At 44.1% G+C, this 72,089-nt stretch overlaps 2 protein-coding genes across 6 annotated transcripts in view; one reads left to right on the top strand and one right to left on the bottom strand.

Moving 5' to 3' along the window:
* Positions 1–14,029, top strand: part of KCNH2 (potassium voltage-gated channel subfamily H member 2) — a 380,786-nt gene extending 366,757 nt beyond the window's left edge. For all 4 annotated transcript variants that reach the window (XM_068235401.1, XM_068235399.1, XM_068235398.1 and 1 more), the window contains 5 exons: positions 1,704–1,803; positions 6,969–7,232; positions 8,399–8,585; positions 10,420–10,576; positions 11,511–14,029. In XM_068235401.1, the coding sequence (XP_068091502.1) occupies positions 1,704–1,803; positions 6,969–7,232; positions 8,399–8,585; positions 10,420–10,576; positions 11,511–11,690 (888 nt within the window). In that variant the 3' untranslated portion in view covers positions 11,691–14,029. The remainder of the gene's footprint in view (positions 1–1,703; positions 1,804–6,968; positions 7,233–8,398; positions 8,586–10,419; positions 10,577–11,510) is intronic.
* Positions 14,030–34,138: 20,109 nt separating this feature from the next.
* LOC137518085 (diamine oxidase [copper-containing]-like) lies at positions 34,139–64,846 on the bottom strand. 2 transcript variants are annotated; one of them, XM_068235382.1, is made up of 5 exons: positions 64,738–64,846; positions 50,913–52,475; positions 48,974–49,262; positions 42,399–42,531; positions 34,139–35,549 (listed from the first exon to the last, which is right to left on the bottom strand). In XM_068235382.1, the coding sequence occupies exons 1-5, from the start codon at positions 64,769–64,771 to the stop codon at positions 35,280–35,282; spliced, it is 2,289 nt and encodes a 762-aa protein (XP_068091483.1). In that variant the 5' UTR covers positions 64,772–64,846; the 3' UTR covers positions 34,139–35,279. The 2 variants fall into 2 exon arrangements, with proteins under 2 accessions (XP_068091483.1, XP_068091484.1); XM_068235383.1 differs by having other exon boundaries at positions 64,725–64,827.
* Positions 64,847–72,089: the final 7,243 nt, after the last annotated feature.

Raw genomic sequence — 72,089 nt, 5'->3', positions numbered from 1 at the left:
TGACTTCCATGGGAAGGACAGAAAGTGAGTGACATTCCCCAGCAGAGACACAGAAAGCAATGTCAACCTGAAAGAGGTTCTAAACTTAGCTCACTCTAGAAAAAAACTACTTTTTTTATTGCTGTCTTTGTCTCTGTTGATGAGGTTTTCTGTCACATCTTTTGTTTTGTAACATCCCTTTAGAGGAACAGGAAATAAGTGAAATTGTAACCAAGAGACACCAATGAATGTGATGTTTGCCTTGAAAGTTTAGGATTTTACTTTTATATTGTTGGTATCATTAGTAAGGGGTTTATGAATGACTTTCTTGCTGTGAGTTAAGTTCAGGGGATTGGTGAACATTGGAAGGGAAGCTTAATTTGGGGTCGCATTAAGGTTTAGTGAGTTAAAGAGGAACTCAAGTGAAAAATAATGTAAAAAAAAAGTGCTTAATTTTTACAATAATTATGTACAAATGATTTAGTCAGTGTTTGCCCATTGTAAAACCTTTCCTCTCCCAGATTTACATTCTGACATTTATCACATGGTGACATTTTTACTGCTGGCAGGTGATGTCAGTGGAAGGAGATGCAGCTTGCTTTTTTTGGCAAAACAGCTGTTATTTCCCATAATGCAACAAGGCTCCCACAGTGTGATGTTGAAACCATGGTCCTGACATCACACTGTGGGAGGGATTTTACCACAATATCAGCCATACAGAGCCCCCTGTTGATCCGTCTGTGAGAAGGAAAAGATTTCTCATGGGAAAGTAGGTATCAGCTACTGATTAGGATAAAGTTCAATTCAAGTGGGGGCAATGGGTTGGGTTCAGGTGTGGAGTTAGTGGGTTAGGCTGAAGTGTTTAATGTGTGGGGTTAATGGGTAAGACTTAGTGTGGGGCTCGTGGGTTAGGCTGAGGTGTGGTGAGTGGATTAAAGCGGAATATAACCCTGCATTTCAACTTTGCTCTAAAACATTATTTACAGTATATTATATGCAACCAGCATTTTTTTTTTTTTTTACTAGACCAGCATTGGAAGGGTTACGCAGGGCTTTAAAGTTCCTGGAGATAGATACTGAAATAGTTCCTGAAATAGATACATTTTGTTTACATAAATGTATCTAAGAGTTGAATGTGACTCACTCTCTCTGACTGAGAAGGAGCTTGGAGGACAGCCAAAGAGTGTGTAACTGTTTATCAATAGATACATATAACTAAATAGAATGTAACAATCTGAACTTCTGCATATCTCTCCACGGAACTTTAAACCTCTGTGTTTAACCCTTCCAATGCTGGTCTAGTAAAAAAAAAATGCTTTTTGCATATAATATGCTGTAAATAATATTTTAGAGCAAAGTTGAAATGCAGGGTTATATTCCGCTTTAAGCAAAATGCAAATTAGTAGGGTAGGTTTAGATGAGAGATAAATTGGTTAGGCTGAGGTGTGACGTGAGGGTAAGTTTGGGGATCATTGGGCTAGGCTAAGGTGTGGGGCTAGGGTTTTATGCTTAGATGCAGAGTTAGTGGTTTAGGCTTAGATGTGGGATTGGTTTGTTAAACTGACGTGTGGGGTTATTGGGTTAGATGGGTTGTGAAGCTTATATTTAAGGGACTAAAAAAGGCAGCCACGTGGGAGTGACGTGAAAACACGGATGTAGATGTCTGTCAGCTGTTCTGGTTGATGAGAAAACCCCAAATCCTAACCATATGTTCTCCTCTCCAGACAAACATGATTCCAGGATCACCAGGCAGTTGTGATTCCGACCGGGGATTCAACAAGCTGAGGCGGCGCAAACTGTCCTTCCGCAGGCGGACAGAGAAAGGTGAGGAGGGGGACTCGGCAAGGGGTAAATACTGATAAGATTGACATACACACATACTGTACATGCTATTGTTATACACAGATGGTTCTGTCCAATTCTAACCAATACGGCTAAACACTATTTCTGCCAGTAGGACCAGGTGGATATCTGTCAGCTTCAAATGTCAGAGTCGTGCAACACAGTGGCCCATGTGCAATTTACTTTTTCTCCTGAGTTTTCTCCTGGGTGATATTTTCAAACTTATCAATAAAATGCCCTTTAAACCACCAACAAGCAAGAAAACACTTTGATAATACTTTTTGGTACTTTTTCAGTTGTAAAATGCTGAAAGGTTGTTTTAAATAGGGGATGAAAAGGTATCTCCTGAGAGAAAACACAGGAGAAGAAGTGAATTGCATATGGGCCAGGGAGTGATTTTCTAAGAGGAAAGAGAAACTCTGTTCACTGCAAGGCATCGAGTTGGTGTTTCTTTTGAAATGCTCTGCATGATTGGATATGTGAAGTGAACACGCAGCTTCATTGCTAATCCCAGGGCTGGGCCTTCTTCCATTACCAAGAAGTATGAGATTATGGAGACAGCTGGGACTCCAGGCGATGGTGTGAGTGTGGGTGTTCCTTCCCTCCATTACCAGGAAGTATGAGATTATGGAAATAGCTGGAGCACCAGGCGATGGTGTGAGTGTGGGTGTTCCTTCCCTCCATTACCAGGAAGTATGAGATTATGGAAACCGCTGGAGCACCAGGGGATGGTGTGAGTGTGGGTGTTCCTTACCTCTATTACCAGGAAGTATGAGATTACGGAGACAGCTGGGACTCCAGGCGATGGTGTGAGTGTGGGTGTTCCTTCCCTCTATTACCAGGAAGTATGAGATTATGGAAACAGCTGGGGCACCAGGGGATGGTGTGGGTGTGGGTGTTCCTTACCTCTATTACCAGGAAGTATGAGATTATGGAAACAGCTGGAGCACCAGGGGATGGTGTGAGTGTGGGTGTTCCTTCCCTCCATTACCAGGAAGTATGAGATTACGGAGACAGCTGGAGCACCAGGGGATGGCGTGAGTGTGGGTGTTCCTTACCTCTATTACCAGGAAGTATGAGTTTATGGAAACAGCTGCGGCACCAGGGGATGGTGTGAGTGTGGGTGTTCCTTACCTCTATTACCAGGAAGTATGAGATTATGGAAACAGCTGGGGCACCAGGGGATGGTGTGATGTGGGTGTTCCTTACCTCTATTACCAGGAAGTATGAGATTATGGAAACCGCTGGAGCACCAGGGGATGGTGTAAGTGTGGGTGTTCCTTACCTCTATTACCAGGAAGTATGAGATTATGGAAACAGCTGGAGCACCAGGGGATGGTGTGAGTGTGGGTGTTCCTTACCTCTATTACCAGGAAGTATGAGATTATGGAAACAGCTGGAGCACCAGGGGATGGTGTGAGTGTGGGTGTTCCTTACCTCTATTACAAGGAAGTATGAGATTACGGAGACAGCTGGAGCCCCAGGGGATGATGTGAGTGTGGGTGTTCCTTACCTCTATTACCAGGAAGTATGAGATTATGGAAACAGCTGGGGCACCAGGGGATGGTGTGAGTGTGGGTGTTCCTTACCTCTATTACAAGGAAGTATGAGATTATGAAGACAGCTGGGACACCAGGGGATGGTGTGAGTGTGGGTGTTCCTTACCTCTATTACAAGGAAGTATGAGATTATGGAGACAGCTGGGACTCCAGGCGATGGAGTGAGTGTGGGTGTTCCTTCCCTCTATTACCAGGAAGTATGAGATTATGGAAACAGCTGGGGCACCAGGGAATGGTGTGAGTGTGGGTGTTCCTTCCCTCTATTACCAGGAAGTATGAGATTATGGAAACAGCTGGAGCACCAGGGGATGGCGTGAGTGTGGGTGTTCCTTACCTCTATTACCAGGAAGTATGAGATTATGGAAACAGCTGGAGCACCAGGGGATGGTGTGAGTGTGGGTGTTCCTTACCTCTATTACAAGGAAGTATGAGATTACGGAGACAGCTGGAGCCCCAGGGGATGATGTGAGTGTGGGTGTTCCTTACCTCTATTACCAGGAAGTATGAGATTATGGAAACAGCTGGGGCACCAGGGGATGGTGTGAGTGTGGGTGTTCCTTACCTCTATTACAAGGAAGTATGAGATTATGAAGACAGCTGGGACACCAGGGGATGGTGTGAGTGTGGGTGTTCCTTACCTCTATTACCAGGAAGTATGAGATTATGGAAACAGCTCGGGCACCAGGGGATGGTGTGAATGTGGGTGTTCCTTACCTCTATTACCAGGAAGTATGAGATTATGGAAACAGCTGGGGCACCAGGAGATGGTGTGAGTGTGGGTGTTCCTTACCTCTATTACAAGGAAGTATGAGATTATGGAGACAGCTGGGACTCCAGGCGATGGAGTGAGTGTGGGTGTTCCTTCCCTCTATTACCAGGAAGTATGAGATTATGGAAACAGCTGGGGCACCAGGGAATGGTGTGAGTGTGGGTGTTCCTTACCTGTATTACAAGGAAGTATGAGATTATGGAAACAGCTGGGACTCCAGGCGATGGTGTGAGTGTGGGTGTTCCTTCCCTCTATTACCAGGAAGTATGAGATTATGGAAACAGCTGGAGCACCAGGCGATGGTGTGAGCGTGGGTGTTCCTTACCTCTATTACCAGGAAGTATGAGATTACGGAGACAGCTGGGACTCCAGGCGATGGTGTGAGTGGGGGTGTTTATTCCCTCTATTACCAGGAAGTATGAGATTATGGAGACAGCTGGAGCACCAGGAGATTGTGTGGGTGTTCCTTCCCTCTATTACAAGGAAGTATGAGATTATGGAGACAGCTGGAGCACCAGGGGATTGTGTGAGTGGGGGTGTTCCTTACCTCTACTACCAGGAAGTATGGGATTATGGAGACAGCTGGAGCACCAGGCGATGGTGTGAGTGGGAGTGTCTATACCCTCTACTACCAGGAAGTATTAGATTATGGAAACATTGGGACTCCGGGCGATGGAGTGAGTGTGGGTGTTCCTTCCCTCTATTACCAGGAAGTATGAGATTATGGAAACAGCTGGGGCACCAGGGAATGGTGTGAGTGTGGGTGTTCCTTCCCTCTATTACCAGGAAGTATGAGATTATGGAAACAGCTGGAGCACCAGGGGATGGCGTGAGTGTGGGTGTTCCTTACCTCTATTACCAGGAAGTATGAGATTATGGAAACAGCTGGAGCACCAGGGGATGGTGTGAGTGTGGGTGTTCCTTACCTCTATTACAAGGAAGTATGAGATTACGGAGACAGCTGGAGCCCCAGGGGATGATGTGAGTGTGGGTGTTCCTTACCTCTATTACCAGGAAGTATGAGATTATGGAAACAGCTGGGGCACCAGGGGATGGTGTGAGTGTGGGTGTTCCTTACCTCTATTACAAGGAAGTATGAGATTATGAAGACAGCTGGGACACCAGGGGATGGTGTGAGTGTGGGTGTTCCTTACCTCTATTACCAGGAAGTATGAGATTATGGAAACAGCTCGGGCACCAGGGGATGGTGTGAATGTGGGTGTTCCTTACCTCTATTACCAGGAAGTATGAGATTATGGAAACAGCTGGGGCACCAGGAGATGGTGTGAGTGTGGGTGTTCCTTACCTCTATTACAAGGAAGTATGAGATTATGGAGACAGCTGGGACTCCAGGCGATGGAGTGAGTGTGGGTGTTCCTTCCCTCTATTACCAGGAAGTATGAGATTATGGAAACAGCTGGGGCACCAGGGAATGGTGTGAGTGTGGGTGTTCCTTACCTGTATTACAAGGAAGTATGAGATTATGGAAACAGCTGGGACTCCAGGCGATGGTGTGAGTGTGGGTGTTCCTTCCCTCTATTACCAGGAAGTATGAGATTATGGAAACAGCTGGAGCACCAGGCGATGGTGTGAGCGTGGGTGTTCCTTACCTCTATTACCAGGAAGTATGAGATTACGGAGACAGCTGGGACTCCAGGCGATGGTGTGAGTGGGGGTGTTTATTCCCTCTATTACCAGGAAGTATGAGATTATGGAGACAGCTGGAGCACCAGGAGATTGTGTGGGTGTTCCTTCCCTCTATTACAAGGAAGTATGAGATTATGGAGACAGCTGGAGCACCAGGGGATTGTGTGAGTGGGGGTGTTCCTTACCTCTACTACCAGGAAGTATGGGATTATGGAGACAGCTGGAGCACCAGGCGATGGTGTGAGTGGGAGTGTCTATACCCTCTACTACCAGGAAGTATTAGATTATGGAAACATTGGGACTCCGGGCGATGGTGTGAGTGGGGGTGATTATTCCCTCTATTACCAGGAAGTATGAGATTACGGAGACAGCTGGGACTCCAGGCGATGGTGTGGGTGTTCCTTCCCTCTATTACAAGGAAGTATGAGATTATGGAGACAGCTGGAGCACCAGGGGATTGTGTGAGTGTGGGTGTTCCCTCTATTACCACGAAGTATCAGATTGATGAAGACAGCTGGGACACCAGGGGATGGTGTGAGTGTGGGTGTTGCTTCCCTCTATTACCAGGAAGCATGAGATTATGGAATCAACTGGGACACTGGGGATGATGTGAGAGTGGCTGTGCCTTCCCTCTGTTACCAGGAAGTATCAGATTTATGGGGACAGCAGGGGGATCTGAGGATAATTTAAGTGGAGGTGTGCCCACCCTCCAGTACCAGGAAGTATCACATTTATGGAGACAACTGGGGATGATATGAGCAGGGGTGTTCCTGTCCTCCAGCACCAGGAAGTATGAGATAGATGGTGATGACTGCAGCCCAGATATAATGGAGGGATGAGGGAAGAGTTTCCTTTCTTCTATTACCAGGAAGTATGAAACTGATGGAGAGATGACTGGAGCTCTAGGGGATGATGTGATTGGGAAAATGGGAGTACTGCCTTTTATTATACGGGTGTATAAAACAGATGGAGAAGGCATTAGCTGTGGGGTATGATGGAAGGGGGACTATTTTCCATCACCCAGAAGTGTAAGAAGGGTGGGGTTGGCTGCAGCTCAGACAATAATGTATTTTCTATGGCGGCTAATACAGGAAGTATGAGAATATCCATCCAATACCCTTCACTATATAAAACAATACAAAGTAGAATAATTCAGTTATGTTCTCTCCTAGATGCAGACAATGCCGGGGAAGTTAAGAAAGGTCAAAGAGCAAGCCGTCTGGCTCGAAATAACTTGGCAGCGGAGGAGAGAAGTTGGACTGAACAGCACAGCAGCGCCCCCTCCAGTTCATCGTCCAGTGATGATGATGAGCAGCCGGCCCCCGTGTCCAGCACAGTGGAACTATCCCCAACACGGGCGACCTGCAGCAACTTCACAAACGTGGGAGAGGGGGATGCAGAACCAAGCACAGGGGACATGTGCAACCATCTGTCAGGTAAAGAGGCATGTCTTGTTTCAAAGGAATATATTTCCAACTGCATCCGTGTCTGTAATCAGGATCCCAGCTGCCCAGTTTTTTTTTCTTACAGTATATCCACTATAAATATCTGCTGTGCCAATCACAGTGACAAAGGTCAGTAATTGCTCATACCGTATATACTCAAATATAAGCCGACCCACCAACTTTTACCTTTAAAAAACTCACAGCCTTTATAACTCTTCTTATTAACCTCTTGAGGACCGTGGTGTCCCCCCTAGTGACCAGGCCATTTTTTCTAAATGGGCCACTGCAGCTTTAAGGCCTCGCAGGGCCGTCCAACTCCACACACAAGTGATCCCCCCCCCCCCCTTTTCTCCCCACCAACAGAGCCCCCAGGATTGTTTGTTTATTTTTAATAAAAGACTATTTATTTTTTTTATTAAATTTCCCTGGTTTTTTTTTTTTTTTCCCTAACCCTCCCTCCCTCCCCCCGTCAGCCTATCACAGTGGATCGCGCTTGAGTCAACCAGGGGGACAGCCATGTCACACAGCTGCCCCCAGTACAGCGCTGCCTTAGATTGCAGTGCTGTACTAAGTGAAGAGATGGCAGTTTTGCCGTCTAACAGTCTCCTAGTGGCGATCACCATTGGGAGACTGATGGCGGAGCGGAGCTCCGTCAACCATACGGAGATTTGCGCGCATCGGCAGGCACAATCTCATGCAACTCCCCACCCCAAATTGGCGTTAGGCGGTCCTGGGGCTGCCGGCTTGATCACGCCCATTGGCGTTAGGCGTTCCTTAATGTAGTTAATGGGGACTCCCAGTTGCAGCGGCAGAAGATGGCGGTGGATGTTTGGCGGGTGTGGAAGTTGTGCGCAAGTTCATTTAAAAGAAGGTTAAAACTGTAAAAAAAAAAAAAAAACCACTACATGCAATATACTATTGTCGTAGCATCAGCCATAGTGGTTCCTGTACTGACATGTCAGCCAAAACATAATTCTATAGGTTAGAGTGGTGCTTTAACTGACTATTGTCTTCACTGTACATGTCTACCTATAGTGCATCAGACAATACTGGGTTCCTCATGGTGATTGGCTCTGTGTTTTTGCCGGCAGCAGAGCGGACAGCTTCGGTTGGAGGAGATGGAAATAATAATATTGTTCTCTATTCTGTCCATGCAGGAGCATTTTCCGGGGTGTCGAACATCTTCAGCTTTTGGGGTGACCGAAATGGGCGTCAGTACCAGGAGCTGCCGCGATGTACCATCCCCGCCCACTCCACCCTCAGTGCTCCGATGCCTTCTATGAGCCGGCGGCAAAAATGTGAACTGGGAAACCGGCTGGACCAACTGCAGAAACAGCTCAACAGGTCCTGGAGGGCTTTTGCTAAATCTTTTGCCTGTCTAGTGGCATCAGATTCCTTCATCCCGTTTTACATAGAAAGTCTATTCTCCGCCCACATTCCTGACTCTTCCCCTTACACTGCTTGAGTTGTTCTCCCTCTCCAGATCTGCAGCTCTGGCCACATAACTTTTCCCATAGTTATAACTCCTCCTTCCATGCTGCATGTATCACCCCTGTTGTGGATTTATATTTGTGTCCAGTTAACCCCTCTCACTGCTCTAAGATCTCTCCTCATTTCTGCTCCAGTCAAAAAACTCCTCCCCTTGGGTCTGGCTTCTCCCTCACACTTCATGTACCCTCCTCTGGATTTACTGCTTTACTTAGATCAGGGGTGTCCAACTCAAATGCAAAGTGGGCCAAAATTGAATACTGCAACAAGGTTGCAGACCTACCTCTATGTCTAATGGCCACATCCCTCCCTTATGATGTTTCCTGATGTCTAATGCCTCCTCCCTCCCTGGTATATAATGCCTCCTCCCTCTTCTATATACTTGCCTGTTGTCTAGTGGGCCCCTCCCTCCCCTATGTAGTTTCCTGTTGTCTAGGGGCCCCTCCCTCCCCTATACAGTTCCTTGGTGTCTAGTGGCTCCCTCCCCTATACAGTTCCCTGGTGTCTAGTGGCCCCCTCCTCCCTCCCCTATACAGTTCCCTGGGGCTTAGTAGTTCTCCCTCCCCTATATTTTTCCCTGTTGTCTAGGGGCCCCTCTCTCCCCTTTAAAGTGCCTGGTGTCTAGTGGCCCCTTCCTTCCGCCTCTATACATTTCCCCAGTGTTTAGTGGTCCTCTTTCCCCTATATAGTTCCCTGTTGTCTAGTGGCCCCTTCCTCCCTCCTGTATATAGTCCCCCAGTGTTTAGTGGTCCTCCTTCCCCTATATAGTTCCCTGTTGTCTAGTGGCCCCTATCTCCTTCACCTATAATGTTCCGTGATGTTTAGTAGTCCTCCCTCCCCTATATAGTTCCCTATTGTCTAGCGACACCCTCTTCCCTCCCCTATACAGTTCCCTGATGTTTAGTGGTCCTCCCTCCCGTATACTGTTCCCTGGTGTTTAGTGGTCCTCCCTCCCTTACTTTGTTCCCAGGTATCTATTGCCTTCCCCTCCCCACCTCATATAGCTTCCCTGGTGGTCTGGAGTGGGCAAAATATAATGCAAAGTTGGGAAACCACCTTATGGGCCAAATTTGATGGCTCAATGGGCCACAGTTTCACATGTATGACCAAATAATCCATCCCCAGAGTTTTATGTCCGTTATCACCATGTTCCTTCCTGTACCCCCTCTCTCTTTGGGTTTTTGATGACTTCACCCTTATGATAACTCCTCTAATTATCCTTTATGCCCCTCCTCTTGAGTTCTGCTTACATGTGCCCTCAATCATCAGCTTCTAACTCCTCCTTTTATTTTTTGTGCCCCTCCTCTTCAGTTATGCACACATTTGCCTTCATGCATCAACCTCTAATTACTTCCCTTATCCTGTGTGCCCCTCCTCTTCAGTTCTGCACACATTTGCCTTCATGCATCAACCTCTAACTACTCCACTTATCCAGTGTACACCTCCTCTTCAGTTCTGTATCAATTTGCCTTCATGCATCAACCTCTAACTCCCCCCTTAGCCTGTGTGCCCCTCCTCTTCAGCTCTGTTCACTCTTTGCCATCATTCAGCAGCCTCAAACTACTCCCCTTTTTCTGTGTGCCCCTCCTCTTCGGCACTGCTCACCCTTTGCCTTCAATCATCAGCCTCTAACTCCACCCCTTATTCTGCATGCTCAGCCTCCTCTTGCTCATAGTTTGTCTCTTTCCAGGCTAGAGAGTCGGATGGTGAATGATATAAACACCATCATGCAGCTGTTACAGAAGCAGATGGTCCTGGTGCCCCCTGCATACAGCACAGTCTCCTCTCCCCCACAGATGTCCAGCTGCCCCCCAGGTGTGGATCCAGTGCTGGCATCATCTTCTCAGGTAAAGTGTGCTAGACTCGCGCCCCCCCCCCCCCCCCCCCCCAACACACACACCACCACCACACAGTGACCCTGACACAGGGCTTGCACCATCACTATATTCAGACGCTCCTCAGGTTTAACTTGATACATACCAGAACTCCACTGGATGACCTATTATGTGTGATAATCGTAATCGGCTAATTAAGATTACCCGAAATTTCACATAAATTTTTGCAATTATGGCCATACGTAATTACAATTTGGACAGTCAATTGATTTTGTATAGTCCATTCGTAATTTTACATAATTTTTGTGTAATTTCTTGCTGAGTTTAGTGGTCAATAGCAAAGCCCCCGTACATTCTATCGTCACCACAATCGCTACAAAATACATTTTTCAAAAACACCTTGGTTTTTAAACTGTTGTTTTTAAAATCCATTTTCTCAAAAACTACAAGGTCTAATGGAACAAACAAAAATTCCTTAACATACATAGCAATTTCATTGACAATAACATGTATGAAAGCTTTGCAATTAACCGCTAAAGTCTGCACAAAATTACGCGAAATTGCAAAATGATGGTTCCTGATTACATTTACAAACTACATTAATTACGATTTTACCAAAATTTTGCTCAAGGTATGAAAGGAAAGGAATCGAAAACTTAGGTTTATAAGTACAGTTATGCTCTACACTTTGTAATAAGTAAATGCACAAACACATAGAGTATGAGGAGTTTCCATGTTTAAAGTGGTAGCTGGCATCATTTGTTGATGTGATGAGGAGAAGCGAAAAGGTATTATACAACATTAACTGGCACACATAAAATATTTATCTAAAGTGGGTGGTACAGGCCAGAAAACACCTATAAGTGACCAACATCATATTCTACTGATTATTCCCTCTTGGTGGGAGGCTATATAGAACAGATTCCTAGATTTCCTTTTCTTGCAGGTTTATGAATTCCAGGACATGGAAGGGGTGAAGTACAAGCTGTGTGAAATGCCCCTGGCACCCCAGACATTGGACGCTGAGAGCACATGCACGGCCCGCCGCCTCTCCCTTCCTGGGAACCTGGAGGACCCACTGGACTTGAGGACCCCACAGAGACACTCATCTGACCCAGGCAGTTAGGGGCGGGAGTGTGGGAGTAGTTGTCTTGACTCTTGGCACAAGCCACATCCTGGCACTGTAATGGGCACGTGACATCGTGCCAGGAATCTTCGGTAGCTCAGACCCCCGGCATGAAGTGGGCAGAAGCAGCAGGCAATGATCAATACAGAGCGGAATGCTTCTGTATAGAGATCGAGAGAAGGAAATGGGTAGATAAAGAACATTTCTGTTATATCAGAACCTGAAATACAGTCCCGGGAAGACGGTACATGGCATGCATGACCTGGGCTGTCTCATGAACCTTAACTTCTCTCTCCATCACTTTCTGACTACCGTCCTGAAATAACGCCGCCGTGACGATGTGTCATCAGGTAGAGTTTCTGATATATCATCCAGCCAACATGGCGTCACCGTTCCTGCAGTGTCCACTACAGGAGAAGTTCTCGTCTGGAGAGTGCGCACACTGTACTGCGGTACGGACCACTAGGCGTTCCTTGTGGAGAACTGAGGGGATGTGATGCCCCATTTTGGGAATGTCAGTAGGCATAACTACAGGCCTCGTGTATTGGGGTCTTGAGGGATGAAAATTGTCTTCCGATATACAAGTGTAATATCTCAAACACCAATGTAGTCGTGTCTCATCGAGTGCTGTCATTCTGCTTACCAATCGCCATTAGTTCCATCTCACCAATAATATTGTGCTTTCAGTTAACACTGTCCTGGGCTTAAATCACCACAAAAACTTTACATTGTGTGCCAGCTCTGCATCCCAGTCCTACAGCATTTCAATGTGTGTCACACAATGACAACCAAACCGCTAACTAAAGCATAGTTTCAATCTGATATAACTTAAAAACCTTTGTAACTTCTTAGAGCCCATAGATAGTTATCCTACCTGTCTCTGCCCGAAAGTATATCCATATAAATATCACAAATATTCCACCAGGATACAATACACCTAGTAGTAGAAGCAACCATATTGCATGATTATGTCATATCCAATCAACAATAATGTTAATCGAACAAGACGTTAGGTATACAAATATATATTGAGAAGTTAAAAAATTATTATAGGATTATGTCATATCCAGTTTGTTTAGAGAGCTGTACATGTGAGGGGGGAAAACAGAACATTCTCCTTTGTTTGCTTAGCAATCAGAGCTTTCTCTCCTGCACCAAAGGACAAATTCCTTATGGTGGGAAGAGGTGAGGGCAGCTTGGCTTCCTTTCAGTGTATTCACATGAGGTCTTGCTTTGTAAACATTCTTAGAGATTATCATGGTTTGACTAATCTATTCGTTTGACTAATCTATTGGATCTCAACGGAAATGTTCACCTTAATTGCACTTCCACATGAAAATAAGAGACCTGTCACTTCTTTTAGGTTCGGTCCACACTTTGCTGCATTAGCAATGTTATCGGTCACAGTAAATCTGATGTACAGTCCATTGTGTCTATCCACTTCCTTTCTGTTCTCCATTGGTGTCAGTCAGACAATAAAGGAGACAATAGTGGACCTTTCAGTTTTCCTTGATTTATCTGGAAAATAAATGCTCATTACATTCCATTACCACACTGGACACGTTTAAAATGGACATGTCTGAGTGGATAACATAGGATCTGTTGACAACTATGTTGGTCTCTGTTGCAAACAATGGACCAATTTGTAGTGTAGTGTAAGCTTAGCTTTACTTTATTCATGGAGCGCTAGGATCAGTCTGGTACATATACTGATTTACCAGATCTACAGGCCAACAGCTGTAGAACATGAGTGATCTTGCCCTGGACATCATAAAAAAGTTTTCACTCCAGGAGATTACTGTGGCATAGTTGCTAAGTTCAAGAACCCAGTGGTTTGAGATAAACCTGGTAATGGTAGTGGTCTGAGATGAACCTGGTAATGGTAGTGGTCTGAGATGAACCTGGTAATGGTAGTGGTCTGAGATGAACCTGGTGATGGTTCTAAACCATTAGTCACCTGATACAGACCTGTTGTGTAGGTCTGTATCAATTAGTAAAGGGCAGGAACCTGGAAGTAGCTTTCAGACTTGGCACCGAAATGGGAACCTGATACCATACCAGTAATCTATGGTAGCCCAGACACCACCTGGCACGAGATGAGAGGAAGCGGCTGAAGAACGGTCATCTCCTTATCATGTTTTTTTATGAAAAGTTATTTCCTTCCCTGTCATAATACCTTCATTCAAGCAGGTGGATTCCTCCACTGTTGGAAGGAATAAAGTCCCTGATCCAGATGTTGGAACAGATGTTTGATTCACAGCATAACAAATCCAATCCAGGCTCAACCCTTAATGCAGGGAAAATTCCCCACTCTTTCAATTTTTATTAATGTTGCAGTGATACAGAATGTTAGGCCAACACAATGTTTTGGGCCACACGGCCTTTGCCAAATGCTTGACCACCTGGTGAACAATATGTTCACTAGATGATCAACCACTTGACAAAGGGCGTGTGGCCCGAAACAGTGTGCTGGCCTACTATTCTGTATCACCACAACATCAATAAAAATGTAAAGATTGGACAATTTTTCCTGCATTAAGGGTTGAGGATTGGATTTGTTGCATTGTTCAACATTGACCTAGAGGCTTGATGGATCTCTAGCTATTGTCCTTGACTCCCGCTATGAACTGGTTGGCACCTTAGGCCCACAGGTTACCCACTTTGCTTGATAAGATGTTTGATCCACCATGTTGGACAAACCTCTTTTTATGGTTGGAGACAGCCTTGAGTTATTTACATAGACCAGGGTGATAAGCTGTAATCCAGAACTTAGGGACCAATTGCAGCGATCGGGTGCTGTACAGACATCCTTTTTAGCTGAAGTCAAGCAGCGTGTAGAGCTCATTGGAGCAGAGGGATGAATGGATGGCATATGAATGAGTGGTGATCACCGTTCAGGCAAGTTTGAGCATAGTGGGTTTACGGACCATTTAGCAATCCTCCTCGGCAGATTGTTAAACGATGACGTGGGGCCGCAGTTCACATGCTAGATTCTCGGTTTAGAGCGCACCGAACAATTGCCTAGGGTTATCTGGCATGTCTAGGAGGCTTTGCCTCTGTACACACATTTGCATGTCTACAGAACTGCAACGCTGAGCTGCAATCAGATGCCTGCTTGTTTCGTTGCAGTTTGTCGTTTGATTTGCTTTTTGCTGGTTTGCTTCAGGTGCTTCCAGGGTCAGCAGAATATTGTGGCTTTTTACCTTGTATTTTTCTTGCGTGTTATTTTAGTTGACTCTAAACAAAAATCACCGCTAATCAAGCAAGCTGTTCACAATTGTACAGTTCTCCTGACGATAGATTGCTAATGAAATGCAAATTTTTCTGGTTCGTATGGAAATTTAACTGAAAATGAATGCAGCTTGAAATTCGGCCAGCCAATTTTTTTTGATCCCCAAATTTCCTGGAAAGAATCTGAGTTGTTGTCAGAGCAAGATCATCCACCAGGCAACCTAGGCAGGTGCTTGGGGCCTAGTGGGTTTCCAGAGGCCCATCTGTCTGCTTCTTTGACCTCTCTTCTTCACTACTAACTTGCCTAAGGCCCCATTACATTGTTATTCATCTCTGGTTGTTGTTGTCTATAGTGAATGGTAGTTAATAGGACTCTTTATATAATTCCTTATATACTACTTATTATATACCATACATAGGATAATGCAAGAAAAATTACTGACTGTTGTTTGCACCCTTTGTGTGTTTGCGGAGCTTAGTATTTCTGCATGTGCAATCCACAGATCGTATAGTGTGGCTTATAGTTGTCCAGGTAGGGGTTTAACTTCAAGACTTATTACAAATGTCATTCACAGGTTTGTAAACACAGGCAGACAGTATGTAGCACATAAACTCGGTGATAGAGGCTTTCTTGTAGCAATTTTTTATGCTGACGTGTAAACCCAAGTTTTTACTCCAGATCAGTTCAGAATGTGCTAACTGTCAGGAATTAGTTCTAGTTCACTGGTACTTGTCTGTTCCCCAGAGGCTTTGGTGTTAGGAACAGAGCTGAGCCCTGGAACTGTAGCAGTTCCTCTAGTGAGCTTCGGATCATCCGCATGACGTTCCTAAATTGGTTCTGTCAACAAATTAAGGTTTTGTTTTTGTAGTTTTACATATTTTCCAAGATCAGTTCCTCTAGAAACTAGAAAGTGTTGTAAATACATATCACTGAGGAGAACAATAAGAACCCCAGAGGGGTGTAGGACCCTTCTGGTTATGTTCCTTTCTGGTGCTAACTGGCCACAACATAAAGTTTCGGGGTTGGCTGGTCCAAGTTAGACGCGTAATAAAGGACATTGGGGTGGGAGTTGCAAAAGTGGGGAAATTACAGAGCTACGACTTAGGATAATTCTATGGGTAGGTTCACACTGGACTCACTGCCAGATAGTTTACTGAAGCAAATGGTAGCAGATAACAGACATACAGAATGAATCCACGGTTTTCCGTGAGCCCATTCATAAAGTCGTTCTCACCAAATCCATGTTCGTCAGTGATGTTATGGCAACGGACACTCCTGACTTGCACGATTTTAAAGGCAGCGGATGCATTGTCATTCAATCCATGGAATGCAACCTATTCACACCGCCGCTGCAGCGGACACGGCAATGGACCTCTGGAACAGTGCGGCAGATCTCCATTCCTGCTGTGGCTGTGGCATGAACTCATCCCGACTCCATTAAATTATAGCAAGGCAGGATATTCTGTTGGTTTAGATCACTCAAGTCACTTATCTGACGTGAGTAGTAGAAACAGTAAAAATAAGAACATTGTGTTATCTGAACTCTGTATTACTTTCTCAAGTATGTCTACTGCATGGTCACTAAGACGGAAAGTTTGAAAACTTAAATCTTCAACACTGTCATCAAGACCACCTGATCTTCAGTATACCGTGTCCCGTTACACTGTGAGCAAGGTCCTCTGCCAAATCAGTAGAACATCTTCTATGCAAGGTCCTGGTATTTGTGGTGATTGAAGCCCAGTGGCAGCTGTCCACCATCCTGCACATGTAGCGGTCCCCACCATTACTTAATGCTGTCCCTTCACAATGCCTCCCATTTGTATTATACTGAGGAACGATCTGTTTGGAAAAACTTGAATGTGAGATTTAAATGTTTTATTGCCGAGTGTTGAAAATACTACTGACTTTATTTGCTACGCTTCCCCCCTTCCCCAACTTTTGTGGAGACCGCCAATAGCTGTATATGACCACTTGGCTCTAAAATTGTTAAATCTCTCTCTACGGTTGCCCATCTCTGTGCGTCCACTGCTGCTCACGGTGTCCTTGTGCCGGGTTGTTTCACTGTCTGCCGTGATATTATTTAAAAAAAAAAAAACGGTTAAAGCTCCACCATTCTTAATATTCAAAAAAAACTTTGAGAAGAAAAGTTGAAAACGGGGAGTTAATCTGATCTTTCTCTGGCTGTACCAATTCCAAGACTCCATTTGCATTCGATATCTGTGGAGTATGCTGCTAAAAAGCATCACTTTAACTCCTCTTTTCTTCTAATATGGTACAAAATGTAGCTGCTTGAAAAAAGAAAAAAGTTCTGATCTCGAATGTTCTCCTACTGACGACAGATCATTGGCTCGGAGCTGGTGGCATTTTCTACTGGTTTTAAGTGTGGAACTCACTTAGGAAAAAAAAAAACTATAATTATATTTATTTATTTGTTACTGTATATAAATGGAGGCTGCTGTTTTTGAACTGAGTTGTACCAAGACCATTTTGGGGGTAATTGTGCCTGAAACATGCTCTTGAATGTGCACCCTCTCAATGATTCCTCTGCCACGTACCTTTCCTTTTCCGTTTCTCATACTTCCTACGTGGAACCACCACAAAAAAATTGTGTCCTCACAACTTTCTATCTGTTTTTTGTAGACAAGATGTTCTTCTAGAGGTGATTGCACAACACTTTACTCTCGTGAGGCCTTCGCTAAAAGTCTGTATCGCAATGACTGATGATGGAATTTCAGACCAGTCCCCTGAAACCTTTTGCTTGTTCAAGTTTTTTTCTAATGTTTAGAAATAGTTTGTAGCATTTTAGACAGTTTCTACCCATTATTGCTAGTATCGATGCCTGCTGAACCCCATTTTTTATGGTTTGTCTACCCGGTTTTAGAGTTACCTAGCTTTCCGCCGCCCCCCCCCCCCCACCCCCTCCCAAAAAAAGGTGTGCTTTGTTGGCAGCCAGTTTAGAGGTGCACTTTTTTTGATTAATTGGTGACCATTGAGTACTAGAGACTAGAAGACAATGAGATGCTAATACTTTCGGCTTCTAATCAAATTTCTTTTACATTTTAGGCCAGTTGGAATGGGGCTGATCCTCATCATCAGAAAGAGCAGTGTGTACAGTTTGTATAAAATGTGCACGCAAGATGGAACTATTGGCATCTCACTGATTGTCTTTATTGTGGACAAAACTATGGTGGAAATAGCACATACATATCAATTTCCAACGAGGGGTGTATATGGAGCAAGCTTAAAGAGAATCTGTACTGTAAAATTCTTACAATAAAAAGCATACCATTCTATTCATTATGTTCTCCTGGGCCCCTCTGTGCTGTTTCTGCCACTCCCTGCTGCAATCCTGGCTTGTAATTGCCAGTTTTAGGCAGTGTTTACAAACAAAAGCAAGTGATACGCTGAGAGTAGCTCAGTTTTGGACTTTTCCCCCGACCCCCCTACAGTATTCCTTTAAGTTCTTCAGTAAACATGACTGCATTGGTCCCAAGTTTGGTAGAATAGTTCAGAGAAGCTCTTTTGCATAGATAACAATCTAAGTTGAGAGACATATCTGTGCTGCTAATGTTGTATTTCTTTGCTGTACTACACATACAATTCATTATATCATAGGTTTATTTTCGCTTCAGGTTTGCTTTAAGCTTGCACCATATAAACCCTTAGTTGGAAACTGTTATATATGTGCTATTTATATGAGGGGGAGGAGCTAACTATATTACTATCTGTGGTTTGAATAGGGTGGAAATATCTTTATGGATGAAATTAAAATTTCTATCAACCAAGTGCACCTTTTTTTAGAGTCACCTTGCTCATAAGTAAGAAGTATCTGCAGGTTAACTCAGAAATGGACCATATAAGCACATTTTGTTCGATGAAGTAACGTAATAGAGCAAAGCTGCCAGTACCCTCAGTACCGCCATCGGCTTTTGGAGAGTTGAGGGATCGCGTTCTCGTTGGACACTAGAATGACTCATGAACTGTGCCACCACAATCTGTTAGCACTGAAGACTTGCTGCTTAATGCAGAATGAGCCATAGATTGTAAATTGTCACATCGGAGTAACTCAACCCACAACAGATGCTCTGATGACCTCATTAAATGTAGGATCTCCAAGACTTAGTAACACTGTAAGATGCCTTCAATGATTAGTTCACTTTCCAAAGAAATGTCTTTCCTCTTACAAAAGCCTCTCCAAGGTCTGTTCTATTAAGCCATTGTTCTCCTTGGAGCTCCTCCTGTGTTACCCCTTCTTTCTGTCCCCCCGGGTCTAACTGAGAAGGTTGGACGTGTAAATATTGCTGTCCCCTTCCGCCTGACATTCGGTCAAGAACCGGATGGTCTTATATTTGGTGTTTGGGCGTACGACATTCAATACTATGCACAATTTTTCCTCAGCATGTGTCTGAATGCAGAATGTAGAGGTTTTCTAGGAACATTATGTAAAAAAAATATAAAATACCTTATTTAAATGAATGAAAATTATAATAAACCAAATATTAGGATATGAGGGTCTCATTCTGTCTCCTGTGTGTGTGCGTGATGAATTTCATGGTTAATAACACAACCTAAAGGACGATTTATGTCCAACAATCTCAGTCCACATTCCAGCAATGAGCTGAAAGCATCACAACTCTGGGTCTTCAAGAATTGCAGCACACAGGGGCCGATTCACAAAGCGTTTCTGTTTAATTAATTTGACTAACTCACTATTAACACACAATTTATCTCTCTTTCATGATGTATCTCTCCTTATCTAACTTAACTTCATGGTTTATCTCTCCTTGGACCGTGACACCAAATTGCGGTAATATTACCATTACTTACCCAGTAAGTACCATGAGTTACGCCGTAAGCACAACCTCAAGTTGCACAACTATTGCTACGATAATGTTACCAAATTAGTAACGCTCGTGACCGTAGCAACTGTTGCACTACTCCGAGTACCGCTTGTCACGCTAATAGCGTAACTGGCTATTCTTACTGCAGTAGTATGGGTAATATTACTACATTAGGCCCCTTATCTGTTCAGCTCATGAACAGAGATTTCTTTATCTTGTGCATTACCTCTCCTTAAAGAGAACCAGAGACCACGAGAAAAAGATGTTATACATACCTGGGGCTTCCTCCAGCCCCATAAGCCTGGATCACTCCCACGCCGCTGTCCTCTGCTGCCTCTGTCCGCCGGTACCGGGTCCCGTCATTTCGGTCAGTCGACGCAAGTGCAGTGTGCTCCCTCTGTACTGTGCATGCGTACAGAGGCAGAGGTAGCCTGGGCATGCGGAAGACTGGTCGTGTCCAGCAGAAGTGACAGGACCCGGTACCCGCATTAGAGGCAGAGGAGGACGGCAGAGTGGGAGCGATCCAGGCTAATGGGGCTGGAGGAAGCCCCAGGTATGTATAACATCTTTTTTTCATTTTTTAGAGAACGTTCATCTCTGGTTCCCTTTAAGGTGCCCGTACAGCAATCGATAATGGGCAGATTCGACCAGGAGACAAATCTCTCGCTGGGTGAATCTGATAAGAGAGAGTTCTGTTGGCTGCCCATACACCTCAGGCCGATCGATTTCAGCATGAAATCTCTCGGGAATCGGCTGAGGCCCCCACCACAATGCTGCTCCCCTAGTGTATAAATATGCCCCCCGTTTGCATTTATACTGCGCAGTGGGCGACACAGGACAACTAATGTATAAAGTCACATGCGGGGGGGGCACATTTATAATCAAGGGGAACAGTGGGGGGGGGGGGTTCGTCTCATTCGCCGTTCGTTCCGGTACCTCTTGACATTACCGCTGTGCACTACTGCCGTGGCACAGATCTCCATCATCTCTATAATAATTATCGGAACAGATGGTTGATCAGCCGCCAAGTCGAGAAATGTATGGCCACCTTTACAGTTATGGTGAAAAGTAAGTAAGCTTTGTGAATCAACCCCATTGTTCTTTGTCAGTAAAATACGAGGTAATCTCAAAATTACAGTAAAGAAATTGCTGGTCTGCTACATGGCAAGAAGAAACTCTTTTGTGAAAGAGAATTTTAACTTGTTAATTTGCTCACAAATAAATCTTTTCAGAGACTTCTCGTCAAAGTTTCTCTAGAGTACGAAGTGCAAAAAGTTGCAGTGAGAATCGGGGTCGGTTCAAACTAGGTCCACAGAACAGAAGACAGCAGACCACAACAATGCAAAATGGGCCCAATACTTTCCTATAGGAGAGCATGGATTCATTCACACATGTTCATCTCCAGGGATGTCCATCTCCAGTCCTCAAGGGACATATCCATGCCAATATTTGAGATGGACAGAAAAATGGAGAAATGTGTTTTATGTGATCCACACTTTTCCTAATTCAGTCCCATCAATTTATTTGAGCTGTGACAAAAATGTGTAAGGACCTTTGGCCCATGAAGAATGAAGTTGGACATCCTTGATCTACACCGTGTTCAGGTTTGTCCACTGCGTTTCCATTACATACAAACCCGAACTACATGAATTATTTATGCAATGATTACAGAGGCGCCAGCAGGATAAAATATGATCAATTTAAAAACAATAATAAAATCCGGGGGGTAAGGGTGGACTTACCTCCCTCGGAACCAAAAACACAACCACTGTAGAAAGTGTAGATAAAATTTAATCTGTACTCCAGAATAACAATTGCAACGCGTTTCGCGGGTCTCAAGCCCGCTTCCTCAGGCAAAATACAAAAACGGGAGCAGCTGTAACAACATAAATAAAAAACATCTGCAATTTACATATCATCTTAATATCTAAAAATTATCAAGAAGGTCATAAAAAACCTAAAAAATCATCAAAAAGGATTAAGGGTTTTTTGATCTATTATTTACCACAATATTAGTGATTCCCTAGAGGTGTGTACTTAATATTGTGCACTTTTTTCTATGTGCATGCTATCAGTAGACCTTAGTGTCCCATATCTTTCTATATCAAATCACCATGTCTATCAATTGACGATGTGGGACCTCCAAATATCATAAACCACAGTGCAATAATGTATCCGAATGATTCTTACCTCAGAAGTTGTGCACGTGCAGCGCAGCGCCTCTGTTACGAGCGGGCGCTGCACTGGCCACTGATATACTACATGACTGCTGTAATTGTGCCCAGCCGGAGGGTGTTTCCTGTTGGAGGCGTGGTTAATGCGGAATTCCGCTCTCCAACAAGCTAATTGGAGCCCCGCGCTAGGCGGAAATGTGTCTACTGTGGGCGGAAGTGCTCCGGCCGCCATGTTGGATAAGGGCACTGTCGGAGCGAAGGGTACACTCGCTCATTGTGACACCGTTCAGCTGGGGGAAGCACGTCATCTAAGGGCACCTCCACCACAGCTGCCATGATAGATGTGGGCTTACCTGTATGACAGGGGGAATGAGGGAGGGGAGTGACCGATTCTATACCCGACCTCATTGGTCGATGCAATATAAAAGGGAGAAGTGTAAAAGGTGTATGGAAATACACTGGAATCAATAAAGTAACGACCATACTGGCAATAATAATTACAACCCTAATGATGGTAATAAAAGTCACCTCAGCCTACGTGTTAGTATAGGGCATGGTGGGGGTGTGTATGAATCTATACAGCGCAATTGCACTGTGTAAAATCTGTGTGCAGAAAAACGGACTTGCCCTCATATAATGAAGGACACGAGGATATGTACGCCTCAGGATGCAGATCATATACACACCCATACCCGTGTACTCCATCTGTAGGGAGGACATACATATGCAGATAAATAAATCGCTTATCCATACAATAATAATAATCAACAATAAAAGTGTTACATTGGTTAGTTGATTGATCGATCAACAATGAGAATAAGACTGACAATACTAATAAAAATAAAAGTAATTTAAATATTTTTTTTTAAAAAGAGCAACTGTGGGTATATCTTCTATTCCTGTATAGTTGTATAGTTATGTTCTGGATATATATTTTTTTCAACTGTATAAAATGTATAATAATACTTGCTCTGGGAGCTGATATAGGTATCGGCTCCATTTACATGTCACATATAAACCTCTACCATATGTGTCTATCCCTAATGTATACTTGTTAAATGCTTCGTGAGGGTAGGGAAGGGGGAGGAAGAAGAGGGGGGGGGGGGGGAGGGGGAGGACCGACTTCCTTCTGAGAGGAGAAGGAAACATAACTAGAAAGGTTTCTCTAATTGTTCATTTAGTCCCACTGGAACTAATGTTTTCAAGGTTTGTATCCAGAAGATCTCCCTATTTTTCAGAGTCTGGACAGCATTGGCGCTCATGGGGTTTATGGCTTCTATTGCCATAAAGGACACTTCTACTGGATTCCTGTTATGGACAGTATCAAAATGTCGAGACAGACTGTGGTTTGGGAATCCTTTTTCAATGTTGCGCCTATGTTGTCCTATTCTGTCCCGCCATAGTTGCGTTGTACGGCCAACATACTGTAGGCCGCACGGGCAGGATGCCACATAGATTACAAATCTGGTTTCGCAGTTAATGTATTTTTGAATGGGGTAGGTATTGTTGTTACTGAATGCTATGATGCAATTGGAGCTGACAATAGAACTGCAGGCCAGGCAACGTTTCTTTTGACATGTGTAGCAGCCTGCTGGTTGTGTCGGTGTGGATGTTTTTGTTTTAAGTTTACTTGGGGCTAGGAGATTTCGGAGATTAGGCGCCCTGCGGTACGTCATGATTGGTCTGATTGGAATAGACTCACGTAAAAACGGATCTTGTCTCAAAATCTCCCACCTATTGGTGAGTATATCTTTTAGGGCCTTGTGTTGTGCACTATATCTCGTGATGAATCTAAGTGTATTTTCAGGTTCTATGTGTGCATTGTCAATTTTGGCAGTTGTACCTTGTGCACGTTTTGCTCTGGTTCTTGCATTCTGTATGAGCTTTTTTGGGTACTTACGTTCTTGAAATTTCTTAACCAGGATTTTGGATTGTGTATTGTAATCCTTAATGTCTGTACAGTTTCTATAAACACGCTGGAATTGATTGTATGGGGTGTTTAGAGTCCAGGGCTTGTAATGAAAGCTCTTAAAATGAATATAATTGTTGGAATCAACAGTCTTAAAAAATGTTTTGGTTTTTATCTGTCCATATTCATGGAACAAGACCAGGTCCAGAAAATTCATGGATACATTACTATGTTGTGATGTGAAGGAAACTTAATAGAAACACTGCATAGAGTTGGTTGGCGAAAATGTCAAGATGAGGTGTCAAGCTAAAGAACGGCATGATATAAAGGTGGATGGAACAGAGGAGGCGGATCAGCTGATGTGAAAGCGTGGTCGCCTGCAGTTCTGACACTTCAAAGTTTCGTGCTGGGAGTAGCAGAAATGTTACATGAGCTGAAAGAAGGCAGTCCCCTGGTGTGTGGTGAAAGGTGTTATGTTGACATGGTAACAAGGGGAGGAACAAAAGAAGCCTGTATACGCAAAGCCGGGGCTGCATAAAAGAGATCCCTGCCCACCTGTCACTCATCCTGACGAAGCTCGCGGTGGGCGGGCGCAACGCGTCGATGGGCGGGGTCACGTCCCGTCCTGTGTTAGAGCGTCTCACTACATGCTGACAAGCTGAGAGAGGACCCAAGGTGTGCTGAGCCGCCGCTCCCCGCTGTAATCCAAAGTGTGGTAGAGCCAGGTGGTGAAGATAGCTGCATGCAGAGCACTGGAAACCGGAAGAGCAGAGCAACTACTGTACTGACATCGGACTGGTGAGATCGGCTGGTCGGCCATACAGTTTAGTGCCTATGCATGCCCTTGGTGTCAGTGAAAGTCTGCTGCGCGGGGACCCTCTCTATCTGGCAGCATACCATCTATTCATGGCCCAGGGATAGTTCGCTTTATGTTCCTTCCCTCCCACTCTGAAGAAAAGATCCGGAGTAGCGTGGTACCGGTACCAGTGTGGGTGAGGTATGAGTAATGCGTGCTGGGTCATGTGTGAGGAGCGCTCCACAGGCAGTTTTAAGTGTTTTTAGGTATTGTGGATCCTATTATGTGGAATTTTGTACTGATTAAAGGTTTATATTTGATTGGATAAGTCCACGAGCAGTTACTATAATACATTGAAATTATATAGAGTGATGTGAAGGACAGGCCTACTCTGTTGGAATTAAGATAGTTAAGGAAGTGCGGTATGCGCAGTGGGTCACCCTTCCAAATGAATACCAAATCATCTATATAGCGCTTGTAGAGCACTATATGTTCCCAAAAGGGGTTGTTGTGATAGATGTATAATTTTTTAAAAAATCCCATGGCCAGATTGGCATAACTGGGTGCGAAACTGTTGCCCATGGCCGTACCCCCTACCTGACGGTAGATGGTATCCATAAAGGAAAAGTAATTGTGTGTTAAAATAAATTCCACACATTGGGTAAGGAATGTCTTTTGAATCTGTGGCATATCAGTATCAAAGTTGAGATAAAACTGTACTGCTTCAACCCCAAAGGCATGGGGGATGTTGGTATACAGGGCTGACACGTCACATGTCAGCCAAGTATATTCCGAACTCCACCCATAATCCTTCAGCATGTCCATCAAGTGTTTGGAATCTTTGGTATATGATTCCAAACTTAGAACGTGTTTTTGTAGATGGCGGTCCACAAATCTGGACAAGTTACAGGTTACAGAGTCGATACCCGAAATTATCGGCCTGCCGGGGGGCTTTTGCAAACTTTTATGAATTTTGGGTAGTTGGTAAAAATATGGAACAGATGGATTTTCAATAATAATGAAACTACGCTCCCCTTTTGTAATCAATCCCTCCATATGGGCCTTGTTGATAAAGGTTTTCAGCAAATTGTGGTATATACGTGTGGGGTCTTCCTTAAGTATTTCATAACTGTTCGAATCACCTAGGAGGCGAAGAGATTCCTGGACATAATCCTGTTTATTCAAGATAACTATGCCTCCCCCTTTATCAGCAGGTTTTATGATAAGGTTTGGATTCCTTCTTAGCTGGTTTAGTGCTGTTTTCTCAGCTTGAGTGAGGTTGGAGGGGTAGTCAAAGGACTCTTGACAGAGTGCCTGGACATCCTCCAACACCATTGCGTAAAATGTCTCTATGAAATTGCCTTTGGAGCCTGTAGGATAGAATCTGGACCGTCCTTTGAGGGATGTGGTTATGCACTTTTCTAGTTCTATTTCTTGTTCATTTACTGTAACCAGAGTGTCTGATGCTTCCTGGGTAAGTATGGGTTTTTGAGTTTTTTCTATTTGTTTCAGAGCAAAATGTCTCTTAAGTGTTAACTTTCGGACAAAGGAATTTAGATCTGAAAACAATTCACTAAGTTGAGTGGTATTGGTTGGACAGAATGACAGGCCTCGATTGAGTACCTTCATTTCATTCTGTTTCAATATATGATCTGAAAGATTAAAAATAGATTTGGTCTGTCCCTCTGTGGTGCCCATTACATTCTGTTCCTTTTTTCCCCCTTTCCCTCTGGATCCCCGTTTTCGATGTTTGGAAGCGGTCTTTTTCGAATAGCCTTGGGTTGAAGTACGATCTTGGATGCCTTTGGACTGGGTAGTTGTTTGTGGAGCGGGTCTGGTACGTGATTGTTGAAGGTGGTAGGCAACTCTAAAAAAGACTCCGATTGATCGCTTGTGATATCTAAGGGACCTGTGTGAATAGATGTGGTGTCTTCTTCCCTTATGGTGCTATGTGATCCTGGGGAGGAGGGTGTTGTGTAGGGGTCCTGTGTTCCATAGGTGCTTAATTGGCTAAGAGTGGTCTCCCCAGAACTGCCAATGGGATCAATTGTCGAAGGAGGAGAGACCATGGCGTTTCTATTCGGAGAGCATGTCAGGTCCTCAGAGACCCTTCTATGTGACTCTATGTTAATGGTTTGTACCGGATCTGGCTTCTCCAGTGTAGTACTTTCACTCGTGTTGGATTGGGTCTGGGTATTGGATATTGACCCAGTGGGCGTAGCTGCTAACAAATCAGTGGCTCTGACTGGCAGATTGGTGGTGTGTCTAAACAAGGTGGGTGGTGGGGGTCCTTTGGAGAAAATACATTTTGGTGTTTTTAGCAGGCCCACTATGGTACTACTTCCTGTTTTGGGCTGTGAACTGTTTTTCTTTGTTTTGTGCTGGTCAATTTTCTTTGTGATCGGTTGTGTTATCCGTACTGGATTATCTGGTGTTATGATGTTGATAGAAAAAAGGTTTTTTGAAGGTGGTAGTCTAGAGAAGATAAACTTCTCTGAGTTTGAGGGCATTGGGGTGTGTATATTGGGAGTGATGGTCTACTGATAGCATGCACATAGAAAAAAGTGCACAATATTAAGTACACACCTCTAGGGAATCACTAATATTGTGGTAAATAATAGATCAAAAAACCCTTAATCCTTTTTGATGATTTTTTAGGTTTTTTATGACCTTCTTGATAATTTTTAGATATTAAGATGATATGTAAATTGCAGATGTTTTTTATTTATGTTGTTACAGCTGCTCCCGTTTTTGTATTTTGCCTGAGGAAGCGGGCTTGAGACCCGCGAAACGCGTTGCAATTGTTATTCTGGAGTACAGATTAAATTTTATCTACACTTTCTACAGTGGTTGTGTTTTTGGTTCCGAGGGAGGTAAGTCCACCCTTACCCCCCGGATTTTATTATTGTTTTTAAATTGATCATATTTTATCCTGCTGGCGCCTCTGTAATCATTGCATACTATTATCCACCTGGTGGATGGGTGCGAGCACCCCTTCTTTCCTACTACAGAGAGCGACTTCTTAGCCTGAGTGGGGACAGGCCTAATATCCCCATCCGCGCTATAAGTGGTTGCCTGATACCCGGCAACCCATGTTTGTGAGTATATCTCTGATTACTTATCACAATTATTCAAATGATTTCAGTAATACACTATTGGGGGCTCCCGGTTTTCTTCTTGTGTTTTTATCCTATATATCTACTCGTGGAATTCTCCATTGAGCAATCGGTGGCAGACCCCAATTGACGAAAATGAATTTTATCGAGTGTCGGAACACCCATAGAATCGACCTTTTGTCTGCGTTCAAGAGGCCAATAGTATCGAGCACACCTGGTCAGATACAGGAAGAGAACAATACTAACAATGAGATTCAAATAGATCTAAAACCCATATTTCAAAAACTGGAAAATGCGTTAAAAGATGAATTCTTCAATCAAGCAGACATCTCAATGCAACAAGCATACATAGATGAAAAGATATCCCCTGACGGTATCAGAGTAAAGACCCTATCAGCCTTTCCGAAGGATACCGTATTCACAGAGGATTGGTACGAGTATCTAGAGACCTGCACACAGGGGATGATGCATAGACTTATAAACAAACGTACTACACTTATTGAAGAGATACAACCTAAGATAACTGAATATAGAAATGCCCTAGCACCTTATACTAACAACATTAAATACCATACCCTCATGTCTGGTCTCATTACCAGAGTAAAAAAATTTGAACAAGAGACCATTGATAAAAAACTAAATAAGCTCAATAGAGACAGATTGGCATACGCTGAGCATAGGGAACGGGAACGGAAACCCAAATTCCTACCCATACACCCACCCCCTCCCCCACCACCTACAGGACCCCGGTTGGTAGACAAGACACATCCTGGTTCTATAGTAGGTATTCCCAAACTGATGAACCTAAGCATTCCCCCACCGCCCTTCCTATATCCCAATTTTCCCCCGCCACCTCTTCCAATACACAATTCTGACCCAAAAGACCAAATAGGGACAGTTAATCATACACCAACAGAACATGAATCTATTAAAAACATCACTCCCAATATACACACCCCAATGCCCTCAAACTCAGAGAAGTTTATCTTCTCTAGACTACCACCTTCAAAAAACCTTTTTTCTATCAACATCAGAACACCAGATAATCCAGTACGGATAACACAACCGATCACAAAGAAAATTGACCAGCACAAAACAAAGAAAAACAGTTCACAGCCCAAAACAGGAAGTAGTACCATAGTGGGCCTGCTAAAAACACCAAAATGTATTTTCTCCAAAGGACCCCCACCACCCACCTTGTTTAGACACACCACCAATCTGCCAGTCAGAGCCACTGATTTGTTAGCAGCTACGCCCACTGGGTCAATATCCAATACCCAGACCCAATCCAACACGAGTGAAAATACTACACTGGAGAAGCCAGATTCGGTACAAACCATTAACATAGAGTCACATAGAAGGGTCTCTGAGGACCTGACATGCTCTCCGAATAGAAACGCCATGGTCTCTCCTCCTTCGACAATTGATCCCATTGGCAGTTCTGGGGAGACCACTCTTAGCCAATTAAGCACCTATGGAACACAGGACCCCTACACAACACCCTCCTCCCCAGGATCACATAGCACCATAAGGGAAGAAGACACCACATCTATTCACACAGGTCCCTTAGATATCACAAGCGATCAATCGGAGTCTTTTTTAGAGTTGCCTACCACCTTCAACAATCACCCACCAGACCCGCTCCACAAACAACTACCCAGTCCAAAGGCATCCAAGATCGTACTTCAACCCAAGGCTATTCGAAAAAGACCGCTTCCAAACATCGAAAACGGGGATCCAGAGGGAAAGGGGGAAAAAAGGAACAGAATGTAATGGGCACCACAGAGGGACAGACCAAATCTATTTTTAATCTTTCAGATCATATATTGAAACAGAATGAAATGAAGGTACTCAATCGAGGCCTGTCATTCTGTCCAACCAATACCACTCAACTTAGTGAATTGTTTTCAGATCTAAATTCCTTTGTCCGAAAGTTAACACTTAAGAGACATTTTGCTCTGAAACAAATAGAAAAAACTCAAAAACCCATACTTACCCAGGAAGCATCAGACACTCTGGTTACAGTAAACGAACAAGAAATAGAATTAGAAAAGTGCATAACCACATCCCTCAAAGGACGGTCCAGATTCTATCCTACAGGCTCCAAGGGCAATTTCATAGAGACATTTTACGCAATGGTGTTGGAGGATGTCCAGGCACTCTGTCAAGAGTCCTTTGACTACCCCTCCAACCTCACTCAAGCTGAGAAAACAGCACTAAACCAGCTAAGAAGGAATCCAAACCTTATCATAAAACCTGCTGATAAAGGGGGAGGCATAGTTATCTTGAATAAACAGGATTATGTCCAGGAATCTCTTCGCCTCCTAGGTGATTCGAACAGTTATGAAATACTTAAGGAAGACCCCACACGTATATACCATAATTTGCTGAAAACCTTTATCAACAAGGCCCATATGGAGGGATTGATTACAAAAGGGGAGCCTAGTTTCATTATTATTGAGAATCCATCTGTTCCATATTTTTACCAACTACCCAAAATTCATAAAAGTTTGCAAAAGCCCCCCGGCAGGCCGATAATTTCGGGTATCGACTCTGTAACCTGTAACTTGTCCAGATTTGTGGACCGCCATCTACAAAAACACGTTCTAAGTTTGGAATCATATACCAAAGATTCCAAACACTTGATTGACATGCTGAAGGATTATGGGTGGAGTTCGGAATATACATGGCTGACATGTGACGTGTCAGCCCTGTATACCAACATCCCCCATGCCTTTGGGGTTGAAGCAGTACAGTTTTATCTCAACTTTGATACTGATATGCCACAGATTCAAAAGACATTCCTTACCCAATGTGTGGAATTTATTTTAACACACAATTACTTTTCCTTTATGGATACCATCTACCGTCAGGTAGGGGGTACGGCCATGGGCAGCAGTTTCGCACCCAGTTATGCCAATCTGGCCATGGGATTTTTTGAAAAATTATACATCTATCACAACAACCCCTTTTGGGAACATATAGTGCTCTACAAGCGCTATATAGATGATTTGGTATTCATTTGGAAGGGTGACCCACTGCGCATACCGCACTTCCTTAACTATCTTAATTACAACAGAGTAGGCCTGTCCTTCACATCACAACATAGTAATGTATCCATGAATTTTCTGGACCTGGTCTTGTTCCATGAATATGGACAGATAAAAACCAAAACATTTTTTAAGACTGTTGATTCCAACAATTATATTCATTTTAAGAGCTTTCATTACAAGCCCTGGACTCTAAACACCCCATACAATCAATTCCAGCGTGTTTATAGAAACTGTACAGACATTAAGGATTACAATACACAATCCAAAATCCTGGTTAAGAAATTTCAAGAACGTTAGTACCCAAAAAAGCTCATACAGAATGCAAGAACCAGAGCAAAACGTGCACAAGGTACAACTGCCAAAATTGACAATGCACACATAGAACCTGAAAATACACTTAGATTCATCACGAAATATAGTGCACAACACAAGGCCCTAAAAGATATACTCACCAATAGGTGGGAGATTTTGAGACAAGATCCGTTTTTACGTGCGTCTATTCCAATCAGACCAATCATGACGTACCGCAGGGCGCCTAATCTCCGAAATCTCCTAGCCCCAAGTAAACTTAAAACAAAAACATCCACACCCACACAACCAGCAGGCTGCTACACATGTCAAAAGAAACGTTGCCTGGCCTGCAGTTCTATTGTCAGCTCCAATTGCATCATAGCATTCAGTAACAACAATACCTACCCCATTCAAAAATACATTAACTGTGAAACCAGAGTTGTAATCTATGTGGCATCCTGCCCGTGCGGCCTACAGTATGTTGGCCGTACAACGCAACTATGGCGGGACAGAATAGGACAACATAGGCGCAACATTGAAAAAGGATTCCCAAACCACAGTCTGTCTCGACATTTTGATACTGTCCATAACAGGAATCCAGTAGAAGTGTCCTTTATGGCAATAGAAGCCATAAACCCCATGAGCGCCAATGCTGTCCAGACTCTGAAAAATAGGGAGATCTTCTGGATACAAACCTTGAAAACATTAGTTCCAGTGGGACTAAATGAACAATTAGAGAAACCTTTCTAGTTATGTTTCCTTCTCCTCTCAGAAGGAAGTCGGTCCTCCCCCTCCCCCCCCCCCCTCTTCTTCCTCCCCCTTCCCTACCCTCACGAAGCATTTAACAAGTATACATTAGGGATAGACACATATGGTAGAGGTTTATATGTAATTATACATTTTATACAGTTGAAAAAAATATATATCCAGAACATAACTATACAACTATACAGGAATAGAAGATATACCCACAGTTGCTCTTTTTTAAAAAAAAAATGTAAATTACTTTTATTTTTATTAGTATTGTCAGTCTTATTCTCATTGTTGATCGATCAATCAACTAACCAATGTAACACTTTTATTGTTGATTATTATTATTGTATGGATAAGCGATTTATTTATCTGCATATGTATGTCCTCCCTACAGATGGAGTACACGGGTATGGGTGTGTATATGATCTGCATCCTGAGGCGTACATATCCTCCTTGTGTCCTTCATTATATGAGGGCAAGTCCGTTTTTATGCACACAGATTTTACACAGTGCAATTGCGCTGTATAGATTCATACACACCCCCACCATGCCCTATACTAACACGTAGGCTGAGGTGACTTTTATTACCATCATTAGGGTTGTAATTATTATTGCCAGTATGGTCGTTACTTTATTGATTCCAGTGTATTTCCGTACACCTTTTACACTTCTCCCTTTTATATTGCATCGACCAATGAGGTCGGGTATAGAATCGGTCACTCCCCTCCCTCATTCCCCCTGTCATACAGGTAAGCCCACATCTATCATGGCAGCTGTGGTGGAGGTGCCCTTAGATGACGTGCTTCCCCCAGCTGAACGGTGTCACAATGAGCGAGTGTACCCTTCGCTCCGACAGTGCCCTTATCCAATATGGCGGCCGGAGCACTTCCGCCCATAGTAGACACATTTCCGCCTAGCGCGGGGCTCCAATTAGCTTGTTGGAGAGCGGAATTCCGCATTAACCACGCCTCCAACAGGAAACACCCTCCGGCTGGGCACAATTACAGCAGTCATGTAGTATATCAGTGGCCAGTGCAGCGCCCGCTCGTAACAGAGGCGCTGCGCTGCACGTGCACAACTTCTGAGGTAAGAATCATTCGGATACATTATTGCACTGTGGTTTATGATATTTGGAGGTCCCACATCGTCAATTGATAGACATGGTGATTTGATATAGAAAGATATGGGACACTAAGGTCTACTGATAGCATGCACATAGAAAAAAGTGCACAATATTAAGTACACACCTCTAAGGAATCACTAATATTGTGGTAAATAATAGATCAAAAAACCCTTAATCCTTTTTCATGATTTTTTAGGTTTTTTATGACCTTCTTGATAATTTTTAGATATTAAGATGATATGTAAATTGCAGATGTTTTTTATTTATGTTGTTACAGCTGCTCCCGTTTTTGTATTTTGCCTGAGGAAGCGGGCTTGAGACCCGCGAAACGCGTTGCAATTGTTATTCTGGAGTACAGATTAAATTCTATCTACACTTTCTACAGTGGTTGTGTTTTTGGTTCCGAGGGAGGTAAGTCCACCCTTACCCCCCGGATTTTATTATTGTTTTTAAATTGATCATATTTTATCCTGCTGGCGCCTCTGTAATCTATGCATACTATTATCCACCTGGTGGATGGGTGCGAGCACCCCTTCTTTCCTACTACAGAGAGCGACTTCTTAGCCTGAGTGGGGACAGGCCTAATATCCCCATCCGCGCTATAAGTGGTTGCCTGATACCCGGCAACCCATGTTTGTTAGTATATCTCTGATTACTTATCACAATTATTCAAATTATTTCAGTAATACACTATTGGGGGCTCCCGGTTTTCTTCTTGTGTTTTTATCCTATACATGAATTATTTGGACATTGGCTTTGTTTCCGTAGAATGGCACCCATTTGCTCCAAAGTGCAGCTTGTCCTGAAGACACTGCCACTGGCCAGCAGAGCATATGGTGTAACCGTACTGTATGGATAAGCTGCCACCCAGCACAGTGTGATACAAGCTCTATACCATCCATTGGCAAACTCAGTAAAATGAAAACAAGCTTACAAAATACGATAACGATTTCTTCCTAAGGACCAGCTATGGAAGCCAGGAGAAGAAATCATCGTGTTTTGACCGCTTGTTTTTGCTCTTTCAATCTGTAGAGTAGCAAGTCAAATATTATTCTCACTAAGAAGTTTTTGCTCTAACTGATGGCTAACAAGTTGGTACAAAACTCTATTACCGAGTATGTAGAGAAATCCATAAATTTCAACATTCTGGCGCTGACAAGAATGTTTTGCCGTAATTTATTCTTTTGGAAATTGGTGTCTGGAGACTTATCCCTCTGCGCTTGTTAATGATCAGTAAAATCACCATGAGTGTTTAACATACAGCAAAACGTCTTTTATGGGATTCATCTGCATGAAATGGAGATACTATTCCTTCGGGCTTGATAATCAAAAAATTCAGCTGCTTAATGGTGTACATCAATGAATTCAAGCCTTCACTGTTTTTATGAGTACACCTTCTAGACTTGTAGTAGGACCTTCAAGAAAGTTCTCAAATTCAAAGTCCATTCGTAGGCCTCAATTCACTAAACTTATCTCCTGTCTTTAATAACTCTTCTAGAGTTGTTACCATGGTGATAAGGCATGTAGTATTCAGGAAACATTTTACCTCAGGCAAGCCTAAAGTTAACTCTTCTGTCTTTAAATTAACTCTCCAATCCTTAAAATAACTCCAGAGTTAAAGACAGGCTGTTAATTAGCTGCATGTGAAATTAACTACAGAGGAGGTAAATTAACTACAGAGGAGGTAAATTAACTACAGAGGAGGTAAATTAACTACAGGAGAGGTAACTTAAGGAATGAAGAGGTAAGATAACTCTCTCACGTGTGGAGGTAAGTTTTCTCTTGCCTTATTATCTCTAGCATGATCTTAGTGAATTGAGGCCATAGTGTCTTAAAGAGAAACTCCAACCAAGAATTGAACTTTATCCCAATCAGTAGCTGATACCCCCTTTTGCATGAGAAATAGAATGATTTTCACAAACAGACCATCAGGGGGCGCTGTGTGACTGATTTTGTGCTGAAACCACTCCCACTAGAGGCTCTGAATACCGCGGTACTCCTGGCAACTGTAACAATGTTCACACACAGGAAATGGCTGTTTACAACTGTCTAACAGCCAGAACAGCTAGAAACAGATACATAACATGCCCACAGTAACAATGTCACCATGTAATAAATGTCAGAATGTGAATCTGGGAGAGGAAAGATTTTACAATGGGCAAACACTGACTAAATCATTTATACATAATTATGGTAAAAATGAAGCACTTTTTTTATTACATTATTTTCACTGGAGTTCCTCTTTAAGTCATATACTTGTCATAGGAGCAAACAGTAATTTGCGTGCCTCTGTGACCAGTCTCAAAAGTAGGTTCCATTATACTGAAAGGGTTTATCAGACACACATTGACCAACCACAGCCGGAGTCCAACGATCAATGTTCACTTTACTGAAGGTATCGTCTGCAGGCCTCACTATAACTGTTGAGCGACTGGCAACCGATGGGTCCTCATCAAAGAAGTTGAAGGGACGGAGAAAGAATCCCACCGCATTCCCTGGGGTGGAGGTGTTGGGGATGTCTTCTGAGTGCGGTATGTGAAGGAACCCAACAGTTACCCAGGCCACAAGATCCTGAACAAAAAGAGTGCAATGTAGTAAGGAACCCATGAGAAACATGCTATCTATTAATGAATAATGCCCTAATTAATTTTATATTTATTTTCAGGTGGACAATAAGGTGTTAGCATCTCTATTGGTCCTCTATGTTTTTTCTCCGATACTTGTAAAATTATCCAGAGCCACAGACACAAGTCCATCCTATTTATCCTCCTTACTGCTTCTATAGCTAACACAAGGAGTTTTGAATCAGGGTGATACCATTTATTGGCCAACTTAAAAGAGCTAATGGGGTCAGCTGGATAGCGCACTGCTAAGGCAGTTGCCTTTGTTGTGTGATTACAGCCCTTGACCAGGGTTTGAACCACGGCTCATGCCAATAAGTAAAACAGTAAGGATTCTTTGGGCAAGGCTCCCTAATGATCTTGGTCCACCCTAAGTGGCTGCAGCCCTGAAACGCTTTGAGTCCACCAGGAGAAAAGCACAATATAAATGTTCTGTGTCTTGTCAGACTCTATTCCTGTATGCTGACAAGATATTAGAACAGACAGCTCACAGAGTATACATCTAACATTAAAAGGATGTATATGTTACGGCCACTTTGGGTTCTGGCCGGACAAAACTAGAAGTGGCCGTCTCACTGCTGCCAATGTGCGAAATGAATTAGATTCCCGGCGGCAATGTGAGAAATGAAACTGGCTCCTCACCCTGCCCACCTCCTATCCAGCTCTGGCAGCTGAGGACACGCATTCCCCCAGAGTAGTTTGTTGCGGCAGGGAATCCTGCCATTCGTTTCTGCAGAGCAGGTGCTGGCAGAAGCAATGTCTGCAGCCTTCCCTCTCTGCTTCCCTGCCACACCGAACGACTCTGAGGGAATGTGCGCGTCTCCGACTGCTAGAGCTGAATAGGAGGTGGGCAGGGGGGAGAGCCAGTGCCAAGGAGCCAGCTTCATTTTTCACTTTGGCACATTGGGAATTAATTTCTCACGTTGGCCACAGTGAGAAGGCCACTTCTAGTTTTGAGTGGCCAGACTTCAGGTTCTGGCCATGACATATATAAGCTGTAAGTGGTTGGAAATGACTGATTCTCATGTAAACTAGTCTATTCCCTTCAGACACTGACCAAACCATGCGTCCTGCAGAATCTGACACAGGAAGTAGCTCCCTAGAGCAGCCGGTATGGTCAGAACTCAAAGAAGAGTGTTCAGGTCATATATCTAGAACACTACGATTCGTTGTGATCACTTCCTGCTTTAGCACATGATTATGACCAGCAAATCAGAGCATTAGAAATTCATCACCTGACCAAACTGATCACAGGACTCTCCACAGGTACTGGTAACGGAGCAGTGCTTTTCAGCGCTGCTAGCTTTGGGCGCAGCCAGCGCCGCCATAGACTGTAATAGGAATCAGTCTATAGCGGCGCTCAGTGAGGAAGGTCGGCTCCGTCAGAAGACGGAGCCGAAGTTGTTTAAAAAACACAATAATTCGGCCTCCAGCGATCGCTGGAAGCCGAATTATTTCATTCCCCCACTATCCATGTCGGCCTGGAGGGGGAATAGTAATTAAAACGTCCCGGACTTGTGCAGAAGCAGGACCAGCCATTTAACAGCTGGATCCTGCGCCCAAGTCTACCAGCGCCGTATTCAAATGTACGCACTGGTAAGGATGGCGAGCAAAATTACTTCTCCCCTCTAGAAGCACAAGTTGCTGACTTCTCATTGCCATACCTGGAATCCTCCCTATTCTTTTAGATTGTAAGCTGGCAGGGGCAGCATTCTCTCCTCCAATTATTTCTTATAATGACTGTATATTTTGATACACTTGTCACCAATGATGATGTTGATTACCATTATGTACACGTATTTGTTTCTTCACTTGTACGGCTATACAAGAGAACAAGAGGACAACGCTACAGTATATAAATCATCAGCACAGCAAAGTCCCCAGTTTGCGTCACCGGCTGGGATCACCTGATGCTAAGTACATGCCGCTTGCATGATTAACTGGCCTAAAAGCAGAAACCTCAACTCTCCCCTATCCCCAACCTTCCCCCCCCCCCCCCCCCCTTCAGTGTGGCATGAAATGATGGTGTTGAAGGCTCAGTAAGTATTTAATTCCTGCAAAAATCACCTGCAAACCCCCCAAAACACAGTCCCCGTTTTCCCCTCAGGCATGCCGGTTAGTTGAGACTTCTGGTTGCCTGAGTTCCGGATAACGAGTACTTTGCTGTAGTAATAATAATAATGTTAGTTTAAAAAAATATATATTATATAGATATGCTCAGTCGCTTATGTTTTCCAAGCTTTCTCTAACCTCAGCAAATTAAGTCCCATTGCTTCTGATTTAGATCGTAACTAGGGGTGGTTAATGACATGCAAATTGTATGCAGCTTAGAATTGGGCTAATCAAATTTAGCAAGAAGTGCATCTGATTGGACCAGTTCCACGCTGTGTACAATTTGCATGCATGTCGGAGTCATTTGCATCTTATTGACGATCCTTAGGCCACATACACACATCAGACCAAAGTCTTTTGAAAATGAAAGCTCACAGAACAATTTTACCCCCTTCCATGTAGTATGAGAGCCATACCTTCACAGTCTATTCTATGGAGCTGAACTCCCCATCATAAAAAAATCTTTGCAAGATGCTGCACACACAGATGCTGTACAGACACAAAAGATCTGTTTCTGCCAAAGATCCGTTCCTGCAAATTGCATTCATAGTCTATGAGATCTGCAGATCATCATACACACCTTGTTTAACTGACATTCATCTGCAGATCAGACAATCCTCTGCAGATCTGAAAATCCATCCTGGTGGATCTGATCTGCAGATGAATGTGTGTTAAACAAGGTGTGTATGATGATCTGCAGATCTCATAGACTATGAATGCATTTTGCAGGAACGGATCTTTTGCAGATACTGATCTGTTGCATCTGTACAGCATCTGTGTGTGCAGCATCTTGCAAAGATTTCTATCTGATGGGGAGTTCAGCTCCATAGAATAGACTGTGAAGGTATGGCTCTCGTACTACATGAAGGGTGGTAAGATTGGTCTGTGGTCTTTCATTTTCCAAAGACTATGGTCTGATGTGTGTATGTGGCCTTTAGTTATAACTAGGGATGATCAATGAGATGCAAATATTTCAAAGTTCATGCAGGATTATGTAAACTTTAATGCAAATATATGCAGCTTGAAAATGGAACAATCAAGTCCCAACAAGGTTTAAAGTTATTGGTCAATTTTCAAGCTACATATATTTGCATACAATTTACATAATCCTGCGTCAACTCTGAAATATTTGCATCTCACGGGCTGTCCCTCTCCTGTGGAACTCCCTCCCTCAGCCGGTTCGTCATGCCACGAGTCTGGAAACCTTCAAACGTACTCTGAAAACACACCGGTTCAGACGAGCCTATAATTTGCTATAGGCAGCACTGAAGGCACACTGGCTCACCCACTAATCCTTGTGTTTCCTTCCCTTTTGTTTCCTCCCCACTACCCTCTAGATTGTAAGCTCGCAAGGGCAGGGACCTGCTCCTAGTGTTTCTCATACTGCTGTTCAGGGCCGGCCCTAGACTTTTTGCCGCCTGAGGGGGCATTGGGCCTAGCGGCGGGGAGGAGGTCGTACCCCCCCTCCCTCGCCTGGGTCCCCCGAACTGCGCTCCCCTCCAGCCTTACATAGAAGAAGCAGACGCTATTTGTAAGACACACGGGCGGGGAGGACTCACCTCTTCCCAGCGTGCGCTCCACTGACATCACTTCCTGCAGCGTTGCAGGAAGTGACGTCAGTGGAGCGCACGCTGGATCGAGGAAGAGGTGAGTCCTCTCCGCCCGTGCCTCTTACAAATAGCGGCTGCTTCTATGTAAGGCTGGAGGGGAGCGGAGGACGGGGGACCCAGGCGAGGGAGGGGGGGGGTCCGACCCCCCCTCCCCGCCGCTAGGCCCAATACCCCCGTCCTGCCAGCTACCCCTCCAGCTCGGCGGCCGGCTCCCCGCACGGACGGGCGGATGCCGCCCCTGGAAATTTGCCGCCTGAGACAAAAGTTTCACCCCACCTCATGAGCGGGCCGGCCCTGCTGCTGTTATTTTAACATATGTACAAGTACCAACACACATCAACTATGTATTTATCTATATTTATTCTATTCAATGTCATGACTGTACAGTGTCTTGTATTTCTTATGTATATTTGTTCCCCATTATTTGTTTGTATTATGTACAGCGCTACGGAAGATGGTGGCGCTATATAAATAAAAAATAATAATAATTGATCATCCCTAGCCATAGCTAAAGCTTCCTGCAAAGTGAGAGGGATACGGAGACTGCCATATTTATTTCCTTTTAAGCAATACTAGTTGCCTGGCTGTCCTGCTCATCCTCTGCCTCTAATACTTTTAGCAATAAAACCCTGAAAAAGCATGCAGCAGATCAGGTGTAGAGATAGCCCGAAATGCTCGCTGGCGGAAAGTTCTCATTTAACGCAAATTCGCGTTCGCATTCTTTCCATTAGACTCACTAGCCACTGACTTTAGCGGTTGATAGCAAAACCGCCGTACATGCCAGAAACATCACATTTGCAGGGAATGTTAAGCAGAACAGTGAGAAAAATAGAGACCTTTTAGTTTTTGAGAATATCCATTTTAAATGTCTTGGGCTGAGTGTGGGAAATGTTTCAATGGCCACCAAATTTAGCGGTTAATAGCAATGCCCCTGAACATGCTAGAAACACCAAATTTGCATGTAGGGATGTTAAGGACAGTGGGAACAAGAGGGGGAAAAAACATTTTTCAAAAAGACCATATAGTGTTTGAGAAAATCGATTTTAAAGTTCCTGGGCTAAGTGTGGGAAATGTTTTAATGGCCTCCAACTTTAGCGGTTATTAGCAAAGCCCCTGAAGGTGCTAGAAACACCAAATTTGCATGTATTTATGTTAAGAAGGACAGCGGTTAATAGCAAAGCCTTCAAATAAAACAGTGCATGTATACTGGCCAGTAAAAGGTTCATGGAGTATGTGGTGTAGCTCATCTCCTTGGGAAGGAGACAAGCGACACCAAGAGAAATGGGGGAAGCAGGCATGTATGGTGAGCTGCCCTGATGCTCACCGCTTCCCCAATTTCTCATATTCATTTGGGCTCTGGTATCCTTTTAACCATAAATACTTACCTGTACCTTTAAAAAAATGTTCCCACGCCAATATCCTCAGAAATGAGCTTGATTGAAGCTTCTAATGAGCTTGAACATCTCCGCGCACCCGCCGCCACACCGATGCTCCCCTGACAAATAACATTTATATCGCGCTTTTCTCCTGGCGCACTCAAAGCGCCAGAGCTACAGCCACTAGGGTGCGCTCTATAGGCAGTAGCAGTGTTAGGGAGTCTTGCCCAAGGTCTCCTACTGAATAGGTGCTGGCTTACTCAACAGGCAGAGCCGAGAATCGAACCCAGGTCTCCTGTGTCAGAGGCAGTGCCCTTAACCATTACACCATCCAGCCACACTAACTATAACTAGAGCCAAAACATCTTTAAATTTGGCTTCAAGGATCCTCATTGGTCTGTTAACCAATGGGGAGCCCTGGAGCCAAATTTAAAGACGCTTTGAGTTCTGCTATACTTAATATAGCTAGAGCACCGTTCTTCTGCACGACTCCCACTCTTCTCCCCGCCCACCGCACCTAAAGCTTCCACCCACGCCGGCACCCTGGAGCACCCATAGCAGGGTGCTGTGGGTGCTCCAGGGTGCCGGATTGGGCAATGGCTCTGGGGGAGAAGGGAAGGCTTGGCCAACCCTCTCGACCAGAGCCCTCCCATACCATGCACGATGTTGGCTGGTATAGCTCAGGGTACGAAGCCCCACATTGCCGGGGCTCCGCATTCTGGCCATCCCAGTGTGCATGGGAGACAAGGGGTTACAGAGGCACACTCTGAACATATATATAAAAAAAGATAAATACATTTATATACATGTTAATACATTATCTGTCATTTTATCACATTTACTTTGCTACTTTTTTACACAAACTTTAAAATCTATTTTCTCAAAAACTATAAGGGTTTTTTTTTACTTTCTCTTGTTTCCTCAGCAGCACTGATGAGGATCACACAATCCGAAACAGTCTGTATGCATGTTGAATTATTCTGGCTCTGTACAAATTAACAAGCTGACACATCATTGCATTCCAGCGGTTCTGGAGGTGTGTTTAGCTTCTAAGGGTACAATGGTTAATTTGCATATATTCAGCAGTGATGCCTGGGAGACATCTCTGAGCTCACTCCAACCTGAATTATCGCAAATTCTTTATGTTTTAAGTAAGCAACTTTTTGTTTTTCTTAACATACCCAGCAAACTAGGTGTTTCTAGCACATTCGGGGCTTTGCTATTAACCGCTAAATTCAGCGGCCATTAAAACATTTTCCACACTCAGCCCAAAAACTATAAGGTCTTTTTGATTTTTTTCTCCCTCACTGTCCTTGACATACTCTACCAGTTTGGTTTTTCTAGCATGTACGGGAGCTTTGATATTAACTGCTAAAGTTGGTGGCCGTTCGCCTGCCATTTAGGTCTATGGAGCCCGCCGAAAACGGCCGGTTCGCAAACATTTGCGGTAAATTCGCATTTGCAAAATTCGATGTTCGCTACATCACTAATCAGGTGTTTCTGACATGACTGTCCGATCTGACAAGATTAGTTGCATGCTTGTTCCTGGTGTTATTCAGACACTACTGCAGCCAAATAGACCAGTAGGGCTGTCAGGCAACTGGTATTGTTTAAAAGGAAATAAATATAGCCGCCTCAATATTCCTCTCACTACAATTATCCACTCTGCAGAGCAGGTTCTGCTGAGTGAGTTTCGCCAACCTGGTTCAGGATGTACTCGTTGTTTCGAATGAATCTCTCAAAATTGACGGCTGGATCCCAGGGGTCATTCTGATTGTAGAGGCTGCTGCTGGTGGTCTCCGTGTCACTGTACCGGGTCACTGCCAGGCTGTATCTGTAGGGACAGATTATCATCTCAGTAATATTATAAATGGGAAAGTTTGGATGTTTGTTACTCGATCACGCAACAATGGCTGATCGGATTTGAATGAAATTTGGCACACACATAGTACATTTATTACCTGGAATAACATATAGGATACTTTTTATCCCCATAACCAAAAAGTGGGTGGAGACAAATGCAAATTTCACTGGGAAAATATAAACTGCAGCTCGTCTTCACTGTTAATGGTAGGGTTCTCAAACTTTGCAGTTGGGCACTGGGTGACTGGGATTAATATTCAGAAAAGTGGGTGGAGCCTACAAAAGCCAATCAAAATTCACCTAATGATTTTTAAGGGGAATATTTAATTACTGGCATTCTTGCACTGTTAATGGCGCATGCCTCAGATCTGGTACAATTGGTCATTGGGTGTTTGGGGTTCAAATTCAGAAAAAGGGGTGGAGCCACAAGCAGCCAATCAGATTTGTTTCATTTCAATGCAAATTATTGATGCCAAAGACCGCAAAGCTTACAAACTTGGTCATGGAGTAATTGTGTGTTATGGTTACAAAAAGTGGGCGCAGCCAAATACATACCCGGGCAACCCCGGGTCATCAGCTAGTTAGGAATAATGGCATGTCATTGTCACTTGCTGTGAAATCTGAAGTCAGGTTACTTACCGTATGTTATTTCCTATCAGAACACAGTAAAATTATTTAAAACCCAGAAATGTTTGTATTTTTAGCTTTCATAATAAAAAACCATTGAAAGGAGAAAACAAAATTCAGCTTTGGCTCCACCCCCTTTCTTCATTTCTTCGGCGGCCGAGAAAATGTGGTACATAGTGTTAAAGAGGCCCTGTAGTGACAAATAGTAGAACACAGTAGTAGAATGCAGTAAATTATTCAGGATATCCACTTTTACGTTAAGGCAGACCTGAACTCAGAACTTCCTCTCTGCTCTAAAAGATAAGAATCAGCATAATAACCTTTAAAGAAAAACATGTCTTTGTTACACTTGATGCAACTCCTGCTATAAATCTGCAGTTTCTCTACTTCCTGCTTTCATGGAAGCAGACATATTGTCAACATCCTGATGAGATCTCTGCTGTGGCAATCTCCTGCAAAACCCCACCTGACACAGCTGAGGGATCAATTACAACTTGTGATTAGACCAGGCATGGGCAAACTTGGCCCTCCAGCTGTTAAGGAACTACAAGTCCCACAGTGCATTGCAGGAGTGTGACAGCCACAGTCATGACTCATAAAGGCAAATGCATTGTGGGACTTGTAGTTCCGTAACAGCTGGAGGGCCGCGTTTGCCCATGCCTGGATTAGACACAGATAAGGGGGAATTAGACTAATCCCTCTAAATACATACAGGTTGCATTTCTCTATGTTTTCCTTCTGTCTTGTGCAAGAATTCAGGTCCACTTTAACTATATTGGCTTCAGCATCAGAAACATTTCCTATATATATATATATATATATATATATATATATTTTTTTTTTTTTTTTTTTTTTTTGTTGTATATTGGCATGTAGCCTTGTCCTTCTACTGAGGCTTATCCCAGGGTTTTTATTGAGTGGAATTCCCCCGCCCCCAGAGCATTCTGGAGACCAGCTATGTTTTTGTACTGGCTTTAGAACTCTCAGTAACAAACATTCTGCAGAGATCACCTGCCCGAAATAAAGATGTTGCCTCCTAAATTTCAGAAAGTAAATCAGAGAGAGGAAAGATTTTACAATGGGCAAACACTGACTATATCCTGTAACTTATAAATGAACATTGTAAAAAATAAGCAATTTTATTAATTTTGCTATTTTGGTTACAGATCCTTTTTAAAGGAAAACTGTAGCAAGAGGGATACTGAGGCTGACATATTTATTTCCTTTTAAGCAATACTAGTTGCCTGGCTGTCCTGCTGATCCTCTGCCTCTAATACTTCAAGCCGTAGACCCTGAATAGGCATGCAGCAGATCAGCTGTTTCTGACATTGTCAGATCTGACAAGATTAGCTGCATGCTTGTTTCTGGTGTGATTCAGACACTACTGCTTCCAAACAGATCAGCAGGATGCCAGGGAACTGGTATTGTTTAAAAGGAAATAAATATGGCAGCCTCCATATACCTCTTGTTACAGTTGTCCTTTTACAGAGACTACAAACTTTACCTTACTTGAGAACCTAAGCAAACATTGAAATGTATAAGTAAGCATCGCCACCTTGTGGTAAGCTGGAGTAACACTATATGCTCTCAAACCTGTGAGGGCTGGTTGGTTCACATTGAGTTTTTTTAAAATCACTAGCGTTTCCTAAAGCTCTGTCAGGCCTGGAACCCACTACAAAGCGCAAAACGCTATCGCAATCGCTCACGTTTTTATTCAGAGTTTTGTAAGCGATTTCATGAGTGCTTTCCGGCGCTTTTGGGATCGATTTTAAAAAGTGTAAGCTTTTTCCTAGCGATTGTGTAGCGATTTGCGATTAGCGATTTTAATTCTGATTGGTCCTTTCAATGTATCAGAATTTTATTACAGCTTGCAATCGCACTCAAGTCGCTATGTGTAGCGATTCATGAGTGATTTGCCAGCGCTTCAATACATTACATTGATGCGCAAACCTTTGGTTGACACTACTACATACATCACTTCGTTCCACCAATGTACACTATTTTTCCTCATCAATTCCCATCCACCACTACCAAGTCCACCCAACATATCCAGCACCCTAGCAGGCTTTTCCCAGCCTGGAAACCCGTCCCCCCAGGTATATTTTTTATGAACCCCCCCTCCCTCCCCTTCCTTTTTATGCTCCCTTACCAATGGCTTTAATAATAACACTCAAACATGATGTTCATTAGTCTGAGGACACTGTATTTGTCTCTGTCTTTCAGTGTGTACTCCTGTTCGTTATTGCCTGAAGAAGCGGGAATATACCCATGAAACGCGTTGCACTGTATGTTGGAGTATATAAATACATTTGTTTGTACTAAAACCGACAGCATCATGTCTGCTTCGGGGAGATGAGTTCACCACCGCATCCCGAGGAATTTTAAAGTTTTTAGATATATTTTATTCTGTTGGCGCCTCATTTCTTCTTACAATATCAGCATCCACTCCTGGTGGAGGGTTGAATTCCCTTTCTTCTCCTAATCTACAGAGAGCGACATCTTAATCCTGAGTGAGGACAGGCCTAATCTCCTCACCTGCCTACACAGTGGTTGCCTAATTGGTAACCCTGTCTTGTGGGTATATCTATCATATACTATTCCATTTACCCATCACCCAACTTACTACACTATATTGGGCTCTCGGTGTCCCTTCTTTTTCTTTAGATTTTGAATATGGTAGGGACAATAGACTTTGACAATGGTAGGAAAGATAGACTATGACTATGATACGAACATTAGACTATGATAGGAACATAAAACTAGGACTATGGTAGGGACATTAGACTGTGAGCTCTTCTGAGGGACAGTTACAGACATGGATTTTTCAAAGTATTTTGTAAAGTGCTATGGAAAAGGTCAGCAGTGCTATATAATGGCATAAAAATAATAATGCAGGCAGCCATTTCCAGACCTAGCCAATATGAACAACAGCATGAGGATTAGAAGAGATCATGAAATACAGTAGAGTGTAGTTTGAGTTACAGAGACACCTACAGGCTGGAGGCAGAACGTTAGTAATTCAGGCGCATTGTGAGTTATAAGACTAGACCTGTGGACAGGGGCGCCGCGAGGCATAAAGCGAACCAAGCGGTCGCTTGGGGCCTCACAATCTTAGGGGCCTCGGCGGCTCCGTGACGTCGGCGCGACGTCACTTTTTCCCCGCAGCCCCGCCGGGCTGGCAGAGCAGAGCAGGGCTACAGGAAGATGGCCGCCGCCGAAGCCCTGCTCTGGAGACTATGTCTCCAGTACAGGGCTTCGGGTGGCCATCTTCCCGACCCGTAGCCCTGCATGAATCAGCGCGGGAGATTGGAGGAGGAAGCCAGGAAGGGAGCTCCGTGGGAACTGCGCGCCTGAGAAGCCGGCCGGGAGAGGAGACCAGGGAGAGAAGACTTCTGCCAGTGCCAGCCTGCCAGGTGAGTAAATTCTTTTCTTTTTGCAGCCGCAGCCCTAATTGCGAATTTGCGATTGATTTCTGCTGAACTGTGCCCTAATTGCATTTGATATCTGCTGAAAATGTGGCCCTAATTGCGATTGATTTCTGCTGAACTGTGCCCTAATTGCGTTTGATATCTGCTGAAAATGTGGCCCTAACTGCGATTGATTTCTGCTGAACTGTGCCCTAAATGCGTTTGATATCTGCTGAAAATGTGGCCCTAATTGCGATTGATTTCTGCTGAACTGTGCCCTAAATGCGTTTGATATCTGCTGAAAATGTGGCCCTAATTGCGATTGATTTCTGCTGAACTGTGCCCTAAATGCGTTTGATATCTGCTGAAAATGTGGCCCTAATTGCGATTGATTTCTGCTGAACTGTAAATGCGTTTGATATCTGCTGAAAATGTGGCCCTAATTGCGATTGATTTCTGCTGAACTGTGCCCTAAATGCGTTTGATATCTGCTGAAAATGTGGCCCTAATTGCGATTGATTTCTGCTGAACTGTGCCCTAAATGCGTTTGATATCTGCTGAAAATGTGGCCCTAATTGCGATTGATTTCTGCTGAACTGTGCCCTAAATGCGTTTGATATCTGCTGAAAATGTGGCCCTAATTGCGATTGATTTCTGCTGAACTGTGCCCTAAATGCGTTTGATATCTGCTGAAAATGTGGCCCTAATTGCGATTGATTTCTGCTGAACTGTGCCCTAATTGCGTTTGATATCTGCTGAAAATGTGGCCCTAATTGCGATTGATTTCTGCTGAACTGTGCCCTAAATGCGTTTGATATCTGCTGAAAATGTGGCCCTAATTGCGATTGATTTCTGCTGAACTGTGCCCTAAATGCGTTTGATATCTGCTGAAAATGTGGCCCTAATTGCGATTGATTTCTGCTGAACTGTGCCCTAAATGCGTTTGATATCTGCTGAAAATGTGGCCCTAATTGCGATTGATTTCTGCTGAACTGTGCCCTAAATGCGTTTGATATCTGCTGAAAATGTGGCCCTAATTGCGATTGATTTCTGCTGAACTGTGCCCTAAATGCGTTTGATATCTGCTGAAAATGTGGCCCTAATTGCGATTGATTTCTGCTGAACTGTGCCCTAAATGCGTTTGATATCTGCTGAAAATGTGGCCCTAATTGCGATTGATTTCTGCTGAACTGTGCCCTAATTGCGTTTGATTTCTGCTGAAAATGTGGCCCTAATTGCGATTGATTTCTGCTGAACTGTGCCCTAAATGCGTTTGATATCTGCTGAAAATGTGGCCCTAATTGCGTTTGATTTCTGCTGAACTCTGCCCTAATTGCGTTTGATTTCTGCTGAAAATGTGCCCTAATTGCGTTTGATTTCGGCTGAAAATGTGCCCTAATTGCGTTTGATTTCTGCTGAAAATGTGCCCTAATTGCGTTTGATTTCTGCTGAAATGTGGCCCAAATTGCGTTTTTATTTTCTGGTGTCTGGGGTAACTGTTGCTGCATTTATTATTTAATGGTCATAGTTGGCTATATTTGCTGTGCTAAGGTTAAGCTTCGCCCATACAATGTCATGGCCGCGCCAATCTTTCGGCGCGCTACGCGCGCCTCAATCACCCCAACATCCATTTTTTCCCCGCAAACAGCCCCGCCCCAATCCGCCCTCCTGCTCCACCCACATGTCATGGCCACGCCCACTTATGCGGGATAGCCACACCCATTTTTCGCCGCGGCGCGCTTCGCGCGCCGCAGGATAGGGCCTCTTGCTACAGTCCGCTTGGGGCCACAAAAACCTTAGCTGCACCCCTGCCTGTAGAAATATGAACACAGGTTTTCTTTGTCTTGTAGACACATCACCAGACCTAGACAACCTCTGGAAAGTAAATGGGAACTGAATGCTAAAAAGAAAAGCCAGATACTTACCTAAGGAGAGGGAAGGCTCTGGGTCCTAATAAGCCTTCCCTCTCCTCTCCCAGTACCCATTCCAGCACAGGATCTCTCGTAGCAGCATTCGACCAATTTAGTCAAATGCTGCTATCTCCGCCGCCGAAGAGAGGCTTCAGGAAGTCTTCGGGAGCCCGAGTGCTCCTGTAGACTTGCTGCTGCATATTGTGCATGTGCGCCCTATATCACGAAATCGCACGTGTGCAGTATGGAGCCGCCTGTCTTCATGAGGACTCTGCTTCCAAACACTTCTGAAGTCCCCTGTGGTGGGGGATTCAAACGAAGGAAGCGCTGCATGGAGGGCACCGAGATTGGAGAGGGAAGGCTCATTAGGACCCAGAACCTTCTCCCTCCTTAGGTTAGGTAAGTATCTGGCTTTTCTTTTTATCATTTGGTTCCTATGTGCTTGAAATCTGTAGATTTCTATATTCACCTGGACCAGGAGACGCCCTTCTCCTCGTTCCACCTCCGGGGCAGCACGCTGTGTGCGTGAGAGTTGTACTGGATCCGGTAACTCCGGTAATGTCCCCATCTGTTCCTCTTGTTCGGATTCATAAACATCAGGTATCTGGGAAGGGGAGACCCGAATTTGAAGGCAGCCTGACTCTCCCTGGCCCTGGCTATCTTCTCCATCCGGGACTGGACAATGAAGCGACCGGGGCTCCAGGGGTTTGAGATGTTCTCGTATTTCAGGTTGATTGTTTGAAAAGTGTTCTCTTGTCCTGATGTTGGAAGGAAATGGTGACAGTTATGATTCTGTTTGTCCTCTCAGGATTTAATAATTGAATAGTGAAACTAGAATTGTGAGTGATGTATAGAAGCTGCTCTGGAGTTAAACAAAGTTTGTAATTTGAATCCCCAATTACTGTTACAAAGTCTACAGCCGTTTAACTCCTCCAAAGAGGCTTCCATAGCTTTGCCCCAGTCTTAAAGGGAACCTAAAATAAAGGTAAGTTAAACTTTTTTTTTTAATCATTTGCTTTAGGTCCCCTAAAAATTACATTTTTAGATATCCCACAGTTTTATTTTATATTTAAATCTAATTTTTAAGCTTTTACTGTTTCACTGTCTCTTCTCAATGACACATGCATTGAGGCATGCCAGAGCTAAAATGTATGAATTGTTGAAGCCATTTAAAACCTAATTGATCAAAATAACCTTTCAGCACATTTACAAGCCAAATAACCACTCAAAATAAGTTGTTCCCGATTAACTTCAATTCAATATTACTTAGCTTAATTATATTATATTTTTGCTCTTTGGGAGCTTAAAAATGTAAAATAGTTAAGTTGAAAATAGTGGTGTAAAAGCTTTGTGAATCATGACAATTGATAGAAAGTTGCTCAGTATGAAAATAATAATATTCTCCTTACAGATTGGACTGGATATTAAAATACTATACAAGATGTCTGCTTCCATCACACCGACGGCATTACTTTGAGCTTAATGGAGGTAGGTGAACTATATAGACAATAGGGTCACAGTATGTTATACCAAACTAAATCAATGCTTTACTATATAGACAATAGGGTCACAGTATGTTATACCAAACTAAATCAATGCTTTACTATATAGACAATAGGGTCACAGTATGTTATACCAAACTAAATCAATGCTTTACTATATAGACAATAGGGTCACAGTATGTTATACCAAACTAAATCAATGCTTTACTATATAGACAATAGGGTCACAGTATGTTATACCAAACTAAATCAATGCTTTACTATATAGACAATAGGGTCACAGTATGTTATACCAAACTAAATCAATGCTTTAAAATTACGTGACATAGGGCATGATGCACAAGGAGACCTTTAAAAACAACGAAGGAGATTTGGGCACAGCCAGTGCCACCATAGGCTGTAATAGGAATTACGGCTATAGCAGCGCTCAGTGAGTGATTTGGGCACCGTCAGAAGATGGAGTACAAAGTACTATAAAAACACTGTAATTTGGCCGCCAGTAATAGCTGGAAGCCCAATAACATCATTCCCCCACTATCCACGGTGACCTGGAGGGGAAATAGTAATTAACACTGCTGGGACTTGTGTAGAAGCAGGGTAAGCTGTTTATCGGCTTTCCCCTGCTGCAAAATCTCTCGGCGGCTTTGTAATAGGTACGCGATGCACGAAGCAATAGTAAAATTGCCATGTGCAGGCAGCACACATTACGAATGTTACAAATACATTGCTATAGCAACTTGCGGTATCCACCCAACATACCGTGTGTCACAACGAGGGGTTGCACATGGATCAGATAAGCCTAGGGGTGCAAAAAGTATAATAAGTCAACCCTTAGTTGACATATGATTCTATAACAAGCTTGATTTCCAGTTATTGACAAAACACAATGCTCAGAAAATATCTCACCTGCCACATCCAGGTCCACCTTGTAGTGGATTAAATGTGTGTGAAGGTTCCCCAGGACATAGCTATAGACTTTGCTGCCATAAAGTAGCCCGTTTGGTGTGAAGAACGTGGCTTGAATGTAACCAGTAGCATGAACTTTAACCTCAATGACTCCATTTTGATAGAAGAGGAAATCCCAGATATAATCGTAATTGTAAACGGTAGATGTTGTCCTCACCACCAGAGCATGGCTCTCCAGCCCAGCATAGAAATGGTAGCCACCACCATAGTCACTGTCAAAATGTCTCCGTAGGGGGACCCCAATGGGCATCTCAAAGATGCACAGCGCATTCCGGTGAAGAACGGGTTTATCCGTGTCCAGAAAGTGGTGCAGATCCTTATATGTGGCCACTTCCGGACAGTCAATGCCTTTGGCCAGCTCATGATTCACTACTCCCATGCCCCAACCAGAATCAAAGGCTTTGGACTGCATGGCAGCAGGAGTGTCTCCACTGTAGAAGGCAATGGCTTCTTGTATGCTCACTTCATAGGCTATTCGCTCATTATTATATTGTATGTCAAAGATCTGCAGGCTTGTAGATGTGCTGAAGCGGTAAGCAAAGCTCCAGCCTGTGTACTCCACATAGTTGCCCAAAACCCTGTAGCGCTTTCCATGCGGTTCACATATTTTGCTTCCATGAATATCTGTCTTGGTTTTAAACTGTCCGCGTGGCTTAAAGGTCGAGAAGGGATCTTTTTCCTCAAACGCTGGTAAACTCAGCTTGGTTATTTCGTTGCGGTCATACTTTTCAACAAGGTCTTCTATGCTATCAAAGTATTGTCCGTTGTACCAAACTTTCTCTATTGCCCAGTCATCGGGGTTGAGAGAGCGATGGTTAAACAGAACCTCAAGACCAATAGGGTGGAGGAAATATCCTTCCACAAACCGATGAAGCATTAGCCATGTCTTACGGTCTCCTGACTGCAGTCCACGTGGTGCAATATCTGTGTAGGTGAGACATCGATTCGAGCAGTTGTAGAAAGAGAATCCTGATGTCTCCTTTAGAATATGGTCAATCTTCTTCATCGATGGTTGCAGCCTTTGGAAAATATGTTCATTCTCACTGCTAGTTGTAGGCCGTGCCTCAAATTGGATGGGATAGCCTCTTTTGATGACTTTGGGTTTACAGTAGTATGGGTGTGGTAAAGGTCCCACTATATACTCAGTAACATTAGGAGGGGACTGCTCCACAAAATAAATTATGACTTTGGCCTCTCTCTGAGGTTTTGGAGCACTTCTATCCAAAAAGTTGAGCACTTGAGTCTTTTTGGGTAGATTCAGTTCTATCAGAAATATGGTGTTCTTGCCAAATTCTGAATGGGTGGGAGCTAAGTTCAGGCTTTCCTGTTCCAGAAGGAAAGTCCGTACAGATGTCATCTCACTGGCGGTGAGATCAGAAAACACTGATGCCTTGTGGCGACCTCTGTAGCTTAAGTTTATGTTCCCAATTGCAGGGGTTAGAAGGCAAAAGGCCAGTAATGAAAGAAGATTTGCCATCATTCTGAATGTAGATGGGTTGATTCCTTTAAATAAAAAAAAGAGAATCTCTTTAGTTTAGACTGGGCACTGTCACATAGTCCAAAGCAAAACTGTGGCTCAACGACTTTAGGTGGTTGATTTAGGCGCTGGTGCTCAGCTATACAATTGGTTTTACTGACTGAATACACCCAAACCAAGCACTGGAGAAGAACAATTATGGAGGGTGAGTATTTGTTATGGTTAGAGGTTCGCGTTAGGCATTTTTTTAGTGCAGTTAGTGTTAGAGGATAGGGTAAGGGACGGTTAGATTTAAATTTAAGGGTTAATAGGTTACAGCAGTATTTCTCAAACCTGTCCTCGAGACTCCTCAATGGTGCATATTTTCTAGGCAACCTTACCTATGCACAAGTATCGTAACTAGTGTCTCAGATACATGCAATCCACCTAGCTGAGACACTCATCTCCCCACCTGTGCATAGGCGAGGTTGCCTGCAAAACATGCACCATTGAGGAGTCACGAGGACAGGTTTGAGAAACACTGGGTTAGGGTTAGGAGCAGTGCTGCTCAAATCTGATCCAGATGGAAGTTGTATTCCGGCTTTCATCCTGTGAAAATCAAGTCACCTGTGCAGCTGGGCGGGGGGTTTAATCTTACCTATCATGACGTCTTCTTCATCCGTCCCTCGGCGCCTCCCACGATGCGGTCCAATCTGGCAATCTGGCGTCATGTGACTATACACTTCCTCCTTCAACCCGGAAGGAGAAAGTGTTTTTAGTCACGTGACGCCGGATTGGACCGCATCATGGGAGGCGCCGAGAGACGGATGAAGAAGACGTCATGATAGGTGAGATTAAACCCTCCCCCCCCCCGCCCAGCCGCACAGGTGACTTGATTTTAACAGGATGAAATCCGGAATACAACTATCTGGATTTCATCCGGATTGGATTAGGAGTCAAGGAGTGAATTAGGTTAGTGGGGAGGTTAGGGTTAAGCATCAGGAAGTAATTAACCATAGGGGAAGAGATTTACAGTTAGGTCCATAAATATTTAGACAGAGACAACTTTTTTTTAGTTTTTCTAATTTTGATTCCGTGCTTTACTACAATTAATTTTAAATGAAACAACTCAGATGCAGTTGAAATGCAGATTTTACGCTTTAATTTAGTGGGGTGAACAAAACGATTGAATAAAAGATATGAGGCAACTTAAGCATTTTTTAACACAATCCCTTCACTTCAGGGGCTCTATAGTAATTGGAAATTTACTCTTATGCTGGGAATACACGGTTCGTTTTTAAGATGGCTCGATAGATAATTTCCAACATGTCCGATCTCCCACTCAATCGTTTCGCTGCTCGTTTTGTGATAGAAGTGAATGGAAAAAGATAAGAAAAATGAGCAGAAGATAAGATAATCGACTGCAGAATCGAGCAGCGAAACAATCGAATAGGAGAATCAAGTGGCAGAAACGAACCGTGTATGCCCAGCATAAGGCTGTTTCATGGGCAAGTGTGGGCAAGTCTGTCATTATCAATTAAGCAGATAAAAGGCCTGAAGTTGATTTGAGGTGTGGTGCTTGCATGTGGGAGATACAGTACTGTATTTCTGTGACCAGACAGCATGCGGTCAAAGGAGCTCTCCATGCAGGTGAAAGAAGCCATCCTTAACCACTTCAGCCTAACTGGACGAAAATTTTCGTCCAGTTAGGCTGCGCGCACTCCCGCGGGTCGCGCGCGCTCCTGTGGGCCCCCCCGTGCGCGCTCCCACTGGGGGCCATTAGCCCAGCGATCAATGAAAGGGATTGTAAATCCCTTTCACTGATCGGACCCCCCCAGAGAAAAGCCGACAGCGTCTCTTCAGACGCTGCAGCTTTTCTGAGATCAAAAAGTTCCCCTGCTTCTATCTTCTTTATCTATCTTCTATCTACTTTTTGACTGTGGCCATCTTGAGGCCAAATAGCAAACTACACCAAAAATCACTTTACATTCAATAAATACATTTTTACCCATGTAAAATCCCCTGTTTACCTCCCACACCAAAAAATACCCACATACAAGTTTTAATAAAAAATAAAATAAAAAATTACAATAATAAAAAAAAACATAAATAGTTACCTAAGGGTCTAAACTTTTTAAATATTCATGTCAAAGAAGTATATCAAAATGATTTATTAAATTATGGGCTTCTAAATAGTGATGGACGCAAATTGAAAAAATGCACCTTTATTACCAAATAAAATATTGTCGCCACACATTGTGATAGGGACATAATTTTAACGGTGTAATACCCGGGACATATGGGCAAATACAATACGTGAGTTTTAATTATGGAGGCATGTATGATTTGAAAACTATAATGGCTGAAAACTGAGAAATAATGAATTTTTTCCGTTTTTTTCTTATTCTTCCTGTTAAAATAGATTTACAGTAAAGTGGCTCTTAGCAAAATGTACCACCCACAGAAAGCCTAATTGGTGGCGGAAAAAACAAGATATAGATCAATTCATTGTGATGAGTAGTGATAAAGTTATTGGCAAATGAATGGGGGGTGAAAGTTGCTCAGATGTAAAAAATTCTCAACCCTGTAGGCTGAAGTGGTTAAAGAGACTCTAAAGCGAGAATAAATCTCGCTTCAGAGCTCATAGTTAGCAGGGGCATGTGTGCCCCTGCTAAAACGCCGCTATCGCGCGGCTAAACGGGGGTCCCTTCACCCCCAAACCCACCCCCGCAAGCATTGGTCGCAAACTTGGTCGTGAGTTTTCTTTTCCTGGTCGTGAGTTTTCTTTTCCTGGAGGCAGGGCTAACGGCTGCAGCCCTGCCTCCAGTCGCATCTATCAGCAGCGCATCGCCGCCTCTCCCCCGCCCCTCTCAGTGAAGGAATACTGAGAGGGGCGGGGGAGAGGCGGAGATACGCGCTGACAGATGCGCGTGGGGAAGGGCTGCGGCAGTTAGCCCTGCCCCAACCAGGAAGAGATCCCCCGCTGCACCGAGGGGATTTGGGGGTGAAGGGACCCCCGTTAAGCCGTGGGATAGCGGCGTTTTAGCAGGGGCACACATGCCCCTGTTACCTATGAGGTCTGAAGCAAGATTTATTCTCGCTTCAGACTCTCTTTAAGGGGCCCATACACTGGTCGATTTCAGCCATCGATCGATCGATTGATTCTATAGAATAGATCGATCAAAATCAATTCTTTCAAATCTATTGATCGATTTGTGGCCGATTTCGATGGATTTTGATGGATTTGATCTATCTGATAGGATGGAAGATTCAGGTTGATTTGCTGCTGCAAGCAGAGCCATGGCCCATAGAGTTGCATTGGATCTAATGGTCCAATAATGCATCTAGATAGATTTCCAGTAGATTTCATTCTGAAACCTACAGGAAATCTGTTCCTAGTGTCACGTGGCACACATCAGATAGATTCCTGTCAGATTCTACTTGACAGTAGAGTTGGGCCGAACCTCCGAAACGTTCGGTTTGCGGAAAAGTTCGCGAACCGCAATAGACTTCAATGGGGAGGCGAATTTTGGAAAAAAAAAATTCTGCTGGCCACAAAAGTGATGGAAAAGATGTTTCAAGGGGTCTAACACCTGGAGGGGGGCATGGCGGAGTGGGATACACGCCAAAAGTCCCCGGGAAAAATCTGGATTTGACGCAAAGCAGCGTTTTAAGGGCAGAAATCACATTGAATGCTAAATGACAGGCCGGGTTCACTGAACAGAACAGGTATACAGTGGCGGGTTCACTGAACACAACAGGTATGCAGTGGCGGGTTCACTGAACAGGTATACAGTGGCGGGTTCACTGAACAGAACAGGTATACAGTGGCGGGTTCACTGAACAGAACAGGTATGCAGTGGCGGGTTCACTGAACAGTACAGGTATACAGTGGCGGGTTCACTGAACACAACAGGTATGCAGTGGCGGGTTCACTGAACAGGTATACAGTGGCGGGTCCACTGAACAGAACAGGTATGCAGTGGCGGGTTCACTGAACACAACAGGTATGCAGTGGTGGGTTCACTGAACAGGTATGCAGTGGTGGGTTCCCAGAACAGGTATGCAGTGGTGGGTTCACAGAACAGGTATGCAGTGGTGGGTTCACAGAACAGGTATGCAGTGGCAGGTTCACTGAACAGGTATGCAGTGGCGGGTTCACTGAACAGAACAGGTATACAGTGGCGGGTTCACTGAACAGAACAGGTATACAGTGGCAGGTTCACTGAACAGAACAGGTATGCAGTGGCGGGTTCACTGAACAGTACAGGTATACAGTGGCGGGTTCACTGAACACAACAGGTATGCAGTGGCGGGTTCACTGAACAGAACAGGTATACAGTGGCGGGTTCACTGAACACAACAGGTATGCAGTGGCGGGTTCACTGAACAGGTATGCAGTGGCGGGTTCACTGAACAGAACAGGTATACAGTGGCGGGTTCACTGAACAGAACAGGTATACAGTGGCGGGTTCACTGAACAGAACAGGTATGCAGTGGCGGGTTCACTGAACAGTACAGGTATACAGTGGCCGTTCACTGAACACAACAGGTATGCAGTGGCGGGTTCACTGAACAGAACAGGTATACAGTGGCGGGTTCACTGAACACAACAGGTATGCAGTGGCGGGTTCACTGAACAGGTATACAGTGGCGGGTTCACTGAACACAACAGGTATACAGTGGCGGGTTCACTAAACACAACAGGTATGCAGTGGCGGGTTCACTGAACAGAACAGGTATACAGTGGCGGGTTCACTGAACACAACAGGTATGCAGTGGTGGGTTCACTGAACAGGTATGCAGTGGTGGGTTCACTGAACAGGTATGCAGTGGTGGGTTCACAGAACAGGTATGCAGTGGTGGGTTCACTGAACAGGTATGCAGTGGAGGGTTCACTGAACAGGTATGCAGTGGTGGGTTCACTGAACAGGTATGCAGTGGTGGGTTCACTGAACAGGTATGCAGTGGTGGGTTCACAGAACAGGTATGCAGTGGCAGGTTCACTGAACAGGTATGCAGTGGGCTCACTGAACAGAACAGGTATGCAGCCAGGAACAAGCTAAGCCTAACTAATCTTTCCCTATGAGAGACAGTCTGCAGCAGCTCGCCCTACTCTGACTAATGCAGGCACACGAGTGACCGTAATGGCCGCCGCTGCCTCTCTTATAAAAGGGGGGTTGGGGCTCCAGGGGCTAGTGTAGCCTAATTGGCTACACTGGGCCTGCTGACTGTGATGTAGAGGGTCAAAGTTGACCCTCCATGGTGCATTATGAGGCGAACCGAACTTCCGCAAACGTTCGCCTGCGGGACGCGAACGCGAACCACGGAAGTTCGCATTGAACCGTTCGCAGGCGAACCGTTCGGCCCAACTCTACTTGACAGACATCTGACAGAAATCTATCTGATGGTCGAATCTGCTGCAGATCTATAAGAGTATGGCCATCTTTAAGGTGGCCACTAACTGTCCAATTTCTAGCGAAAAATCGTTCGAGCGATCAGAAATTCTGATCGGATGAAAAATCGTTCACTACACCATCAACTAACCAATCATTGCTTCCTATCTATCACGACCACCAAGAAAATCCAAATTTTCATTCGACGAAAATTCATTCGGGCGACATTTTTTTCACTCGTTCATAATCGATTGTGTCCACCATTAGCGATTATTTACAACCAATCCGATCAGAATTTCTGATCGCTCGAACGATTTTTCGCTAGAAATTGGACCGTTAGTGGCCAGCTTTAGAAAGCATGCACTGATGAACTCAACAACGCAAAAAGATAACAGTGGTGGATGATCCCTTCACAACAGCCAATCAAGTGAACAGCACTCTCCAGGCAGTAGGCATATCGATATAGAAGTCTACCACAAAGAGAAGACTGCATGAAAGTATATACAGAAGGTGCAAGCCACTCATAAGCCTCAAGAATAGAAAAGCTAGGTTTATAAAAGCAAGACGATTTGAATCAGGATGATACCATTTACTAGCTAACCTAGAGATAAATAAAATGTAAGCTTTTGGCTAATATACCTTCTCCAGACTTCCATCCTGACTATATTAACAAGAATTCAAGATTTCAGGCTGTCATTACCAGCACAGGGTTTTCAACCAAGTATTAGAAATAAACATTTTATTTCCAGTTATTTAATTGTTCCAATTACTTTTGAGTCCCTGAAATGAATGGATTGTCTAAAAAAATGCTTTAGTTGCCTCACAGTTTTATGCAATCGGCTCGTTCACCCCACTGCATTAAAGCTGAAAGTCTACACTCCATCTGCATCTGAGTTGTTTCATTTAAAATGAATTGTGGTAATGTACAGAACCAAAATTAGAAGAAAAAAATGTTGTCTCTGTCCAAATATGTATGGACCTATCTGCAAATCTCTTTCCATATGCACTCTGTAAAGTACTGCAGAAGATGTCAGTGATATACAAGTACATACTGTACTTTTTTGGACACACTATACTGTTTTATATTTGGACTCACTTTTTCTCCCCCAAAAGTGGGGGAAAAAGTCACTGCGTCTTATAGTCCAAATGTAGGGAGTTCCTGACTTGCAAATACGGACCTTCAATCCGCCACACTGTCTTCCTGTACGCTGCCCATGCAGAGGAAGACACGGGCACAAACGGAGGACAGGGGGGCGCAAAGGGGCATAGAGGAGGACACAGGAGGAAACAAGGGGGACAGAGGAGGACACAGGGAGAAACAAGAGGTACAAGGGGGCACGAGGTACAAAGGGGACATAATACACAAGATTCCCCTTCACTGTTGCACCAGGTTTAATATATATTTTTCCCCTGGTTTTCGTCCTGTAAACCTAGGTGCGTCTTATACTCCAGAGCGTCTTATAGTCCAAAAAATACGGTAATAATAATATGGTAGGACATCAGACTATGAATATGGTAGGATTAGATTGTGAGCTCCTCGTAAGACAGTCAGTGACATGACTATGTACTCTGTAAAGTGCTGCAGAAGATGTCAGTGCTGTATAAATACATAATAATACTATGGTAATACATTAGACTATGACTGTGGTAGGGATTAGATTGTAAGCTCCTCTGAGGACAGTCAGTGACATGACTGTTCTCTGTACAGCGCTGCAGAAATTGTCAGCACTATATCTTTAAGTGATTATAATAATTTTGGCACACACTCTCTGTATGAGTAGCTTTAGTACCTCAGGCCTGTTTTGCCTCCTATCTCTGGGTTGTGTCAACAAGGTGCGGACCATGACACCTGAGACTGATTAACGAAAATCAGAACAAACTCCAGCTACACCTAGTGCTGTAAATCATCTACAATGTAACAGCTGAGGTGACCTGGTATACAGAGATAAGGATCGATCCAGACTGGTCCCGCCCCTCTATAGATCCCGCCTTCTGTGAGGGAGGCTGTGAGACAACACAGCCATAGCTATACTACCAGCATACTAGGATTCATTCACAGCAAATGAAAAGTAAGTTTTTCCTTTTTTCCAGCTCAGATGTGCTTTACATTTAAGTAGCATACCTACATTCTTCACTAAATTTATCTCCAGCTGGGAACAGTTCACCATCATCATACTTCTTAAACTATAAGTGGGTGGGGCACAGACTCAGCAGTTTCAGAAAGATCTCCGCCTGTCTCTGGCAGTCTGTGCTACAGGAAATAGCAGAGGGGGTACAAAACCTGATATATTTGACATCGAGTAATCACTTCAATACAGCTGACGAGGACAATATTTGTGCCCAGGTCGTCCTTTAAAATATTTTTACAATCTTATTATTCTATGCCAATCGGATCAAAGTGGGCCTCTGAAAAGCTGGAATAAGACTTCACCAGGTTCTTCTTCAAGAAGGGCAGTATGGAGTTATTGGATATGTGGTAGAGGTACTATGCAATAAACCACAGATAATAGAGGACATTGGGGTTGATTCGCAAAGCTTATTTATTTTTCTCCTCAGCTGTAAGGAGAGCTAATGCAGGAGATAAACAGATAAGAGGAGATAAATCATGAGTTAAGTCAGTTAAGGAGAGATACAATGGCCTCAATTTACTAAGATCATGCTGGAGATAATAAGGCAAGAGAAAACTTACCTCCACATAAGAGAGAGTTATCTTATCTCTTCATTCCTTAAGTTACCTCCTCTGTAGTTAAGTTACCTCCTCTGTAGTTAAGTTACCTCCTCTGTAGTTATTTTACCTCCTCTGTAGTTAATTTACCTCCTCTGTAGTTATTTTCACATGCAGTTAATAAACAGCCTGTCTTTAACTCTGGAGTTATTTTAAGGATTGAAGAGTTAACTTAAAGACAGAAGAGTTAACTTTAGGTTTGCCTGAGGTAAAATGTTTCCTGAATACTACATGCCTTATCACCATGGTAACAACTCTAGAAGAGTTATTAAAGACAGGAGATAAACTTAGTGAATTGAGGCCTATGTGAGTTACCACAATAAGTAAGGTGAAACAATTCAAGAGAAAAGCTCTGTAAATCAACCCCACAGGCCTTTATTCATTTTACTTTTTCTCTTAAGTTTTCTCCTAAGAGATAATTTTTCAGCTTCGGATTTTAAATAACTTTTCAGCATTCTGCAATTTAAAAAAGTACCAAATCATAGATGAAAAAAGTTTTTTGCTTGTTGGTGGCTTAAAAGACATTTTATTGATAAGGTGTGAAAATGTCAAACACGAGAAAACTTAGGAGAGATGGTGTACTGAATAAAGGCCATTATGGCCCATATGCAGTTAAAGCTAATGGGAATCCGTAATTACATAAACAAGTCAGATACTCACCTAAGGAGACGGAAGACTCTGGTCCTAATGAGCCTCTCCTCTCCCCGTGCTGCGCTGGCTCCCCCGTTCAAATCCCCCGCCGCAGGGACTGCGGGAGTCTTCGGGAGCCAAGTCCTCCCAAGGACAGGCAGCTCCATACTGCACACGTGCGAGTGCGTCATAGAGGGCGCTCGCTCGTATGCAGTGTAGAGCGGCCCGTCTTTGGGAGCACTCGGGTTCCCGAAGCATTTCCGAAGCCTCCCTTTGGTGGGGAAACAGCGGTATTTGACCGAAACGGTCGAATACCGCTACGGGGGAGCCAGTGCAACAACGGGGACCAGGAGAGGAGAGGGAATGCTCTATGGCAGGGATCCCCAACCTTTTCCGGCCCGGGGACCACTTTCTGACCAAATTTCTCTCCGTGGCCCGGCGGGGGGACGGGACAATATTGTGCGCATTGGGTTACCAGGGGGGGGGGCATAGCTAGCATAGTTGCCCCAGTATAGGGAGTTTAGTTGCCTCAGTATGGCTAGTACAGTTGCCACAGTATAGCTAGTATAGTGCCCAGCAAAGCTAATATACTGCCCAGTATAGGTAGGTAGTGCCCCAGTATAGCTAGTATAGTGCTCCAGTATAGCTAGTATAGTGCCCAGTATGGCTAGTATAGTGCCCCAGTATAGCTAGTGTGCCCCGGTATAGGTAGTATAGTGCCCCAGTATAGCTAGTATAGTGCCCAGTATAGCTAGTATAGTGCCCCAGTATAGGTAGTATAGTGCCCCAGTATAGTTAGTATGCCCCAGTATAGCTAGTATAGTGCCCCAGTATAGCTAGTATGCCCCAGTATAGTGCCCCAATATAGCTAGTATAGTGCCCAGTATGACTAGTATAGTGCCTAGTATAGCTAGTATAGTGCCCCAGTATAGCTAGTATGCCCCAGTATAGCTAGTATAGTGCCCCAATATAGCTAGTATAGTGCCCCAGTACAGCCAGTATAGTGCCCAGTATGGCTAGTATAGTGCCTAGTATAGCTAGTATAGTGCCCCAATATAGCTAGTATAGTGCCCCAGTACAGCCAGTATAGTGCCCAGTATGGCTAGTATAGTGCCTAGTATAGCTAGTATAGTGCCCCAGTATAGCTAGTATAGTGCCCCAGTATAGCTAGTATAGTGCCCCAATATAGCTAGTATAGTGCCCCAGTACAGCCAGTATAGTGCCCAGTATGGCTAGTATAGTGCCTAGTATAGCTAGTATAGTGCCCCAATATAGCTAGTATAGTGCCCCAGTACAGCCAATATAGTGCCCAGTATGGCTAGTATAGTGCCTAGTATAGCTAGTATAGTGCCCCAGTATAGCTAGTATAGTGCTCCAATATAGCTAGTATAGTGCCCCAGTACAGCCAGTATAGTGCCCCAGTACAGCCAATATAGTGCCCAGTATGGCTAGTATATAGTGCCTAGTATAGCTAGTATAGTGCCCCAGTATAACTAGTATAGTGCTCCAATATAGCTAGTATAGTGCCCCAGTACAGCCAGTATATTGCCCCAGTACAGCCAGTATAGTGACCCAGTACAGCCAGTATAGTGCCCAGTACAGCCAGTATAGTGCCCAGTACAGCTAGTATAGTGCCCAAGTATAGCTAGCATTGCGCCCCAGTATAGTAGCCCCCGCCCACACCCCTCCCCCCGCGGCCGCCGCTGCTGTTACCTTTGCCGGCCGGCGGTCTCTTTACATTCCCCTCTCTCTCTCGCCGGAGTGTGAGTCACAGCAGCGCGCCCCGCGGCTGCTGTGATAGAGAGGGAAGAAGCAGGAAAGAGAGAGCGGTTCCCATAGTAACGGCATGCCGCTACAGGAAGCTGCTCTCTCCTGCTTCCTCCCTCTCTATTACAGCAGCCGCAGGGCGCGCTGCTGTGACTCACACTCCGGCGAGAGAGAGAGGGGAATGTAAAGAGACTGCCGGCCGGCAAAGGTAACAGCAGCGGCGGCCGCGGAGGGGGACGGGCGGAGGGGGCAGGCAAGAGGACAGTCCCGCGGCCCAACTGAAAACGTCCTGCGGACCACCAGTGGGCTGCGGACCACAGGTTGGGGATCCCCGCTCTATGGGACCCAGAGCCTCCCTCTCCTTAGATGAGTATCTGACCTTTTTTTATTTATATATGGGTTCCTATTCACTTTAAGTTTTTCTCCTGAGTTTTCTCCTAGGAGTTAGTTTTTGCATCTTCTATTTAGAATAATGTTTCAGCACTCTGCAGTTGAAAAAGCACCAAAACGTAGGTAGAAAAGTACTATCGAAATTAAAGTTTTTTTTTCTTGCTTGCTGGTGATCTAAAAGGTATTTTATTGACAAGTTTGAAAATATCATGCAGGAGATAACTCGGGAGAAAAAGGGAATTGCATATGGGCCATGGGCATATATAACTGAGAACTTTAGAAAAAATATTTAGGCCCATATGCAAATAACTTTTTCTCCTAAGTTTCCTCCTAGGTGATGTATTTACACCTTGTCAATAAAATGCATTTTAAGCCACCAGCAGGAAAGAAAATACTCAAAATAAATTTGATGCATTTTCATCTACTTTTTAGTACTTTTTCAATTGCTAAGTGCTAAAGTGTTACTTTAAAAAGAAGTTAAAAAATGATCACCTAGGAAAAAAGTCAGGAAAAAAGGGAATTGCGTAAGGGCCTAGTGTTTTCTCTCCTAGGCGATGTTTTCACACTTTTGTCATAAAATGTCTTTTAAACTCCCAGCAAGGAAGAAAATACTCAGAATAATTTTGATAGTACTTTTTTACCAGCTTGTAGGTATTTTTTTAATTGTAAAAAAGCTTAAAAATTATTTTACAGTGAATATGAAAATTACCTCCAAGGAAACAACTCAGGAGAAAAAGTTAATTACATATAGGCCCTTGTCATAAAATGCCTTTTAAACCACCAACAAGCGAGACAATAGTCAAAAATAATTTTGATTGTACTTTTTCCACCTACTTTTGGGTACATTTTCAGTTGCAAATGGTGAAAAGTTATTTTAAAGAGAATATAAAAATTATCTCCTAGGAGATAATTCAGGAGAAAAAATTACTGGTAATTGCATATGGGCCATGGAGTAATGAGTGGCAGTTCCACCACCTTGGTTACAGCAGCTCCACCAACATCTGTCACAAACTGGAGGAGAACATTTGCTCGTGTTTTTTTGTGTTTTATTGCTGGTGTCCGTTGAGCACAGGAGCGTAACTACAGGGGAGTAGCCCCTGCAGCGGGGCCCCAAGCTGTAAGGGGGCCCCAACTGCTACTTGACTCCCTCTGATTAAGGGGTCCATGCTTCAGGTCAGGTATTTCTGTGGCTACATTTGTTATGGGTGTGAAGACTATGATGTCTACACTCGTTTCATGACCCTTGTATGATGGGCTGACACGCTGTGAGGGTCACAAGTGGCTGGCAAGGGACAGTATATGAACATTGGGGGAACCCATCCAAGTTTTTATGGGGGGGATTTGTAGTTACACCCCTGGTTAAACATCTTCAACTTACATACACTTACCTGAGCAACTCACCTGTGCAGAGATGGTGGATCAGGTCATGTGACATGCACTTAGCATAGTGACTGCACACGTAGTTGGAGGGTTCTGGGATGATATGCAGTAGTGTAGAGAAGACTCCAGTATGGCATATCAGTGGCTGAATAAATATTAGCTGTTTTTTTTATTTCCATGATGCAAGGACAGATTACACCAGGCTGGGCCCGCCTCCATCTCCACTCAGCATCCAATGAGGGGGACTCTGTCTATTAACCTCTTATCTGCTGGACACACGCATGAACTCTCACTTGTCCTCTTCCACACTCACACATACAAATAGGTTTGGTTGAGAGGCAGCTTGTCTTTTATATAATATAATGTGGTCAGCTGCAGGAGTGCTTCTCTCTGGTGGAAGTCAGCTTATGCAGTCCATATGTTGTGGAATTCAACCCCTTGTTTCCTAAAATGGCAGCCCCATTGTAGTTCTCTTATATAGGCAAAATCACTGTGCATCAATACTCCACTATGGAAGTTTTTACCTTGTAAAACAATAATAAAAAGTGCACATAGTGCCAAGTTTTGCTAAAACAAGCTAAAACTTGCACCTCCTGGTGCACTCCTGTGGGTAGTGCCACCACCTTGGGAAGGGTCAGACTCCTCCTATGTGGCCCCATCCAAAATTATTGTGTAGAAACAGCGGATCGTATTACACATGGAACCCTGAATGAGTCACGACTGTGTGGAAACGCATAGGGCGGAGTCGGAGGTGTGTGCTGATGTCATACTAGGAAGTGGGGTGATTGAGGTAACGTGCTCTGTGTTCCGCGGCCAGAGCGTTCCATGTACAAAACGATCCCCTTTTTGGCTGTTTTTACACAATAAATTTGGATACTCGTTTGTTGAAGCAAAGCACATCCTTGGCTGACCGGCTCTTTGTCATACGCATTGACACAAGACGCGCTTCTGGTGAGTGGGGCACGGGGTGCAAGTTTTAGCTTGTTTTAGGCAATACTTGGCACTATGTGCACTTTTTATCATTGTTTTACAGGGTAAAACCTTCCATAGTGGAGTATTGATGCGCAGTGATTTTGCCTTTATATTGTTTTAACCTCCCTGGCGGTTTGTTAAGGGAGGGGGCAGGGGGCAGCAAATAGAACGGGATCTCTTGGAGGGCTTCCCCCGTCGCCATGGCGACGGGGCGGGATGACGTCATCGACGTCGTGACGTCAAAGGTGAATCCGATCCACCCCACAGCGCTGCCTGGCACTGATTGGCCAGGCGGTCTGGGGGGGGTGCAACGGATAGCGGCGAATCGGCGGGTAGCAGCGGCGATCGGAGGTTAAATGCAGCTAGCAAAGTGCTAGCTGCGTGTAACAAAAAAAATTATGCAAATCGGCCCAGCGGGGCCTGAGCGGTGCCTCCCGGCGGCATAGCCCGACCTCAGCTCGGGCTTACCGCCAGGGAGGTTAAGGGTGAAGTGACCTTTTTCATTGCTGCGACCCCCTGGTAACCTGTCCCCATAGGAGCGCAGTGATATTTTGCAATTGTAGTTCTCTTGCATGCGTTAATGAAAAAAGGGCGCCCAGAAATAGCCAACAGTAGAATATGGTTAAATTTACTGATATTCTACTCTTACAGAGCTAATAGATCCCAATATTTTACCAACCCATCCCTCTACCGATACCTAACCTTAGCTACCCTAGATTTCTTCATTACAAACATGGCCATAACAATAGTGAGTGTCTCTGGTGGATGTGCTTCAACCAGTGAACTCCAGGAACCGGGGGGGAGAACGAGAAAAAGAGAACACCTTGCGGGCCTGTACAGTCTATTATTTAATCCAATGAGCAATGGACAGCAGAAATACTACTTACAAAACCTATAGCTACCTATGATGGGCAGGGGAAGTAAGGGAAAAGTGACAGCTGGGACAGCCAGCACGCTTGCGGTGTGGTTCGGCGGGGGGTTGTAGGTCCATGGAGGGCGACGTCTAGGGTGCCAAAACATCTGTGTCTATAGGCTCCAGTGAGGTAAATCCTGGTCTTCTGGGGGGGGGGGGGGGGGGTTTGTTTTATGGAAGCGCCAGCCCTGCATGTTTGCAATGCACCTGGTAAGCCGCACCGTGAGTAGTTCGCCCAACACTAGTGGTCAATACCCTTTCAGTCTTTTTGTGTTCTTCCGCTCTTTGCCTTTACTTCTGTGTCTAAGTTCTCAGAATCAGAATCAGAATCACTTTATTTCGCCAAGTACAGCAGAGCTATACTCGGAATTGATTGTGGTACACATGGCATAGACATAGTAAACATGGTATAAGAGGACAGATGTGCAACACATAAAACAAACAATGATACAGGTGAAGAAATGCAGTAGAGATATGGATATGGCCTACACGTGAAACAGTCCCGAGGCAACAGTTAGATATGGGTATGGCCTTCACGTGAAGCAGACCGAGGCAACAGTTCGATATGGATATGGCCTCCACGTGAAACAGACCCGAGGCAACAGTTAGATATGGATATGGCCTACACGTGAAACAGACCCGAGGCAACAGTTAGATATGGATATGGCCTACACGTGAAACAGTCCCGAGGCAACAGTTAGATATGGATATGGCCTTCACGTGAAACAGTCCCGAGGCAACAGTTAGATATAGATATGGCCTTCACATGAAGCAGTCCCGAGGCAACAGTTAGTACAATAGAGCTACTACCGATAGTGGATGGGTAGTGATGATGCAGTGGTGATGATAAAGCCACGAACATGGGCAGTGGGGACCAGGCAGGCAGACGGGCAAGAGCTGGCTGACCGACCCCACCAGGGCAAGCTAGTGGGCGGGCCTTGACGGGGGAAGATTGGAGTTAAGCAGCCAGTCTAAGTTCTGTTTGTACTGCTCATTGTGTGTACATGCAATGCATCACCATGTCCTCTCCTACCCAAGAGGTAGGTCAAAGAGCCATTGCTCAAGCATGCCCTTATCAATAAACATCTGGCAATGTGCGCTGCACTCCTGTAGATGGGAGTGTCCTGTGAAGAGCAACCGCGAGCGGTGTATGTGCGCACCCGCACATGTGCAGGAGAACCCAACCCAGCTGGGTTCACCGCCCATTATGGAGGGAGCAGCTGACGAATGGGTGACTGTGCAGCTGCATCGAGGGACAATGAGACTTCTAGGGGCTGGAAGAAGCCCCAGGTGAGTCAAACTTTTTTTTTCAAGGTCGTCTCATGTATCCTTTAAAGTTCAGGTGGGAAAACACATTTTTAAACCAGAGCAAGATCACATTGCAGCAGTTTGGGCTCATTCCCAATCCCTCAAACCATGCTATCTCCAACAAATTTGCTGTGTATGTCGTGGGTCACAAGAGGGAACATGCCATATTTTTTTCCCAGTTTTTGAGAAAATCGATTTTAACATTTTGGTGGGAAAAACTATTCTTTCAACTTGCAGTCATATTGCATCAGTTTTGGGCTCATTAGCTGCTTCTTGCTTCCATCTAGAATAGATTTTGTTGACCTGTGTCAGTTAGTGAATTTTTAAGTGACAATACACATTTGAAGGGTATGAAAAGGGAGCAGCGCTCAATGCCATGCAGCAGCAGGAAAGCCAGTAAATTTTGGGAATGTATAAAAAAGGAAATAAAAAAACATGATGCTAGTTTGTTACAGCCCCAGTACAACGTCACATCCCAAATTAGAAACAGTCAATAAGTTGCTAATATTCGCAGCTTGCAGGCAAGCGTAATTTTCTTGCAAATCATATGCAATTCTAAACTGGGCCATTCACATGCAATTCCAATCCTGTCAAATTTGTTTTGCCCAATTCCAAGCTGCATATAACTATCATTAAGTTTGCATGCAATCCTGAATTATTAGCATGTGATTGAACACCTCCACCTCATGGGGGCGAAGGTTGTAGGAAGGTCAAATTCTTAGAGGGGAGGGTGCGGGAGTAGGAGGGAGTAATGCTGGCTTCAGGGGAAGAGAACTATATCTATTAGGGGAGTATCTAGAGGGGAGCCGTTCCTGCAACTGTAGCGGGGCCCAAAGCTGTAAGGGGACCCCAAGTACTACTTCGCTCTGATCAATGGGTCCATCCTTTAGATCAGGTGTTTTTGTAGCTATACTTGTTACGGGTGTACAAATCACGATGGCCACACTTGCTTTATGATCCATGCAAGATGACACATAAGGGGTTGGGAAGTGAAAGGGTGTAAACATTGGGGGGCCCCAGCAAAGTTTTGCTGTGGGACTCCATGATTTATAGTTATGCCCCTGGTGTCTATTATAGGGTTTTGATGCTTACAGGTCCTCTGGTTACACTGGTCTCCCCTTCATTCCACCACTTTGCCCTCCATTCGTAGGTGTGACTGAAGCCATGCTCTGTGTCCTACCCTGCACTCCTTTTTTGGACACGCTACCCACCCAGCTGTATACACTAGTTGTGGCCAGGAGCGCGCGCGCATCTCTTATTAGTAGGCGGAGCCGCTCGGAGACTGTTAGACGGCGAAACCACCATCTAATTACCTTGTACAGTGCTACGAGTTGCGGCATCTGGGACACTAGGAGAGCGATCGGCTCAGCCTCTCATATGCAGAAGCCTATGACAGCCGACTGCCATGATTGGCCGGCTGCGGGGAGGGAGGGAATAAATAAATAAATAGTTATATTTATTAAAAAATAAATAAGAAAAATATTGATTAAAAAAAAAATAAACACAGGGGAAGTGATCGGACTCCACCAACAGAGAGCTCTGTTGGTAGGGAGAAAAAGGGGGGGGGGGGGTCACTTGTGTGCTGTATTGTTCGGCCCTGCAGCTTGGCCTTAAAGCTGCAGTGGCCTATTTGACAAAAATGGCCTGGTCTTTAGGGGGGTTGAACACAGCGGTCCTCAAGAGGTTAATCACATGGAAGTATTAAAAAACATAAAAACAGAGTAAAGGGGGTGGGGTATAGCCGCAATAATAAATGTCTAGTACCACCAAAGTTGCATATGTTTGTGTCTACCATCAAGGATATAAGGGTAATATACTACCTGGATGGAGACTGCAAACTAGCGCGTTACACCCCGTCCCTGATGAGCCTGATGCATGCCCACTTCATCAAGACCGATGTTTGGCAACTCGAGCTTTCAACTCCCTCCACTGATTTCCTATACGATTGGTCAGAGGGCAAACTAGCAAAATCAGCAGGAGATCAGAAACTCCTTTCCTTAGCTGAATGTCCAGTCACAGCCAACTTGCAGAGGAAACTCTGCAGACCCTCGCAAAGAACCTGGGTAGGTTGCAGAGAGAACATTAAAAATTGTAAGTCAGTTTTAATGAATAGATGGAATAATGTATAATTTAAATGGAAGCATGCATAATTTAAACTTATATTATGCTCAGAGAAAAATCTCAGATTTAGCGCTCACTAGCACTTTGATGGCGTAAGGCAGGGGTCTCAAACTCGCGGCCCTCGATACAATATTTTGTGGCCCTTGCCGGCAAAAGCTTCCTTATAGTTCGCTTCAGTACTCCCAAGTAATCCGCCGCATCCCCGCCACTAAAGGAGGGCTGCAGAGCCCCCAAATCGCCCGGGGGAAATCCGCCGGAATTTCCTGGAAGGGGCAGAGCTTTTAGCTTCAGCTCTGCCCCTCCTCACGTCAATCGCCGCACGGATCGCCGCCTCTCCCCGCCCCTCTCTGTGAAGGAAGAGTGAGAGGGGCGGCTAAGGCGGCGATGCGCCGCGATTGTGAAATTCCTTATGCGGCCCAGCCTCATCCTGACTTTGCCTCCTGCGGCCCCCCAGGTAAACTGAGTTTGAGACCCCTGGCGTAAGGCATATGAAAAGCGAGAAGCACTCAGTGCCATGCAGCAGCATGAAAAGCCAATACAATTTGGGTATGCATAAAGTGGCTAGATAGTGTACTGGTTAAGGGCACTGAGAGACCAGGGTTTGAATCTTGGATAGGGTCAGTACCTATTCAGTAAGAAGTCCTTGGGAAAGACTTCCCAACACTGCAGGTTGGCCTCTTGAGCGCGCCCTTAGTGGCTGCAACTCTTAAGCGCTTTGAGTCCAAAAGAAGAAAAGCGTTATACAAACATTGGAATTATTATAAAAAGATAGATAAAAACGTTATACTAGTTTATTATTGCCCCAGTACAAATCATATGTCAACTTAAAGAGACACTAAAGCGAAAAAAAAATGATGATATTATGATTTGTATGTGTAGTACAGCTAAGAAATAAAACATTAAGATCAGATACATCAGTCTAATTGTTTCCAGTACAGAAAGAGTTGAGAAACTCCAGTTGTTATCTCTATGCAAACAAACCATTAAGCTCTCCGACTAAGTCTTAAGGCCCATACACACGGGCCGATCGCTCAAACTTACCCTTATCAAGCGAACGACAGCCTGTACACACGCCCGATTTAGCGGGCGAACGACGGAACGACGGGACGTTCAAACGACCCGTCGTTCGCGGAAATCCGACGTGTGTATGGGCCTTTAGCCGTGAAGAGGGCTGTTATCTGACTTTTATTATCTCAACAGTAAGTGGACTGTTTACTTTTTCTCTGCTAGAGGAGAGGTCATTACTTCACAGACTGCTCTGAAAGACTCATTTTGAATGCTGAGTGTTGTGTAATCTGCACATATTATAGAATGATGCAATGTTAGAAAAAACACTATATACCTGAAAATAAAAGTATGAGAATATTTTCTTTGCTGCTAATCTTCTAGTAATTATTCATAGTACACAACCAATTCACTATATCATATATTTTTTTTCGCTTCAGTGTCTCTTTAAAGATGGCCAATGAAATTCTAATAATTGCGGCTAGCATATAAATTTAATGCGATCTGCAATAATTAGCATCTCATTAACCATCTCTATCTCAAATACAAGGGACAGCTTTGAACATCTGTAGTGTACAGAGATAACTGATCTATATTAGAAAAAACTGCGAGCGTCTCATTTCCAGTGAAAACAGCGTAATGAACAAAAGTGCTTAATTTTTACAATAATTATGTATAAATGATTAAGTGTTTTCCCATTGTAAAATCTTTCCTCTCCCTGATTTACATTCTGACCTTTATTACATGGCATTTTTACTGCTGGCAGGTGATGTCAGTGGAAGGAGATGCTGCTTGTTTTTTTGGCAGTTGGAAACAGCTGTTATTTCCCACAATGCAACAAGGCTCCCGCAGTGTGATGTCAGCACCATGGTCCTGACATCACACTGTGGGAGGGGTTTCACCACAATATTAGCCATACAGAGCCCACTGATGATCCGTTTGAGAAAAGGTAAAGACTTCTCATGGAAAATGGGGTGTCAGCTACTGATTGGGATGAAGTTCAATTCTTGGTCATGGTTTCTCTTTAACTGTCAAATTTACATTTTCATACCCA

Source organism: Hyperolius riggenbachi, chromosome 5 (assembly GCF_040937935.1).
Source record: "Hyperolius riggenbachi isolate aHypRig1 chromosome 5, aHypRig1.pri, whole genome shotgun sequence".
NCBI lineage: Eukaryota > Metazoa > Chordata > Amphibia > Anura > Hyperoliidae > Hyperolius > Hyperolius riggenbachi.
This window is presented reverse-complemented; position numbering and strand designations above follow the sequence as displayed.

What these genes read in the sequence shown, in the direction of transcription:
- LOC137518085 (XM_068235382.1), bottom strand. Translation starts at nt 64,771, where the DNA reads ATGTCACATGACCTGATCCACCATCTCTGCACAG. An exon ending in GATCCACCATCTCTGCACAG is followed by an intron (nt 52,476 to 64,737) that starts GTGAGTTGCTCA and finishes TTTTATTTAAAG; the next exon opens with GAATCAACCCATCTACATTC. An exon ending in GGTGGACCTGGATGTGGCAG is followed by an intron (nt 49,263 to 50,912) that starts GTGAGATATTTT and finishes TTCCAACATCAG; the next exon opens with GACAAGAGAACACTTTTCAA.